We start from the raw sequence: 72,089 nt of genomic DNA, 5'->3' as shown, positions 1-72,089 counted from the left end.
TAAATTCCCTGTATTCATCCAGAATCCGCAAAAAATCTCTAAGAGTTTCATCATCTTCGATGTTAAACTCAGAATAATAAGCAAATCCCTGCGGAGTCACTGAATACGGAAATCTACCGGTTACTTTAAGGTTCACCGAACATTTCCTCACACTCATTTTTTTTACGTAACAACGATACCAATTTATCGTACTCCATTGTAAGCGGCAATTTAACATGACACTGTGGAGGTGAGCTATACCTCACAAAGTTATTCTCCAGCACAACTTCACTCCCCCCCCCTCCCCCAATATAATGAAACCCTTATTTTTGGCTCTTCGGACATTATAAAAAAATGATTGATAAGAAGAAGAGAGAAGTATGAACGGAAGTTTGAAGGAAAGTTTTGAATGAATTTTCATAAAATTCAAACGCCTTTAAATAAGGCAAGTCCGAGCTTGGAGTGCAGAATTTTTATATATAAAACGCGGTACAATACCACATTTTATCTATTTGAATTATTGTTATGTCAGTTATCCGCAGAGCACTTATTGGTGGGCCAAACAATTGGTGTGAAACGCAGTACTATAATACGTTTTACACTAAAAAATAAATATTCTCTGCAGTCCTGCTGAACTGTCATTATGGTGGGCCCAAATTTAAAAGCGAATCGCAGTATAATACTGCGAATTGCTTGATCGCAGTATTATACTGAGTTTTTCAAAAAAAAAATTATTTTTTTAATAATTCGCAGTATATTACTGCGAATCACTTTAACGGATAACTTTCCGTTAAAGTGATTTGCAGTATTATACTGCGAATTATGTAGTTATGTAACTTTTTTTTTAATAGTAAAAAGATATTTTATGCCAAAAAGGCACTATTTAAGTTTCGGACTCCTAATTCATGCCAGGCCCAGGTATTTCCATTGCTAAAAGTATGTGCTCCCGTATTTTGCTGCGTACAACTTTAAATAGGATAAGAAATGTATCGTTTCCATCTGATGTTATTTAATTTATTCATTGTCAATTTAGTGAAGACATGTCGTAATTGAAGTTGGTTTCGTAAAGCACTAGCTAATTTAAATCGAAATCTATTGAAAGAGAAATCAGAGTGTCACGATCCGGGTTTCCCACCGTCGGGATCGTGATGACGCCTAACTTTTAAAGTGCTAGGCAAGCCAACAGATACAGTTCTAAAACGCTAATCACTAACCAAAATAGTAATTAATAATAATAATTTAAACTAAACATATAAGAAGTGCGAAAATTTTACAATAGTTTAAAACACTAATACACGACTACCCAAAAGATCTGGTGTCACAATCCACGAACTTCTAAGAATTTTCTACAATACTAGTTTAAAAGAAATACATCTGTTCTCGAAATGAAAGAAAACAGGAAAACTAAGATAGAGGGAAGGGGACTCCAGGCCTGCGAACGCCGGCAGATCTACCTTGGGTCTCCTGATGGACTGAAGGCAGCAACCCAACTCTAATCAACGAGGTCCGACATCGAAATCTGCATAGAAAGTGCAGAGTGCAGTATCAGTACAACCGACCCCATGTACTGGTAAGTGCCAAGCCTAACCTCGGCGAAGTAGTGACGAGGCTAGGACACAACAAATAACATGAACCTGTGCAGTTAAATGATATACGAGAAATAATAATAACGGAAATTGAACAAGTAATAACAGGAAGGGGGGAAACATGCTGAGGGAATGTTAAATTCTGAAAATAGTACAATACAGAAACAAAGTAAATATGATGCTTTGAACCAGCGGAAATAATAACATAGCAACATGTGCACGACATCACCCTTCGTGCTCTTACTCTCGTCCTTACCATAAGAAACAACAGCAACGGCGCGGCATCACCCTTCGTGCATTATCTCCCTCATAACATGGCACAACATCACTCTTCGTGCATTATCAATATAAGAATGCGGCGTGACATCACCCTTCGTGCATTATCACTCACAGAATACGACACGGCATCACCCTTCGTGCATTATCTCCCTCATAACATGGCACAACATCACTCTTCGTGCATTATCAATATAAGAATGCGGCATGACATCACCCTTCGTGCATTATCACTCACAGAATACGACACGGCATCACCCTTCGTGCTTTATCACCCATTTACAAACATTGCACGGCATTACCCTTCGTGCTTTACACTCTTCCTCACCCAAACAACAGAAACAATAACAACTCAACAAGGGAATCATCAATAAACAACCTCGTTTCAGCATTTAACTTCACAATATAAATCTCAACTTGAGTCAATACTCAACAAATATCCAATACCAGGAAAAACATAATAATACTTGTTTAACATGAAGAATAACCAGTTTAAGCATGAACAATACGTATAAAGAAACACAACAGTCACAAGTATAAGACTCACTCGCATGCTATGACCCGACGACAACGTATAGATACTTGTCATACGTGGTACTCAAGAACTAAACATGTAGCAAATAAGGCAACAATACCTAATCCCTCAAGCTAATGGTATACACAACACTTACCACGATTCTACGGACAAAATCAAGCCTTGATTACCACTTTACCTCTCGGTTCCACCTCCAATCCACTCGTATCTAGTCATAATTAACTTAATAATATCAATTATCGCTAAAGAAATCAATTCCAATGCATAATTACAAGTTTTCCAATATTTTTCCCAAAGAGTCAAAAATCGACCCCTGGCCTGCTTGGTCAAAACTCGAAGTTCGGACCAAAATCCGATTATCTATTCACCCCCGAGCCTGGATATACAATTGGTTTGGAATCTGACCTCAATTTGAGGTTTAAATCCCCAAATTTTGAGATTCCTAAGTTCTACCCAAAAACACCCAATTCCACCATGAAAAACCTTATATTCTAAGATGAAATCTTATAAAAATATGAACTAGATTGAAAGAAATGAGTTAAGAATCATTTACCTATGTTTTGTTGAAAAAATGGTCTTTGAAAAATTGCCTCTTGAGGTTTAGGTTTTGAAAGATGGGAGAATAAATAAAAAATCCCGTTCAAAATCGTTTTTGAATAGTTTCAGACATCGCATTTGCGATCAGGGGTTCGCAAATGTGAACATTCTATCGCAAATGCGAAGAATGTCCAGGACCGGCTACTATCGCAAATGCGAACACTTGTTCGCAAGTGCGATGCTGAGCTTTGCAATTGCGAAAGTCCCCTCCTAGCTCTACTGATCGCAAATGCGAAGCTTCTTCGCAAATGCGATGCTCGCATTTGCGAGCCAGACTTCACAAATGCAAAGTCTGCAGACCTCAAGCATACCAACAATTTTTCCTTAAGTCTAAATCACTCCGTAGCCTATCCAAAACTCACCCGAGCCCTCGGAGTTCCAAATCAAACATGCACAAAAGTCATAAAACATCATACGAACTTGCTCGCGTGATCAAATCGTCAAAATAACACTTAGAACTATGAATTTAGCACCAAATTGCACGAGTTTTCAAGAAAGTTTTAAAACTTCTAACTTTTCAACCAAAGGTCCGAATCCGGACAAATAAACTCTATTTTTCACCAAATTTCAGAGACATGATTTAAATATCATATCAAACATGTACCGGGCTCCGGAACCAAAATACAGGCCCGATACCAACAAGACCAAATATTATTCAATTTCTAGAAACCATTATTTTCTCAGTTTAACAACTTTCTTCAAAAATTCATTTCTCGGTCTAGGGACCTCGGAATTCAATTCCGGGCATACACCAAAGTCCCATATTTTACTACGGACCCTCCGGGACCGTCAAAATACGGGTCCAGATCTGTTTACTCAAAATATTGACTGAAGTCAACTTAAATTAATTTTATAGGCAAAACTTAATCTTTTCACAAATTTTCATATAAAGGCTTTCCGAAAATGCGCCCCGGTTGCGCACGCAAATCAAGGAGAAAGAAAATAGGATTTTGAAGGCCTCGAAATCCCGAATTGATTTTTAAAATACGAGATGACCTTTTGGGTCCTCACATTCTCCACCTCTAAAATAACCGTTTGTCCTCGAACGAACATAGAAAAGTACCCGAGCTAGTGAAAAGGGAGATCTCCGGCTGCAACAAGCTTGGTCGCCTGTCTCTGGAGCTTGTCCACTAATTTCTTACTAGCCTGGGACTTTCCCATTTTATTTACTTCTTTACCAAGCTCTTCGATCACTGACCCATGTTGTACCAAGGTCTCCATGATAGTGTTCTAGTTTTCCAGGAGCTTTTTCAATGTTTTTCAGCTGACGGGGGAAGCTGAGGTGCCTGAACAGAAGACTGTGCTACAACAATATTGGATATGTCAGACAAGTTTGCTGTGGCTGTCTGCATCTAGTTGTTGTGGCTCACCAATGTCTAGGAGACTCGCAACGCAGAAAGTTGAGCAGTAGGCATGGGCACCGATTTTAAAATCGAGGTGGAACCTGTGACAGGAAATGAAGTGGGAACTGATGATGGTGGTGGAGGCATAGCTGTGGCACTGGAGGAAGGCTCGGCCGAAGTGGATGGGCCATCAATTGCCTCCGCAACTACCATAGCTGGCTCATCAGACTAGCCTGCAGCGGTAGGATGTTGAACCTTCTTCTTTGGGTTCTTAGCATCCATTAGAGAGTATCGTGTGAAAGGATTCTTCGGTCGCACCTTCGTATCATAATCCCTCGGCTCTACCCCCATATTCGTGAGATACTTTGTAATAGTGTTGGGATATGGGTAGGATAAGTCAGCTTGCCTAGCGATCACAGAGATATTGGCCGACATCACGGCACCCACATTGATCGGGTACCCGGCCATGATAGAAGCAACTAGAACTTCCCGAGGAACCGGAAGATAGGTTTTGTTCTGGAACGGGTCTAGTCCGCTACAAACAAAGGTTTGCCATCCTTTCGCCTCAAAGTTCAGAGTGTTCCTCTGAATAGGAACCCATGTTGTGATCCATGGTGGTGGTGGCCCAGGAGCTGCTAGAATCTCCGCTAACCAAGGACGAGTTGCCTCCCCAAATGCATACTTCTCTATGTACTCTGTGGGATCGCCATCATCAAGTCCCAAGTACGTGCTCAATGTGTGCTGATCAAATTGCACCTTGAGATTTCTGACTTTCGTCACCTTTGTCCCCCTTTTGATATGCACCACATTGGCGTAGAATTCCCGGACAATGTACTCCTTAGCATCCACCATGCTCTGGGTAAACCACATCCAACCTTTGTGTTTCTTGAATTGTATCAGCATTGCTGGGTTACACTTCTCCATGTCCGTCAACTGAAACTATCGATCAAGAGTGAGCGATCTCACTGGCCACCATTCACAGAAGTTGGAGAAGGCTGCTAAGCTGACAAACCGATCCTCCCAAAACCTCTTTTTTCTTCGATCTTTCAAGGCCGGCAACTGTAGCATCTCCCCCTCTGCCATCATCGGGGATGTCCTGAACTGATGTATTGGGTGCCTCAGGGATAGGTGTAGTGGAAGGCTCAGAAGCCTGACTAGCACTTTCCAAACCCTCGGAAGTTCTATGAGATGAGGATGACTCGTCCCTGAGTTCGTACCTCCCTGGAGGCCTTGAATGGACAGCCGACTGCTCTTGTACAGAGGCAGAGTTGTCCTCTGATGCTTCCTTAGATGGGACATAAAAAATGGTCTCGGAGATGTCTGCACCTCTCTCTCTGCCGGTTGTATGCTTCTTTGCGATTGTTCTTTGCTGGCCGAAGGGTAAGGCTTTTCAGTAAAAAGATCATTACTTTTGTTTAAAATATCAATATTTCAAACGGTTGAAGTTCAAGAAATTAGACTTAAAGTTATTTCATTTGATATGTGGCGCGCAACTCAATTAATTATGCTTTAGGAGATATGATCATTTGAATTAAAGGCATGTGTGGCTATGTTCACTTTCTTCTTGTAACTATTTTTATTTTGTTCTATACCATCTATCACCTCTTCTAAATATTTGTACCACCTTCCAAACATATAATTTATATATTATACACTTTCAAACTTTCTAAGTGCCCTTGTTTCAACTAAAGCCTAAGGAGGGACATAATGCTTAGCGAATTATTTTTTGGGGGCATTATATCCCAGGTAATAGTTATGGATTGTCCCAGCATTCATTGAGTCAAAGTATTCATTATTAAAAAGATTAAATTCTAAAAATAAATTGAGAAAGGCTTAAAGAAGATATTGCAAATTAAGAAAGTCCTAAAGAAGATGATTCCTGTATACTGATTGGGGAAAATACGATAAGTTCATAAGTCATTTATAGAGAAAAAATTAAACCTTTTGGAAGAGACGCTTCTTTTTCCGAAGAGACATGTCCAAGTATTTGATATCCAATTTGAACGCATTCACCTTCGTATGTATTCGCAATCAAAGATTCATGGAAGGCATGGGCTTGTAAAGCGTTTAATAAGGCTTCTAGCGCTGATGCGGGACAAAATTGACTTTCCCTATATCTACACTAACACCTTATTTTTGTTATATAATACAGGGTTCGGGTAGTGCCTGAGCCTTCAGTATATAGAACATAGTAGGGAAAATTTCGTAAAAATTGCACGGGGCGCCTTATTTGATCTCCCCCATTTAACTATACCCATTTTCTTAAAAAACTTTTAACTTGTACCCACTTTTTAAATAACTTCAGCCCCCTTTCTCCTCCTCCTTCTCCTCCCTCGTTTTCGTCTTCTTCTTCTTCTTCTTCTTGTGTTTCATATAATGCATTTTTGTGTTTGGACTGCAACACACTATAATATTTTTTGTTGGGTATTAGTGCATATTACAAATGAACTAAATAACTTCAGCTCTAGATCTGAAGTTCGACAGTTACAAAATAAAAACTTCAAGTTCGCCAATTACAAAACAAAAACTTCACCTCTAGAGCTGAAGTTCGCCAGTTACAAAAACAAAAACTTCAGCTCTAGAGCTAAAGTTTGCCAATTACAAAACAAAAACTTCAGCTCTAGAGCTGTAGCTCGCTAGTTACAAACAAAAACTTCAGCTCTAGAGCTGAAGTTCGCCAGTTACAAAACAAAACTTCAGCTCTAGAGCTGTACTTCAGGCCCGACTACTAGAATGCTGAAGTTTTGCGTGATTGCCTTTGCTACTTCAGCCCCGTATGCTGAAGTTATGCGAAAAAACGAGTACGCTTGCAATATTTTTTGCAAAGCGGGCACAAGTTAAAACGTGACACAAAAGGCGGGTATAGATGCAAATGCCCCAAAAATTTCACATAAGAACAACTGGGCTCCTTACTTTTCAATTTTATAGCCCATATTTCAATTTACGACCAACTAGCCCAAAAATAATAAGCTAACATTCAACATCCATCTCCAATAGGTTCTCAAAATTACTACTTAATTTTAAAAAAAGATTCCTCAAGCTTTTAAGTTAATTTTCGAATCAATAACTGTGACTCAAATATTAGTTCAACAAACCAAATACATTTGGGTGGTGAAAATTAGATTTTTAACAAGCTTAAATATGTGGGTTTAAATTTCGAATTTGGTTTTGTGAGAAATTTGGAGTGGGTGTTATTTAGACTTGTTAGAAATAGTATAATGAGGTTGTATATAAAATTTGAAGTCATTTAAAGGAGATTTGGACTTGTTTTGAACAAGAATTGCAACTGAAAATCGTGAAAGAACTTCGTCTACAGACGCTTGTATAAAGGTGTATAAAAGTGTATAATAGTGTATAAGATGTGTTTATACACTCATATACACTATTATACATAATTATACAAAAAATCAAATTCGTCTTCTTCCTTGCGCCTTTTCTGAAATTTAACTCAAATCTTGCTCAAATCTACTCCAAATCACTTCAAATTTAATTTTTGAACTCCTTTTGATATTTTCAATCAATTGGAACAACACCCAATCCAAACAACTAACAAACCCAAAAACCCATTTTCGAAAGCAAAACTTTGAATGGTCTTCAATGATGGACTTCTACTCTTCATTTTTTGTTATGGGATGAAGTCATGTGTATTTTCTTGTAATTCTTTCAACATAATATCGTGACTTCCAATGAGTCGCACACTCGTCTTGGTGCTACAAATTATGTAAGCACTACCTTGTTAAACATTGTTCACAGTTTTATAAATCAAATGATTTAAAAGGTGTATGAGCCGAATCTGAGACAGAGCGAAATAGAAATGCACTTGGAAAAATTGGGGGGCTGCAAGACATAATCTCTATTATTCTAGGCATACGCTGAGGTGTCAGATGAGTTTTTAATTGGGAGAATAAGCCTAGACAACTTCACCAAATTAAAATTAAATTTGCTATAACATTTCTTAATTTAATACCAAATATACAAAATACAGCCTGCTATTAGATCTAAAATGTTAGAAAACTTAAAAGTCAAAAGATTCTTTATTATTAGCTGTAGTTGTTATTCTTTCTTTTCATCTTCTACCGGATAAAAGAAAAAATAATCAGTTTGCAAATTACAAAGCAAACATGCATCATTCTCCATCACTTGCTGTAATGAACTAGGATTGTCGGCGGAAGAAATAAGAAGAGGAATGAAATGAATATGGATTAGGGTATGAGTAAGTGATGTAGGCGACATGGCAACATCTGGAGCGTTCATACACACTTATGATGGACGGCCAGATAACAAGCTCTATTAATAATCAAGGGAGGAGATCTAATAAGGAATATTCTAGACTTTCCTATTAGTAACAGAACTAACAGCGGTAACAAACAAGCAAATACCGGTAATTCCTAAATTCTTTCTCTCTCTATAACTTCTACTCTCTCTCGTCTCTCTCTCTACCTTCTAACCCATTTCTTCTTTCTTCTTCTTCTACAGGGATCATTGGAGACATTAGAATAAACTCCATTGGAGATATTAGAGTAGTTAGAGATACAATTCCTACAAATTGTAATCCTTGATTGATCTAATAAAATTCCCCTTGATTTCCGCAATTCTCTTTGTTTCCAAATCATTTCATTGAGTTTATTACAATTGGTATCAGAGCACTTTCTTGGCCCTAAAACAATGATAATTACAGAAACTAGATCGAAAACTACTGAAGAAAACATTAAAAGAGTAGAGAAGAAAACATTAAAAGAGTAGAGAATGAACTACAGGAGCACATGGCCTCAACAAATCAGAAGTTTGAAGATCTGAGCAGCAAGTTGGATCTTCTGATGGAGAAGCTTATTCCAAATCATGATGGGATTCTAGGCAGTGGTCCTCGAGAAGGATTACAGTTGGACAACTCTGGAGCTAGGAGCAGGTATGGAGATGCAGTAGAACCTTCACATGAGAGAGGGCATTTCAGTCACAGGTTCGAATTCCCTTACTTTGATGGAGTTGGGTCTGATCCTTGTTCATGGCTGAGAAGATGTGAACGATACTTTCAATACAATCAAGTGTTAGATCCTCAACAAAAGCTGGAAGCCGCAGTGCTTCATCTGGTGGGTAAAGCTGAAGCTTGGTTATTCTCCTATCAGGTGAGTCATGGATCCATCTCTTGGAAGGACTTCTATGAGGAGATCTGTAGGAGATTTGTTGAAGCTGATAATAGTAAGTTCAATTTAATTGGCGAATTCAAAAAATTAGAACAAAAGGGTACAGTTAATGAATACCTAGAAAAGTTTGAAGAACTTAAGACTTGGGTGTTAATCAGGAGACCTACTATTCCAGAAGAATTTTTCTTAGAATTCTTTGTGGAAGGACATAAAGAAGAAATTAGGAACACTGTAAAAATGATCAACCCTTATACACCGAGTCAAGCTGTGGAGAAGGCTAGGTTTCAAGAGAAGGTTATTGAGGCACAAATGAGGAAGAGCAGCGTAACTTGGAACAAGGGACCAGTGCAGAATTCTAATGCTGTAGTAACTAAATCCCAAGGGAATTGGTCTAGAGAGGGGCAGAGTAACACATCAAATGCTGGAGTGAAAAGGAACCATAATTTGTGTTACAAATGTGGAGATAAGTGGGCTCTTGGCCACCAATGTAAGAATAAGCAACTCAATGCAATGACAGCTGAAGAGGAAATAAGAGAGGTAGATCAAACAACTGACCTACCTCAAGAATTGGAGTTCATTGAAAATTCACAAGAGTTGGAATTGGTGGAGGAGGTTGTTAGCCTCAATGCTTTATCTGGAACACAGGTCCCAAATACCATTACTTTGAATGGTACAGCTAAAAAGAAGATACTGACTATATTACTAGACTCAGGAAGTACCTAGAGTTTATTGGATATGGAGACCGCTAGACAGATTGGATATATATTGAAGGAAGCTAGACCTATGAGAGTCATTGTGGCCAATGGAAATCAATTTATGAGTCTTTATTCCTGCCCTATGTTCAAATGGAAGATACAAGGAATAGAATTTGAGGACTCAGTAAGATTGATTCAGTTAGGGGGTTGTGATTTGATACTAGGGGGTGACTGGATGAAGGCTCATAATCCTGTTCTATTGGACTTTGTGGCATATAGAGCTGTGGTGTCACATAAGGGCAAAAGGGTGGAACTCAAGGGTATGTACAACCAAGCCATTTTTCAGAGTATGTCTAGTGGAAGCATCAAACATTTGTTCAAAAAGGGAAAGGTGTTTTGGGGACATTTATTTACAGTAACAACAACAGAAGTGGAAAAATAGGAGGAGTTACCTTCAGAACTTTCAGGAGTGCTGCAGCTATACAATGATGTGTTTGTAGAGCCAACCTCCTTACCTGCAAAAAGACAGCATGATCATTTCATACCCCTGAAACCAGCATCAACTCCAGTCAGTATCAGGCCTTACAGGTACAACTATTTCCAAAAAAATGAGATAGAGAAACAAGTTAAAGACATGTTATCTAATGGCATTATACAGCCTAGTCATTCCCCATTTTCATCACCTGTACTTTTGGTAAAAAGGAAGGATGGTAGTTGGAGGTTCTGTATTGATTATAGGGAACTTAATAAGATGACTGTGAAAGATAAGTTTCCAATTCCATTGGTAGATGATTTACTAGATGAACTAAGTGGGTCCTATGTGTTTTCTAAGATAGACCTGAGAGCAGGTTATCATCAGATTAGGATGAATGAGGAAGACATCCACAAAACAGCTTTTAGAACACATTTGGGTCACTATGAGTTCAAGGTAATGCCATTTGGGTTAACTAATGCTCCTGCCACTTTTCAAAGCCTTATGAATCATGTGTTCAAGGATTACTCTAGACAGTTTGTATTAGTTTTCTTTGATGATATCCTAGTATACAGTTCTACTATTTAGGAACATAAGGAACACCTAACTAGGGTGTTAGAGGTTTTAAGAAGGGAGCAGTTGTATGCCAAGAGATCTAAATGTTCTTTTGGGCAGAACAAAGTGGAGTATTTAGGCCATATCATCACTGGGAAATGAGTCACTACTGACCCCTCAAAGATAAAAGCCATGGTAAACTGGCCTGTTCCTAAGTCAATTAAGGCATTAAGGGGATTTTTGGGTTTAACAGGGTACTACAGAAGATTTGTGCAATCCTATGGAGTAATCAGTAAACCCCTAACTAACCTACTCAAAAAGAATTCCTTTCAGTGGGGGCAAGAAGCAGAAACAGCCTTCAACAACCTCAAACAGGCCATGACCACTGCACCTGTTATAGCATTGGCAGACTTTACAAAGACATTTGTGGTAGAAACTGATGCTTGTTCAAAGGGTATGGGGGCTGTATTAATGCAGGAAGGGAGACCCTTAGCATTTTTCAGCAAGGCTTTAGCCCCTAGACATTGGGGGTTATCTACTTATGATAAGGAGTATATGGCAGTACTAGCAGCAGTTGACAGATGGAGGCACTACTTACAAGGGGGACACTTTATCATCAGAACTGATCATCACAGCTTGAAATACCTACTGGAGCAGAAAGTAACTACTGACCTTCAACAAAAAGGCTTAACTAAGTTTCTAACATTGGACTATGAAGTAAAATACAAAAAAGGAACAGAGAACAGGGTAGCTGATGCATTATCTAGAAGGGAGATAGAGGATTCCAGCATATCTGCCATCACTGTTACTGAGCCTACTTGGATGCAAGAAATTATCCAAAGTTACCAGGATGATCCTATAGTGGCACAATTGTCTATTGAGTTGACAACAGCCCCTAACAGCAAACCACACTATACCTTACAGCAAGGAATTATAAGGTATAAGCAGAGAATATACATAGGAAGGGGAGTTCACCTTAGAAATAATATTTTTGAGGTGTTACATCAGTCACCCTTGGGTGGCCATGCAGGTCAACTGGGCACTTATAGAAGGATTAAAGGAGTCTTCTATTGGCCCAATATGAAGGCTGAGATAATAAGGAAGGTCTCAGAATGTGATGTCTGCCAGAGGATGAAAACAGAGAATGTGCTTTCTCCAGGTCTATTACAACCACTACCTATTCCAGAAATGCCATGGCAACAACTCTTCAAAACTATGGGAACTAAGCTAAATATGACTACTTCCTATCATCCCCAATCTGATGGTCAAACGGAAAAGATAAATAGATGCTTGGAGGCCTATTTGAGATCTATGGTATTCACTAAGCCTAAACAATGGGTGAAATGGCTACCTCTAGCGGAGTGGTGGTATAACACCAATTATCACAACTCACTTAAATCTACCCCTTTTCAAGCCTTGTATGGCTTTCCACCTATGCAGGTTCTATTGGGGTCCCTACCCTATTCTACAAACACATAAGCAGGGTCACTTATAGCTCAGAGACAACAAATGCTTCAGAATTTGAAGGAGAATCTGAATCAAGCCCAGGCTCGTATGAAGTTTTATGCTGACAGACACAGGTCAGACAGGAATTTGGAAGTGGGAGATCTAGTCTATCTTAAACTTCAACCATACAGACAAACATCAATAGCAGTGAGAAGAAATTTGAAGTTAAGTGCTAAGTATTATGGACCATACAAAGTTACTGAAAAAACAGGAGCAGTGGCTTACCGGCTCAAGCTTCCACAGGGATCTCAAATCCACCCGGTCTTTCATGTGTCCCAGCTCAAGAAGCATGTTGGACCATCGATTTTCCCACAGCAGCAACCTCCAATCTATGACGAAGAGGGCCAAGTGTTGGTTCAACCATTAGCTATTTTGCAGAGACGAATGGTTAAGGTCAATAATGCAGTGGGGGTGAAGGTACTGGTGCAATGGACAAATTTGGGGGAAGAAGAGGCGACTTGGGAAGATTGGGGCTACATTAAAGGGCGATTCCCTGACTTCGTGGCTTCACTCAGACCTTGAGGACAAGGTCTTTCTTCATCGGAGGGGTATTGTAATGAACTAGGATTGTCGGCGGAAGAAATAAGAAGAGGAATGAAATGAATATGGATTAGGGTATGAGTAAGTGATGTAGGCGACGTGGCCACATCTGGAGCGTTCATACACACTTATAATGGACGACCAGATAACAAGCTCTATTAATAATCAAGGGAGGAGATCTAATAAAGAATATTCTAGACTTTCCTATTAGTAACAGAATTAACAGCGGAAACAAACAAGCAAATACCGGTAATTCCTAAATTCTTTCTCTCTCTATAACTTCTACTCTCTCTCGTCTCTCTCTCTCTACCTTCTAACCCATTTCTTCTTTCTTCTTCTTCTACAGGGATCATTGGAGACATTAGAATAAACTCCATTGGAGATATTAGAGTAGTTAGAGATACAATTCCTACAAATTGTAATCCTTGATTGATCTAATAAAATTCCCCTTGATTTCCGCAATTCTCTTTGTTTCAAAATTCATTTCATTGAGTTTATTACACTTGCTTTGGTTCGATGCTTTTGAATATAAGTTCTTTTTTCGCTTTTCTTTTCTTTCAAGTTTTTTTATGCTTTCAAGGTAGTTTACCATTATTTTTTTTCAAAGACCTAGTAGTTTTCTTCTATATTCGACGATTTTGATTAGGTTTTCAACCAATTGTTGATTCTGATTAACTTTTAAAGATGATCAGTTCTATGTACATTATTATTTATTTTATATTTTGTTGAATTTTTATGTAATTATACTATTTACCTTGAAAATGGTAATTACAATTAGATTTGATTTTATGGTTCTAAAAATACGTGATCTGTTTTAATGCTAGTTTTTATGCAATAGATGCGAAGTGTGAGATTAGAAGATAAAATAAGAACTCAAAAATGGTATGTTTAAGCAAATCGAGTGGCTGAGAATCGGGGCCTCGAGTCTGGTTATACGGGGCCTCGGGGTCGAGCTCGGTACTATGTTACGGACAACCGATAAAGGAATAACAGCTTTGAGAGCTTTGATGAAGGCACTTTATGATCAATAATGAGTAATAAATAAAGAACAATCAATAGGACACAATAAATATAAATAATAGAACCAAGGGAGAATGTATTTAAGTTAGAGAGCAGAGAATGTTCTTGTATTCTATGTTGTGTGTTGTATCTTATATATTGTGTGTTACAAAATGACAAGAGTCCCCTTTATATATGAGGGGGAATCCCAACATAGTATATATATATTTATCGCAAAGTTATGGGGCTGGTACAACCATTAAATGCCATGGTACGGGCTTGAACTAGCCTAATAGACTTGGTCAGCTCTAGTCACGTGCCTTGGGAACTTCACATCAGTCCGCCGTAGCCGCTGGTTTGCACTACCTCTCGATCATTGAGAACCCTCGGGGTTGAACCCCGAGCTGAACTTCGAGCCTTCTAGGGGCGGTCTTTACGAAGTGCCTTAATGATTGTAAAATCGGACCACTGATTTTTACCGTATACAGATAGTCCCCGCGTTTCTTAGATTAAAATGGTAACAAACGATTTTGATTCTCCCCGAGCCTCTAGCGATGGCGTCATTCTTATGACGTAAGCCTGTATGATAACTGGGACGTCCCATCGGCATATTTTTTCTAAAAGCATTCAATGTAGCGCCGATTTATTTTCCCAAAGTAATAATATCACCGCCGATCCGTCTCCCAAAAAAAGCATTGATTGCGACTGCCAATACATTTTCCAATGGCATTGATTACGCCGTCGGTTATGCAGCCACCATCCTATAAATGGAACCTTTCTTGAATCAAACCTCATTCGGTCATTCTTCAATAGCCATCAACTCCTTTCTTTTCTTCATCCTTCTCCGACTCTATTTCCCATGTTTAAAGCCCGTGGCTGAAAGGTCACACGGCAGTTCCTTCTCCAGTTAGGTTATGGCTCTTTATCAGAGCTTTCTCCTACTGAGTGGGATCACACTAGTTTGTTGTTGTTGTTGTTGTTGTTGGCCCGAAATAATGAGAGAGGAATCTCAAATTATCTTTGTATCAGAGGATATGTGGACCGTAAACTACTGCTCATCTCTCTTAACTTCCACCTGGTTTGGCGCTTCACTCTTCTGCTTTCCATGGAGTGAGGTGGTGCCATCTACTAACTCTTGCATCCCACACCGGTGCAATGTCTCAAGAAGTGGCTCCCCAATAGTAGTGCTGGCGAGACCCATACTCGCCAAATTTTTCACCCATCCGCTTCTTCATCTTTTTATCTTTTTCTGCTTCTTCTTCATCTTTTTCTGCTTCTTCTTCATCCTTGAAAAATGCTGTTTGAAAGATCGAGACGAGGCCCCCGAGGAAGTGGTTCTCGAAGATATTTCCCCCGAGGGTGTACCCCCTAGAGTAGATTAGACTTTCAGTTGTTATATTTTTTTTGCCTCTTTGTTTCTATGTAATGACCCTCTGTGGGCTTTTGTTATCATATGTAAGGACCCTCTGTGGGTTTTTGTAATCATCGTTTATTAATACAAAATGCTTTTTCAACTTGTCTCTGATTTGTTCTGAATTTCCCTTTATTTGCGCTTGTGAAGAACTTGAGCACATGACTCCGCCGATCGGTCCGAATACTGAGCCCGAACGTAGGTATTCACTCGGTTCCTGATTGATTAGTATGATATCCCCTGGAACCCTTTACCGTTCCTCGAACTGAGCCCGAATTGAATCGATGCAAACTTAGGCCGCCGGGACCCCCGAATTCGGATTAAGTGGGAATAGGGCTTCGAATGTTAGAACGAAACTTAGACTTTTAGGCCCTGTTGATATCCCACGAGGGGGAAATTGCTCAAGCGCCTGAGAATAAAGATAGCCCAAAGACTTTCACAGACAGTCCCCGAGTGAGAGTTAGCTCGAGCTCGGGCGGCCTAAACAACTTGATTTGAACTTAGAGTGAAGAAAGCCTTAAGGCATTATTGACAGACCCCAGACGAGGATACGCCTGGACTCGGGTGGCCCCTAGCCTGGACTAAAGTAATCAAGAGGGCGTTTAACTTGATCTGAAGGCGAAAACAGTCCTAAGGCTTTACTAGTAATTCTCAAGTGGGAACTGGCTCGGGCTCAGGTGGCTCGAGGGCCAAAGAATCGGGTGAATGATTCGCGCTTGTAATAGTAGAGACCCTCGAGATAGGGTACCACCTCGGGTTTAGGCTTGTACGGATAGCTCCTTAGAGCTTATTTTTTGTTTTGACAGAGATCCTCGAGATCAGGCACCATCTCGAGGCTTAGAATGATTTTGATGGCTCCTTAGAGCCTACTCTTATTTTGACAGTGATCCTCGAGATTGGGCACCATCTCGAGGTTTAGAATGACATTGATGGCTCCTTAGAGCCTATTTTCATTTTGACAAAAATCCTCGAGATAGGGCAGCATCTCGAGGTTTGGTTGATGTGTGGGTTTTTGATCCTTCGCACGCTGTACGTCAGTGTTTATCGTATAAAATGATCGAGTGACCCCGTCGGTACATCTCCCCGAAAGTGATAATGGCCTAGTTGGAATTAATTGGCCTTGCAGGGTAGGCGGACAGTCGTCGCTTGCCCTATATATGAGTTTATCTCCTTCTTTTCTGAGGACTACGCTATTTTTTATCTGCTATCCCTTATAGAGTTTTTCTTCTTCGCGTCCGCTTTCCATCATTTTAATTCAAAGTTTTTGCCTGAGTTTTCATTTTCCTTACCTTGTACTATTATAGCCATGGCTGCCACACCTAAATCCGTTCACCAGGAAGAGGAGGGGTCCGCTTCTTCTTCCCACTCACTCGGTGGTACACCGCCGGCATCTGGTGAGCCAATCTCAAGACGCTTTGTCTCGAGGAGGGACCTTTCACTAGAGAGGCCTCCTATTGTCGAGGGCCATTGGGACCATGCATCAAGGTTTACTTCATCAATAGGAGAGGAACACATCGAGGCAGTAAGGAGAGACTGTGGATGGGGATAAAAGGTGGTACTGCAAGTACCCTCCCCGAAAGAGAATATTACGGCCTACACAGAGGGGTTTTTACACGTATACACATACCCCTTCACATTGGGTCCTATCGACAAAGTCGTGCTTGACTTCTGTCGAAGATATCGGGCTACCCTAGCACAGGTTCACCCATCGTTCTGGAGGATAGTGCTGATGATGAGGTTATTTGCGGAAGAAGCCGGGCTCGAGTTCACCCTTAGCCATCTCATTAGATTGTACCGACCCTTTCATTGCTAGGGCCTGATAGCTTTGCGATGCCGATCTACCAGACCCTTCGTTGTTGATGATGAAGAAAATAGGGACCGAGGATGGATGAATCGATTTATCCGACTAAGGACTGTCGATGTTATCCCCGTAGAGTTCCTGCCGTTTCCTGAGGAATGGAATGTCACACGTAAGTGGTACACTTGTGTTTTTGTCATTTTTTTCTTATGATGGAGATGGATTCTGTAAAGACGCTTTCTCTTCTTTTTTTAATTCTTTTTTTTTCTTTTGCAGCAGCCCCATGGATGCCATACGAGGTTCCCGACTTAGCGGATTGGGCTTGGAAGCCGGTAGCCCATTCGACCTATGACGAGCGTAAATGGCGAGACCTATCCAAGGGTATATAGGAGGCAAAACACCACGGTACGTGCTGTGTGATTGGATTTCTTTGGAGGGCACTCTGTATGTACTAACCTCGTCACTGCAGGTATTGGTGAATTTCCTGAGGTGAGATCGTCCTCCCTCGAGAGGAGGAGGGGTCGTCGGCTTTAGGACTGAGGAATAGTAACAAATGGAAGGAACCCTCGAAGGGCGAAGGTCCTCATAGCGAGACAAGTCCTTCCTGGAGGCCCAGAGAAGATGTTTCGACCGTGCCTGCAACATCCGAGGCGTCCGTCCTTGGAAAAAAGGTCCCTTCTTTGCCATCATCTCGTTTTCCCGTCAAAGGTACTTCGAGGGAGAAGGATTCTCTGCTGCCGTCTTCTCTTCCCGTCGAAGGTACTTCGAGGGGTGTTTGAGGCCAGGGGCCTCCCGGCTCAAGCGACGTCTCGAATGATCACGTTCCTATTAGGAGCTGTTCTGCTGGGGCCGATGAAACCAGGCCGGAAGATGCGCCTTTGACCTTTGAGGAGGTTCAATGGCTCTGTTCTGTGGTGAGTTTTAGCCGATTGTATTAGTTTTTCAATTTTTGCACTCCCACTTTCTTATTGAGCTCCTTTTCTGTAGGCCTTTGACAAGCTCAAGTCCGAGGTGCTTCGCCGTGAAGACAGGTTGAGGAAAGCCTTTGATGGGGAGAAATCCCTCAAGCTTCTTTGTGATAAGAGTGGAGATGAGTTGGTATACCTGCGGTATGAAGCGAGCCGGAGCCTGAACTATGAAAGCCACCTTGAGAAGCAGGTACCCTTTGTTCCGAGGAATGCATGCTTTTTCTTCTAACCTCAGGGATTAATGTTTTGATCCCTTAGTTTCAAAGCAAGACAGAGGATTTGGAATGCCTTTGGGGTGAGGTCGTCCAGGCCAAGCACGAGTGTAGCGAGCTAAGAGCTCAGATAGATGCCCATGATGTGGCCAAGAAGAATGCTCTGGCCAAGGTTTCTGCACTCGAGGTGCAATTCCAGAATGCCAGTGAGAATAGCTCGATTCAGACGAACGGGATTGCAAGGCTCGAATCCGACCTTTTGGAGATAAAGGCCGATGTCGTAGACGCCCGGGCTAAATTTGAAGGGATTTGGGCTAAGGCCAACAATAAAGTGGCCGCTTATTTAAAAGACACTGTTGATGTTCGAGCAAAGTTATGAGATGCTTCCGATCGAGAGAGCAAAAGCAATGAGTATGCTCGGTGCAAATCCCGGAGGGAAACTCTTGAAGAGATTCACGCCAGGGGTTTAATCTCTCGGAAGAGATAGTGCAGGCCAAGGCGAATGAATATGATGCCAAATTCCTCTTGTCTGATGCCGAAGACAGTGGAGAAGAGGCCAAAAGGGCCGCAGTCCCCGAGGGGAAAATAGACTAGGCTTTTTTCTATTTGATTCTTTGTACAGCGTTCTTAGAGAACTTTGTAAAAGTAGCATTGCATTGTTTTATACATGCGTATATGTAACGAAATCCTTCAGTTTTCTCCTTTCATGGATCTCTATTTGCTTGTGTATGTCTTTTTTTCTCTTGAGTTTTGACGTTTTTTGTCAATGATTAAACAGATGAACTGGCCTTTGCAAAAAACTCTTGGGTTTGTAACTCGGCCCTGAGGCTTGTCGAGGCGGATCGTAGGCTCTTATGTGTTGGGTTGGTACGACCTCTTAATATAGACTAGTGATAGTGGCTCTTACGAATCGGGTCGGTGATAACTAGGGATTTTGATACCTTTTATACTCCTTCTTGCTTATGTTTTGATTAGGAATTTGTACAAAATAGTCCCAAAAGGCTCACAAGTTGTGCTTGATTGCAGGTTTGATCAACAAAGTGACAAGATGTCAAAGTTCAGCTCAAAAGGAGTGAAACTTGCACAAGTACCAAGACAAGACAAAGCTCACGCAAAACAAGGCCAGTGCGGCCGCACTACATTCTGTGCGGTCCGCACTGGGAGATTCAGAGAGCATGACTTTCAGGCAAAGAGGCACTGCGGCCGCACTACCATTTTGTGCGGTCCGCACTGAGATCAATGCAGCCGCAGTCCATTCTCTGCGGTCCGCAGTGAGGAGAATCAGAGAGCTGCAATTTCCCAATGTCAAGCCAATGCGGTCCGCGGTCCGTTTTATGCGGACTGCACTAGAAGCCTCCGCGGCCGCAGTCCATTCTCTGCGGTCCGCGATGCCAAAGTTCAGAGAGCAGTTTTGTTAAGTCCAAAGCCCTAGAGCGGACCGCGGTCCATTTTGTGTGGTCCGCACTAACCCCGCAGGGGTAATTTTGTCCAAAACTATCAGCTTAGTATAAATAGCTTCTTTTCCATTTTTAGGTTAAGCAGATAGATTCAGTTAAGAGTTGCGCTCGTGGGTTCGATATTTTCAGCTATTTTGGGCAATTTCATCTACAATTCAACATTGAATCTTGTTATTTATCTTAGTGATTAGTTAATATGAATTGTTCTTTATCTATTTCTTGCTTTTCTTCTTTAAATATGAGTAGCTAGACCCATAAGATAGGGTTGTGGCTCAACCCTAGTGTGGGCAATTGATGGGTCTTGTAGTTTAGGGCTAAATTGACTATGGGTGTTTGATATTGGGGCCAATTTCATGGTTAATTGCTGAATTAGTGGTTGCAAATACTAGTTTGTGTTTAGTTGACTTGAGCTCTTCTTGAGAAAGAGAGCCTAAGTCTCCGAAACTGGTCCAACAAGGAATTAGGGCGTACTCAAGAGATTGATAGCCCCAATTAAAAGGTTAAACCTCGAGAGAGTAATACCCGACTTGAATCCTAGTTGCTTGTGCAAATTGGCATACCCAATTGGTCTTGAGAAAGTCAATTCGGGCAAAATCACTCGAACCACCGAGAGGTGTAGAGTGGGTAAAGTCGTGCAACGGTTATATCATACTCCCCAAATATGTCAAACGTGCCTTAGATTCAAATACCCGTCAATTGACCACCTAGGCAGAAGTCACTACCTTAGTGCCTTTTAAACCATTTGAACAACCCGTAGCATTATAACTCTTAGCTTGTTCTAGTTTAAATTAGCATAGTAGTTGATAAAATTAGAAGTTAAACAAAAACCCCAAAAATGATTAGAAGTGTAATTTGGAACACATACACAACTCTACACTAGATAGATACTCGATTCCAAATTCTAGCTCTCTGTGGATATCGATCCCGACCCTAAATCTTGTAAAAGTTGCTCCGACCCTCTCTCGCTACTTAATTAGTAGTGCGGAGTAGGCCGCGATCACTTTTTGGCGCCGTTGCCGGGGAGCTAACGATTTTGGCTATCTATCTAGATAGATTTGTGTTTTGTTCTTCTTTCCTTCTTTGTTACTAATTTGTGTGTGTCAATACTTCAGGTACAAAAATGGCATTAAATGCTAATGACCCTCTAGGAAATGTGAATGCGGGGGAGAAGGTAGATGGCAATGGAGATGAAGAGGTGCCTCTTGCACCTCAAGGACGACGTAGAGGCTGCCAGGCCAATGCAAATGACAATATTCCAGACCCTCCTCCGCCAGCTCCAAGAGTGGCTCCTAGAGTTCTTCCCAACCAAGGCTATGCGAGTGCAATTGTTCCGCCCTGGATCCGGGCGCGCAATTTTCAAATAACCAACGTGATGCTGATATTGTTGGAGCAGCGTGGGTACTTCACGGATGCTCCCACTCAAAATGCCTACAAACATCTCAAGGGATTCGTGGATACCTGTTGGGGGAGCAAGTAAACCAATGTGTCCGAGGATGCACTTCGGCTAAGGCTTTTCCCTTTCTCACTTAGAGGGAAAGCATTGGATTGGCTCGAGCTACTTCCCAACCATTCCATCAGAACTTGGGATGAGTTGGCGGATAAATTCATTGCCAAATTTTTCTCACTAGGGCACATGGCAGCACTACGAGATGAGATCTTAGCCTTCAAGCAGGAGCCCACCAAACCGTTGCATGAGATTTGGGAGAGATATAGAACTATGGTGAAGGAATGCCCTAACAATGATATGACAGAGGCAATGCTACAACAAACCTTCTATCGGGGCATCAATACAACGAATCAATTCATAGTGAATCAATTGGCTGGGGGGTAATTTCATGAAGCTGCCTTATGATGAAGCTTGTGCGATTCTTGATGAAATGGCTGACACATCCTTCGCTTGGCAAAGTAGAGCCAATGTGCCTCAGGGTGACCCCATGGTCACTCATTTGCACAAAGAACTACATGACCATGGACAGGCTATAGCAGAACTTACAACAACAATGAACCAATTAGCGAAGGCACAGTTGCAACAAGTTCAGAATCCTCGCCAAGTGAATCCTATGGAGGTTGTTAACATGCTTGTGAAAAATAGAAGGCAGAGAGGTCAACAGAACCAAGGGAATTCGGATCAATTTGATAATGATTGTGGTGGATTCCAAGATGATTGTTATGATGGGTAGAATGAAGAGGTGCAATATGTGAATAATTATCAAGGCCAAAGAGACAATTCTTCCAACCAACAACAACAATGGCAATCCCAGGGCAATTGGGGTAACCAACAACAAGGCAACAATAATTGGAACAATCAACAACAAGGGAACAACAATCGGGGAAATCAAAATAACAACCGCAACAATCAAGGAAACTGGGGCAACAACAACAATTTGGGGTGGAAACAACAACAACCAAGGTGGATGGAACAATAACCAAGGAAATTAGGGGCAAGGCTTTCAAAGGCCCCTATTGTACTGACAACCAAGCAATCCACCGCCTTTTCCATCCCAAGGTCCTAGTTCATACAACAATGAAATGGGTAGAATTGAAATGATGTTCGAACAAATGATGAAAAAGAATACGAATTCCGATGCGCAACTGGCTTCTCACAATACTTCAATTAGGAATTTGGAGGTGCAACTAGGTCAAATCTCTTAGTCCTTGAATACACGCACTAAGGGTGCTCTACCGAGTGATACGGTAGTGAACCAGAAGGGTGGGAACAATCATGTTATCGCGGTAACTACAAGGAGTGGAATAGGCGGTGATGTGAATGCCTCCAAACAAAAGCAAGTTTTGGGTGATGAAGTTGAGTTGCAAGAAGATGAAGTTCCTTTGGTGGTTGAGAATGTGGTTGATGAGAATGTGAATCAAGAAGTGAGGATTGATATTCAAGATGCCGAGGTGGAAATGCAAAATGACGTGAACCCGTCTAGGGAACACGTAATTGACATGCCGGAGCCGGTTGTGCCAAAAGCCAAGGTACCCTCCACCTTATCCTCAAAGGCTAGCCAAGCAGAAAAATGAGAATCAGTTTAAAAAGTTCATTGACATGATGAAGAGCCTATCCATAAATGTGCCCTTGGTGGAGGCTTTGGAGCAAATGCATGGTGATGCTAAATTCATGAAAGATTTGGTTACAAAGAGAAGATCCATGGACTGGGAAACTATCAAGATGACCCACCAAGTTAGTGCTATAGTACATTCAATGGCTCCGAAGTTGGAGGATCCCGGTGCTTTCACAATCCCTTGCACTATTGGGAGTGCAGACTTTGCTAAATATTTGTGTGACCTAGGGGCTAGTATCAATTTGATTCCCTACTCAGTTTTTAAGACTTAGGGTATTGGGCCACCAAGGCCAACTTCCATGAGATTGCAAATGGCAGATAGATCAATGAAGCGACCATTGTGTATAGTTGATGATGTGCTTGTCCGGGTGGACAAATTTATCTTGCCAGCTGATTTTGTGATCTTGGATTGTGAGGTAGACTATGAAGTTCTGATCATATTGGGGAGACCTTTCCTTGCTACGGGGAAGGCTCTAGTAGATGTGGAAGCAGGGGAACTCACTTTCAGGGTGGGTGATGAAAATGTCATTTTTCATGTGTGCAAGTCAATGAAGCAGCCCAATTGTACCGAAGTGTGCTCATTTGTGGATCTAGTCCCGACTGTGATAATTGATGATACTAGTGATATGATCAATGTTGAGGACCCTTTGGAGGCCGTATTGTTGAATCTTGATGTCAATGATGATGAGGGCCGAGTGGAGTGCATGAATGCGTTACATGGAATGGGCTCTTATTCTTATGAGCCTAGGAAACTCTCTTTGGATCTTGAAAATAGAAAGACCCCTCCAACGAAGGAACCCCCAGTGTTGGAGTTGAAGCCATTACCTCCACACCTTAGGTATGAATTCTTGGGCTCTAATTCAGCTTTACCACTTATTCTTTCCTCTTGTCTTACTAACATGCAGGTAGATGCCACATTGGCGGTGCTCAAAAAGCGAAAAAAGGCAATTGTACGGACTCTACGTGATATTCGGGGAATAAGCCCCGCATTCTGTGTGCACAAGATTATTTTGGAAGATGATTCAAAACCCTCCTTGGAACATCAAAGGAGGTTGAACGAGGCAATGCAAGAAGTTGTGAAAAAAGAGGTGATCAAGTGGTTAGATGCCAGGGTGGTGTATCCTATCTTTGACAGCTCGTGGACTTCACCGGTGCAATGTATGCCGAAGAAAGGTGGTATGACCGTGGTGACCAATGTTAATAATGAACTTATTCTAACCCGGACAGTGACCGGATGTAGGGTGTGCATGGGCTACCGCAAGCTGAACAAGGTGACTTGCAAGGATCACTTCCCATTGCCTTTCCTTGACCAAATGCTTGATCGTCTTGCTGGGTGTGCCTTCTATTGTTTCTTGGATGGTTATTCAGGGTAACATCAAATTTTGATAGCTCCCGAGGATCAGGAGAACACAACCTTTACTTGTCCATATGGCACCTTTGCTTTCTCTCGGATGCCCTTTGGGTTGTGCAATGCACCGGCAACATTCCAACGGTGTATGATGGCCATTTTCATCAAGATGGTGGAAGATATTTTGGAGGTGTTCATGGACGACTTCAGTATTGTGGGTGATTCATTCGATGAGTGTTTGAACAATTTCGATAGAGTGTTGGCCCGGTGTGAAGACACCAATCTTGTGCTAAATTGGGAAAAATGCCACTTCATGGTTGAGGAGGGCATAGTTTTGGGTCATAAAATTTCAAAGAATGGTATTGAGGTTGACAAAGCCAAAATTGAGGTGATTTCTAGATTTCCTCCCCCCATTTCTGTCAAGGGGGTTAGAAGTTTTCTTGGACATGCGGGGTTCTACCGGCGATTTATCAGGGACTTTTCGAAGGTAGTGAATCCTTTGTGTAAGTTGCTAGAAAAGGATGCAAAGTTCGTGTTTGATGAGGGATGTATGCAATACTTTGAACTTCTAAAGCATAAGTTGACCACCACCCCGATCATTACCGCACCGAATTGGAGCTTGACTTTCGAGCTCATGTGCGACGCGAGTGATGTTGCGGTTGGGGCAGTTTTGGGTCAAAGAGTGAACAAAATGTTTCATCCGGTGTACTATGTGAGCAAGACAATTAATGAAGCTCAAAGGAACTACACGGTGACTGAGAAAGAATTGTTGGCTATTGTGTTCGCAATGGAATAATTTCGGCCATATCTTATGGGAGCCAAAGTCATAGTGCACACCGGTCATGCAGCTCTTAGATACTTGATGACAAAGAAAGACTCCAAAGCTAGACTGATGCGATGGGTCTTATTACTTCAAGAGTTTGATTTGGAGATTGTGGACCGGAAAGGTAGTGAAAACCAAGTAGCGGATCATTTGTCCCGCTTGGAGGAAGGAAGGCCGTGTGATGCCTAGGGATCAATGATGCATTTCCCGATGAGCAGCTACTTTCTGTGTCGATGAGTGATATGCCATGGTTTGCGGACATTGCTAATTTCCTTGTGACTGGCATCATCCCGTGTAAGCTCTCTTCTAACCAAAGGAAGAAGCTCAAACGGGATAGTCTGGACTTCTATTGGGACGAGACATACTTGTTCAATATTTGCACCGACGGAGTGATCCGGAGGTGTGTACCTGAGGAGGAGCAATTTAGCATCCTAGAGGCTTGTCATTCCTCCCCCTATGGTGGCCATCATGGAGGGGCGAGGACAACTTTAAAAGTTTTGAGTTGTGGTTTTTATTGGCCAACCTTGTTCAAAGATGCAAGTGATCTCGTAAAAAGGTGTGATCAATGTCAAAGAGCGGGCGGTATTTCTAAGAAAGATGAGATGCCTCTAAACACCATTCTCGAAGTGGATATCTTTGATGTATGGGGTATCGATTTTATGGGCCCATTTGTAAGGTCATGTGGTAACACCTACATTCTTGTAACGGTTGATTATGTCTCAAAATGGGATGAGGTCGTGGCCTTGCCCAACAATGAAGCTAGGAGTGTGGTCACATTTCTAAAGAAGAGCATTTTCACAAGGTTTGGCACTCCTCGGGCAATTATTAGTGATGGAGGATTGCATTTTTGTAATAAAGCTTTTGACGCCTTGCTTTCCAATTATGGTGTCAACCACAAAGTGTCTACACCTTATCATCCTCAAGCAAGTGGCCAGGTTGAAGTGTCCAACAGGGAGATCAAGAGCATTTTGTCCAAAACCGTCAATGCCAATAGAACCGATTGGTCTAAAAAGTTGGATGATGCTCTATGGGCTTACCGAACTGCTTACAAGACTCCAATTGGTATGTCGCCGTACCGGTTGGTGTTTGGGAAAGCATGTCATCTACCAGTGGAGTTAGAGCATAAGGCCATGTGGGCCTTGGAGAAGTTGAATCTTGATTGGGATATAGCTGCTATTCTTCTGGTGGAGCAACTCAATGAACTTGACGAATTTAGGTTCCATGCCTACTCTAGTTCGTCCCTATATAAGGATAAAATGAAATACCTTCATGACAAATATACTCGAGACAAGGAGTTCAAGGTGGGAGATTTGATGCTCTTATTCAATTCTCGACTAAGGTTGTTCCCCAGAAAGCTAAAGTCAAAGTGGAGCGGAGCATTTGAAGTAGTGTGTGTGACCCCGTTTGCTGCTCTTGATTTAAACAAAAAAAGTGGGGAAGTTTTTATAGTGAACGGGCATAGGGTCAAGCACTATTTGGGAAAGTTTGATGAAGCCATGCGGTGGCTCTTGTTCATTTCAAATGATTGGATGGTAACATGCGTCGTTCCGCGACGTTAAATCAGGCGCTTCTTGGGAGGCAACCCATGTGTTTTACTTCTTGTTTTTATTTGATTTTCATTGTAGTGTAGGATTGATTTTTGGGCTAACTGGTTGTGAGATATTACAGGATTGTGTCGATGCAGTGCAGGACATAGTGGAAAAAAATGATCAGGCCTCTGAAGTTGTCAGTGCGGCCGCAGTCCATTCTATGCGGACCGCACTGAGGAAAGAGTAAAAATACAACTCTCTGAAGTTTGCCACTGCGTCCGAACTACATTTTGTGCGGTCCGCGGTGGACCATTGTGGCCCGCAGTCCATTTTGTGTGGACCGCAGTGTGTTGCCTCCTCAAGCTTGCAATTTTTTGTACAGTGCGGACCGCGGTCCATTTTGTGCGATCCGCACTGGGGTAGGTAAGCTTGGCCCCAGGGCTTTTTCTATAAATAGTCCTTGAGGCCCACCTTTTACACTTTTCGAACCTTTGCATCTCAGAAGCCCTAGAATACTGTTCATCCCTTCCTTTGCTCGTAATTAACTGTGTGGACTTGTCACTCTTCATTTCATCTCATGTCTGGTACCATTACTTGCCTTTTAATTGTTCAATTTTTGTTAATTTCTTTTAATTTTTGTTTTTTTCTTTCTTCCCTCTCTATGCTTCCCGTAGTTTTTCAATTGTTTAGATTAGGGTAGTTATATTTTTGATTAATGTAGACTTAGGTAGTTACAATCAATGGGTAAAACTTGTAGGGACACTAATTAGGTGTAAATTTGGGCTTAAAATAAAAAATACATGGAACTCTAATTTAGTGCCACAACTGGGCACTCAGTGCAGACCGCGGTCGTTTTTGTGCGGTCCGCGGTGCCCTTGTGCGGTCCGCAGTACCATTTTGTGCGGACCACATTGATGAAATACCTGAATGCTGAACCTGAGGCACTGCGTCCGCACTACATTTTATGCGGTCCGCACTGCCTAGATACAGAGAGTGGGTAGTCTGAACCCCACCTCTGTGTAGACCATGGTGACCCCAGTGCGGCCACGGTTGATTTTGTACGGTCCGCACTGTGTGACTTCTGCAACATTTCTGCAATTTTTCTTCCCTGATCCTGCAACTCTGTTCTTAACTGCTGCAACTGCTACTATCAAGTTCAATTGAATTGTACTTGCAGACAATGATGAGACAACGAGGTAAAGTCACCAAACAACCAGGTAGAGGAGAATCGTCTCGGGGAGGGAAGCAGAAAATGATAAAACCCACTCTCCAAGCCCGAGAAAATATTAAAAGGACAAGAAAGCTGATAAAAGCTGCTGATAGAGCTGCTTCCCAGTCCTCGGGGAGTGAGTATGAGCCCTCACGGGAGATTTCTTCAGACTCCGTGACAGAGTACATGGAAGACTGGCCGGAGAGGCCTAGTCTAAGAGACACACCTCCAGCATCCCCCACAGCCCAAGCGTAAGTGAACATTTCTTCTAGGTCGTCTGAGGGCTCAGGTAAAGGTAGTGGGGAATACTCCACCTCTCCCACAGCTTCATTATCTGGACAGGGTGCAGTAGGTGCTGAGGAGGAAGTCGGGGGAGAAGAAGAAGTAGGAGAAGGAGGTGAACCACAGGTGGGGGGTATTGTTAGGACTAGGAAACCGGATGTGTGGCAAGACCGGTTCGTTAGTGAAGTAGCATACCATAAACTCCGGGAATGGTAGCCGGTGAGGAAGTTGATCCTGGAGAGGAGCTTCGTAGATAGAGGCTTGCTACCTCACAACCCCAATGTTAGGAGGCAGTTTAGAGAGAGAATTGGCTGGGAGCACTTTGTGTCTGACTGTGTAGATGCCAATGAGCACTTGGTCAAAGAGTTCTACACCAACGTTGCCCACATCAAAATGGGTACAAAGGTGACCAAGGTGCGGAACTTGAAGGTGTTGTTTGATGGGAAGTCGATCAATGAATACCTTGGCTTTGCTGAGGAGGATGAGTCCCTATACATGGTCAAGATGGAAATGGGTGAGGAGGTCCGTCCATGGTTGGCACAGTACCTGGCAACCCCGGGTAACACCCCCGACTGGTTGACTGCGGGCGTCAAGATTTTGAGGTATAATTTGAACTTTGAGGCAAGGGGGTGGGAGACATTTGTATGTAGCAGGTTGGACCCCACAACTCATGACAATACCCTACCTCTTCACCGGGCAGTTTTGGTGGCTTCGATCATGGCGGGGTACCCAATCAATGTGGGAAATGTGATGTCAAGAATAATTTCAATTGTGGGTGCCGAGCATGATAGAAACTACCCGTTCCCCAGTTTTCTCACTATGTACTTTCGGGATCTGAGAGTGGAAAAGAGGCCCTTCGACATCAAGGTCAAAGCGAAGGCCCCATTTTCTTGGTACAACATGCAGGGGGATGATAACCCCAAGAGCAAGAACTTTAAGAGTACAGTTACTGCTCCAACTGGCTAGTCTGAAGAGCCAGTTGTGGTAGTGACCCCTGCTGAGCCTGCCTCTACTTCCACTGCTATTCCTCCTGGTCCATCCACCTCAGCGGACCCGGAGATTCCATCTTCCCGTGCCCATCCTATCACTGCCCACCGACTGAGCCAGGCACTCCTTAGTATCAACAATTGGATGTAGACAGCGTCATCCAAGTTGTCCATCTTGACTACCACAGTAGAGGCTCAGTCGGCACCTCCACCCCCATAGGTTCCCTAGTCTATAGAGGATGCTCTCAAGGAGATACTAGACAACCAAAAGAAAATCCTCGACAATCAGAAGGCGCTTACTGATGCAGTTGATTCACATGGCAAGGCTCTCAAGGAGCTTGCTAGGGAGCACAAGAAGCTGAGGAAGACACGGGCCTCCAAGGAGTCCATGAAGGAGCTGAGAGCTGATGTTGACAGACTGAAGGCAGATCAGCTGCCTTTAGATTTACTGCTCCAGGACCCAGTACAAGCAGCTGATCCCCAGTCGGAGCACTCTCAGAGGCCTCCCAAGAGGAGGAGGATGATTCCCAGAGCAGATGATGCAGTCATCCAGTTGGCCGACCCACCGGAGGCTTTCTCCAGTCAGCCACACGATGCACCTCAGGAGCCTGTCCAGGTCCAGGCCCAGGTCACAACAGCAGAGCAGCAGCCTACAGGGAACCAGTCTGAGGTTCCCGAGCACAGTGAGGACCCAGGGACTAGTCAGGAGCCTTTGTAGACAGACAGGCCATAAGGAGTCTCTATATCCTTCTTTATTATCTTTTTGGTGCTTATTTTGTCTAGTTGGCATTGGGGACAATGCCAGCTTTCGTTTGAGGGGGTAGGCCCTACATTTGGACATTCAGATGATTGTATATATTTGATTACTTTTTATGCTTTCTTTATTTTTCATCTTTGGTATGTATATAATTTTGGTACTTCATTACATTTTTCGTACCTTTCATTTTGGGTCTGTATATAAAAAGTTATGTTACATTGTATATATTCATCTCCGTATTGTATATTCGATTAAAATCCCCTCTTGTACATATTCATTCTACTTTCCGCATTTTTCTTTTCAGTAGCTTCTTAGTTAGGTTCGTAGCTTCTTGTTTTGAAAGTTTGCAATAAGCCTTTGGTTTTTTTAATGCCACGGTTCTTTCCAAAGGTGGAGTGTTGTGTGAACCGGGTGGCTCTTCCCAATGATGGATGGTGTGACAACCTTCTTAAGGGTTTGAGTCCGTTTTTTCTTTTTGTTTTTAGTAGTTAGTAGTTAAGGATGCCTCAAGCAAAGCTTCACTTGGGCCTAGCACATTTGCCTTTGATCTTATGGTCAAAAACAATTTGTTGTGTTTAGGATGGTGAAAGTCGTGACCTTGAGACTCTTGTGTTGACCGACAATCATCAAGTGGTTTTTCGGGACCATTGTGTGCTCAAATCTTATCTAAGGTCGTTGTGGGCCCCCGACTCTGTGTCTTTAGCAATCTCATAGCTTGTGTGGTGAGTAATCGCATTGCAAGTCCAAGTCCCGAGCCATTGGTCTAGAACTTGCCCTGAATGTTTGTTGAGGCGAAATCCTAAGTGAATTTTGACTTGAGACATGATTATAAGCTCTCCTTGGTTCAAATGATAGTTGAACACATCCACAACCTACCAATGATAAGATCCTTAGTCAACCCTTTTGAGCCTTAGACCTTTTTCCTTCAAGAACCATGATACAAACCTATACCCGTTCTAAAAGATACCCTCTCTTGGCACCCGATATTTCCTTTAGCACATGGCAAAAGTATAAGTTTGGGGGGTGAGACGAGGATTGCAACAATGTGTTAAAAAGACACAAAATGAAGAAAAGGAAAGGCAATGAAAAAGAAAGAAAAGCAAAAAGACAAAAAGATTGTTCAATGTGAAAAAGAATAAAAAGGGATTCAAGAAAAGCGAAGAATGAAAGGCGTGGAAAGTTGAAAAAGGAGAAAAGGTTTGAAATGCATAAGAAAGAGTGACATTGTGTCTCTCTAACCCCTTATAAAGAAGTGAAATGACTCAATGAGTCAAGTAAAAGTGTGCCAAATGAAACAAAAGAAGTGCTTAAGGGAAGATGGAACCTACTTAGACCAAACATTTCCTACCCTGAACCAAAAGCCTTCACAATGTATCCACAAAAGGCATATATGATCTTGAGTTGAATGAAGCTTACATCAGTGGATACTCACATAAGGGGCAAGCATATGGTACCCAGAGCCGGACTTGTGACTTTTTCTTGAGAGAGATGAGCGAACTTCCATTTACCTCGTTCTGAGTGCCATTATTCTAAAGGTGAGGTTTGCTTAGGGAGAGTTGAGGATGTGTGAATTTGGGTTCCACAATGACTAAAGTAATAGAAAGAGTCCTTTGATCTGTTGAGTCAACCCTTGATGCTCTTGTGTCACACTTGATCCATGGTGTTTTCAAAGAGTAAAAGTTGTTAATGATTCATCTGTATTGAGGGCAATTGTTAGTCCCAATTGATGCTAGATGAGGTCACTTTAGGACAGCTGAGATTTTCTTGGACATTCTCTTAAGGGATGGGACTTATTTTGTTTGCTTGAGGACAAGCAAAAGCCTAAGTTTGGGGGAGTTGATAACTAGGAATTTTGATACCTTTTATACTCCTTCTTGCTTATGTTTTGATTAGGAATTTATACAAAATAGTCCCAAAAGGCTCACAAGTTGTGCTTGATTGCAGGTTTGATCAACAAAGTGACAAGATGTCAAAGATCAGCTCAAAAGGAGTGAAACTTGCACAAGTACCAAGACAAGACAAAGCTCAGGCAAAACAAGGCCAGTGCGGCCGCACTATATTCTGTGCGATCCGCACTGGGAGACTCAGAGAGCATGACTTCAAGGCAAAGAGGCAGTGCGGCCGCACTACCATTTTGTGCGGTCCGCACTGAGATCAACGCGGCCGCAGTCCATTCTCTGCGGTCCGTAGTGAGGAGAATCAGAGAGCTGCAATTTCCCAATGTCAAGCTAATGCGGTTCGTGGTCCGTTTTATGCGGACCGCAGTAGAAGCCTCCACGGCCACAGTCCATTCTCTGCGGCCCGCGATGCCAAAGTTCAGAGAGCAGTTTTGTCAAGTCCAAAGCCCTAGTGCGGACCGCGGTCCATTTTGTGCGTCCGCACTAACCCTGCAGGGGTATTTTTGTCCAAAATTATCAGTTTAATATAAATAGCTTCTTTTCTATTTTTAGGTTAAGCAGATAGATTCAGTTAAGAGCTGCGCTCGTGGGTTCGATATTTTCAGCTATTTTGGGCAATTTCATCTACAATTCAACATTTAATCTTGTTATTTATCTTAGTGATTAATTAATATGAAATTGTTCTTCATCTAGTTCTTGTTTTTCTTCTTTAAATATGAGTAGCTAGACCATAAGCTAGGGTTGTGGCTCAACCCTAGTGTGGGCAATTGATGAATCTTGTAGTTTAGGGCTAAATTGATTATTGGTGTTTGATATTTGGGCCAATTTCATAGTTAATTGCTGAATTAGTGGTTGCAAACTCTAGTTTGGGTTTAGTTGACTTGAGCTCTTCTTGAGAAAGAGAGCCTATGTCTCCGAAATTGGTCCAACAAGGAATTGGGGCGTACTCAAGAGACTGATATCCCCAATTAAAGGGTTAAACCTCGAGAGAGTAATACCCAACTTGAACCCTAGTTGCTTGTGCAAATTGGCATACCCAATTGGTCTTGAGAAAGTCAATTCGGGCAAAATCACTCGAACCACCGAGAGGTGTAGAGTGGGTATAGTCGTGCAACGGTTATATCATACTCCCCAAATATGTCAAACGTGCCTTAGATTCAAATACCAGTCAATTGACCACCTAGGCGGAAGTCACTACCCTAGTGCCTTTTAAACCATTTGAACAACCCGTAGCATTATAACTCTTAGCTTATTCTAGTTTAAATTAGCATAGTAGTTGATAAAATTAGAAGTTAAACAAAAACCCCAAAAATTATTAGAAGTATAATTTGGAACACATACACAAGTCTACACTAGATACATACTCGATTCCAAATTCTAGCTCTCTGTGGATATCGATCCGGACCCTAAATCGGGTAAAAGCTGCTCCGACCCTCTCTCGCTACTTAATTAGTAGTGCGGAGTAGGCCGCGATCAGTCGGTACAACCTCTTAGCGTGGGATGGCGGCAGTGGCTCCTACGCATTTGCCCTTAGGCATTTTTAGTTAACTGTTTCAGGCTCAGTCTCCGAGTTGAAATTCGACTCGAGCTCATTGGCCCTTAAGTTTTTAAGCTGGCCCTTGGTATAGGCTGGCGACAGTGGCTCTTTCGCATTGGGTCGGTGCGACCTCTTATTTTTAAGCTGGCGACAGTGGCTCTTACGTATTGGGTCGGTATGATCTTTTATGTAGGCTTTATTTTCCCTCGCTAAAACTTTTTAAAGTATTTGTGTTCGCCCGACTCTTCGACAGTTCAATAAGTACCTTGATTATGAGCCGTTAGGTAGCGGTAATTGAGTACCTCGGGAGGTTTTGCTCAGCGGCTGAATTGTTTCGAAGCCTGTTGTTTGGAGCTGATATGATCAAAGCTCTTTTGCTTATCTGAGGGTAGCCTGATTAACCGGTTCTTTCGAAGTTTTTTCAAAGTAATTGAAGGCCCGTGATTTTATAGAGACGGTCAGGCATCCTCGAGTCGAGTTAGTTTGGTTGGTACAGCCTTGTGACCGTAGTCATTATGTTTGGCTCGGCGTCTATATCGAGGGTATGCCTTTTTAGGGGTCTTATAAGTTCGGATATATAGTCTTAACTTTATGATCGGGATTTATGTCTTTTGTAAGGTCTTATAAATGTTAACATGCCTTATTTGAGGTCTTGTAGATTTGGTTACTTGGTACAAGTATGATTCATGCCTTTCTTGAGGTCTTACAGATTTGGTTACTTGGTACAAGTATGATTCATGCCTTGCTTAAGGTCTTAAAGATTTGGTATTGCCTTATGAAGGCCTTATGAGCTCGGGGTTGCCCGCATGGGGTCTTATAGCCTCGACTTTTCAAATCGATGGGGTGACAATTGGCGATAGTCCCCGAGACAACGAGCGCTTTTTTCGGCTCTGGAGCCGTTTTTTATAAACTTGGTGTTGCCTCATTGAGGGCTTATGAGTTCGAAGTTTTCTGACCCGGAGGTCGAGTTCCAGATGTCAGTCCCCGAGTGTTTGGGAAATTTTTGGCTTTGTAGCCATTTCTTGCGAAAGCATCAACACTTCTTTGAAGCGTAAAGCGTTTTGATGGAGGAGGAAATATTATTTAATTACTTGGCACAAGTATACACGTTTTTGCCGTCAAGGGCTCAATTATTCTATGCGGACATGGTTCATTCGACCGTTTGGCCCGGTACATCGTTTTCCTATCGAGACCCTTTTTGGCTTATCTTGACTTCTCCGAGAAGGCGATCTTCCGGGGGGAGGGGGGATGCCCCCCGATGTTTGAGGTTGATTGAAGAGAAGCCTTGAATACTTGTTAGGTTCTCCTTAGGTAGCATATAGATGTTGCCTCGTTAAAAACCTTGTCGGTAAAACCCTTCTTGGGATAAAACCCGTTCGAAGGAAAAGAGTGCAACGTATGCTTTGAAACCTTAAGGTCTTCGAGCTGGGCAGCACTTCGACCGTTCTGATCGGACATCTGCACAAAGGTTAGTGTAAGGTGTAAACAAAAAGGGAGATTGTCATACCTTAGTGGCGATGGCGCTTCGAGCATCGATATGCCTTCATTGTTTGCTCCGGGGACGCGGCATGATCTCTTGCTTGTTTTATCCGGGTATAGCAGAGAATGTGTCCCGTTTGCGCTATCCCACTATTTGCTTATCCCGTGGTTCCTTCGATGTCGAAGGCATCGATGTCGGTGCTATGTCGTGCACTGCGAACATCTCTCTTGCTGCGTGCTGTTCTCCGTACACAGTTTTTACTCCGTCCTTTGTTGGAAACTTCATCATTTGATGAAGGGTTGATGGTACTGCTCTCATTCAGCGTATCCATGGCCTTCCGAACAAGGCATTTTACCTCATGTCTCCTTTGATGACATGGAATTTGACATTTTGGGTCGTGCCGGCCACGTTGACCGGGAGGGTGATTTCTCTTTTTGTTGTTTCACTCGCCATGTTGAATCCCTTGAGGACTCGAGAGGCGGGCACGATCTGGTCGAGCAGTCCGAGCTGCTCCACGACCCTTGACCTGATAATATTGGTCGAGCTACCTGGATCCACAAGTACACGTTTAATTTGAAATGTATTTACAAGAAAAAGAAATTACCAATGCCTCGTTATGAGGCTGAGACATTCTCGATGTCCTCGTCGCTGAATGTGAGAGCGTCCTCGGGTATGTAACCTCGAGTTCGCTTTTCCCTGGTGATGGATATTTTTGTTCTTTTGATAGTGGGTTCCTGTTGGATGTCGACTCCTCCCATGATCATGTGGATGACATGTTGCGGCTCATCTGCTTCATTTTTCCTGTTCGCCTCTTTTTCCCGGAATTGATTTTTGGTCTGATCGCTAAGGAACTCCCGGAGGTGCCCTTTGCTGAGTAGCCGGGCTACTTCTTCTCGGAGTTGTCTGCAATCTTCGGTCCTGTGACTGTGTGTGCCGTGAAATTCACACACTAAGTTGGGGTTCCTCTGCGACGGATCTGATAGTACAGGTCTTGGCCACCTGGTGTCTCTGATTTTGCTGATGGCAGATACGATGTCCGAGATGTCAATGTTGAAGTTGTATTCAGAAAGGCGGGGTGCCTCCGTCGGTCCTGTGTGCATGTCGAAGCTGACTCTGCTTACAAGTCCCCGAGTATTCTGACCTCGATCCATCCTTCGATCATTTCGGGGTATGTTACGCCTTGGGGCATTTTTTCTATCTTCGGTGTATGGTTGTTATCTTTCCTTATTCGGTTTTGGCTCCTTTGCCAGAGACTGCTAGGATATACTGAGCCCGAGGGGGCTCCTAGTTGGTCGTCCTCAACGTCGATCTTCGACTGATATCAGTTGTGGACATCCGACCAACTCACGGCAGGATATTCAACCAAGTTCTGCTTCAGTTGCTTCGAAGCCACAGAGCTTCGTTCGTTCAAACCTTGGGTGAAGGCCTGTACTGCCCAGTAATCGGAGATTGGTGGTAGTTCCATTCGTTCCATTTGAAAGCGAGACACGAACTCTCGCAGCCCTTCACCGCACACGTGTAAGCAGTAACGTGCTCGTTGGGGTCCGAGGTTCCATTGTACTTCGGGAAATCAGGCATTCTGAACTTCTTCGGGATGGGCTTCGGAGCCGCGCCTGACAGGAATGGCTTTTGCACGAATTTCTTTCAATCAACACCCTTCAGGATCGGGGGTGCACACGGGATCTGATCGACCCTTGAGTTGTAGGTTTCCACCTTTTTGTCGTTGGCTTCTATCATCTTTTCGCCCGATTCGATCCTCTTTGTAAGGTCCTCGAGCATCTTTATAATAGCGGGGTTGGTTGCTGACCCGTTGTTACTCGATCTTTCCAGTACTTGTTCAGCTCGAGGGGCTGTTTCCGGTGCTGTTGTGCTTGGAGTTTTTTGGTGGCTCTACAGTTGAGCTATAGCCAGCTGTTGTGCCTGTAGCATCTCAAAAATAACATGAAGGCTAACCTCTTTCTCCCCCCGAGCTAGGGTTTCCTGAGCTTCTTGTTGATCTCCTTGGTGTATGCTTCTGTTTGTGTGGGAGCTTATATCGATGTGTTGGCCATCGCGTGACACCACATCTGCGGAATTTAGCTCTGGTGCGTCCGCAGGGTTCCGTGGTGGTACACCAATACCTGGAACAGCTACGCGGTTCTCCCAGTGGTCCTCAACGCCGTTGTTCCCATATGCATTTACTGAGTTAGACATTTTGACCTGAAATCAAAGACCTTTGGACAAGAAAACACGTGAAAGATAACTTGCGTTATGTGGTAAACCAACAAGAAAAAAATACTATTATTTTTAGCCCCACGATGGGCGCCAAACTGTTTACATTGAAAATGGTAAATACAATTATATTTGATTTTGTGGTTCTAAAAATACGTAATCTATTTTTTATGCTAGCTGTTAGGCAATAGATGCTAAGTGTGAGATTAGAAGATAGGATAAGAACTCAAAAATGGTGTGTTTAAGCAAACCGAGTGGCTGAGAATCGGGGCCTCGAGCCTGGTTATATGGAGCCTCGTGGTCGAGCTTGGTACTACGTTACAGACAGCCGGTAAAGGAATAACAACTTTGAGAGCTTTGATGAAGGCTCTTTATGATCAATAATGAGCAATAAATAAAGAACAATCAATAGGACACAATAAATGTAAATAATAGAACCAAGGGAGAATGTGTTTAAGTTAGAGAGCAGAGAATGTTCTTGTATTCAATGTTCTATGTTGTATCTTGTATATTACAAAATGACAACGGTCCCCTTTATATATGAGGGGGAATCCCAACATAGTACAAATGCATTTATTGCAAAGATATGGGGCTGGTACAACCATTAAATGCCATGGTACGGGCTTGAACTAGCCTAATAGACTTGGTCAGCTCTAGTCACGTGCCTTGGGAACTTCACATCAGTCCACCATAGCCGATGGTTTGCACTGCCTCGAAGTCGATCATTGAGAAACCTCGGGGTTGAACCCCGAGCTTAACTTCGAGCCTTCTGGGGGCGGTCTTTACGAAGTGCCTTAATGATCGTAAAATCGGACCACTGATTTTTACCTTATACAATACCATCTTTTAATATTTATCTTTATCATATTAATTTTATAAGGCTTATGCCTCGCCCGGTATCAAGTAAAATACTTCTTATCCACCCTCCCCTCCCCCTGCAGGTTTTGAAACACTAGTACAGACTAATCCAAGAGCTCCACGTACTCATTAATCTTGTTTTCCGCAGCATTTTATTTGGGATATCAGGTTTTCATACTTTACCCATCAACCTAGTACCCAAATCCCTGTTACACACCTGTTTAATGCGGGAGTAATATTACACACCAAAACTTTTAAAAGTGTGTCAATTACACACCACTTCGGTGTTTGACCACATCTGTTTAAAGATCGCTATTACACGCGCCAATCAGCATCTGACACGTGTCATAAGTCGAGAAATAAAAGAAAAACTGAAAAAGAAAACCTCTGACCCCCCCCCCCCCCATCTACCCAAAGAAAAAAATAGAAAAGAAACCCCCCTCCTCATCTTCCCAACCCCATCATGTTTTTCACCACCACCAACCCTTCCACCACAAGCACCTTCTTCCCAAACTATAGATTCAATTCTTTTTCGATTTTTAAAAAGTTTTAACAACATTCATCACAAATCCTTATACAAAATTCAAATTCAAGTTCAAACCCAAAACTACAAACTTGTTAATGGTGTTTTTTGAATTTTATCAAAATTAATCACTAAATTTTCAGCATATTTTTAGTAAATTTTTACTCAACAATAATCATGAATTTAAATTAATTTTCTAGGTCATGGAATACCAAAATCAACAAGACACGATTAAACTTTCAAGCTTTTTCAAAAGGTCAATAATTGTGATTTTTACAAGACCCAATAGCTCCCATTTTCTACTCCTTTTTCTTTTTCCTCTTAGTCATGGAGGTTGGAGAGGCGAAACATGAGGGGTAGACAATACTAGGATGGGGGTTGGGGAAGAAGACGAACGCGGGGGGGCGTTGGGGTTTGGGGTTGAGGAAGAAGACATGGGTTTGTATTTTTTTCCTTTAATTTAAAAAGGAAATAGTTTAAAAATGGAAAAAATAAAAATAAAAAACTTAATTTCAGATGAATTTTTTAGTTTTCACGCGCCTCTTTTATGTGTAATACATGCGTGTGACACATGGCAAAAAAGGTGTGTAATTGACACACTTTTAAAAATTTTGGTGTGTAATACTATTCCCGTGTTAAACGAGTGTGTAAGAGGGATTTGAGTACAAAATCGATGGATAAAGTATGTATTTTGCCTTAATTTGTACTGCTCTCTCTTTTATTTAGTACCGCTCTATCAGCGTTACGGAGAATGCTTTTGTTGCACATTTGTTGTGCTCACCCGGGCCAAGTTTGACTGAATTTTGAAATGCTAATAAATAAAGAGAGAAATTGATAGGATTCAGACACTAAGGCAGTTTATTATGAGTAGATAAAATGCTATTGACATTTCATTTTTGGATAATAAGTCACTCTTTTAATCTCTCTTCGCTGTCATGTGTTTGCTATAAATGAGGTTTAACAAATGAATGATATAAGTTCTATCAATCTATAGACAAAAATATAAAGGTTGATAATTTCTTCTGAAAATAGATAGCCAAAATTTATATTGCACTTTCTATTTGTCTTTATGTTAAGTTTTATGTCTCTCAAAATTATCAAATTTTTATTTTTTTGTTATTTGACAGCAATTTTATATTTATTCATGAAAGGATAATGCTTTAAAAATATATTAGTGATAAAGCTTATTGACTATTTATCTTTGATAGTATTTATAGGAAATTATGATCTTTAATTGCTTGAAAGTTAAGACGTTACGGTGAATTTAAATCTCGTACTAACTTTAATAGTGTTCTGTTGTTTATACTTAATAAAAGTATGCTAGATATTTTATTTTCTATGAGTTTCTTTAACACTTTTTAATTTTCTTAAAATTTTAATGCAATTTTATATTTTGTGCTATTATGCTACTTCTAATTAATTTTAAAATTTAAAAAAATAAAAATTTACGGGGCTTACATCCCATGTCTCGGGGCTTACGCCTCGCCCAACACTAAATAAAACTCCTTGTCTCATGCTCTCGCCTCTTAAAATGCGAGTACAAATCAAATAGTGTACACTTCTAGTCATTAAAGAAGAGTGATGTTACTAATTAAGCAAATTTTTTCTCATATTAATGAGACATCATTAATGTCTCTTCTAAAACCATTGAGTGAAGAGGGACCATCCGATTGATTCATCTGAACATAAGAGCTTTTTCAGTTAAAATCAATAAATTGTTTGTTGATCCATAACGTCTGTTACATATCTAAGTTATATTCATTGCTCTCTTTATTTATACTCGACTAAGGTATGTTTATACCATACACTGTTTTGCTATCAAAAGAAAGGGTAAAGAAGATTTTCTTAAACTTCTCCTTTTTTATTTGTTTGTTTGTTGCTGTGCATCTCTTTGCTTCTGAACATATAGCCATGCTTCTATATTTGGATCAATCTTCATTCTTTATACTTGAAATTTGTTGGTTGCAAATGTCTTCTTATCGGTAATTAATATTTAAGTGCATATACATTGTGAGCAGCCGCGAAGCCAGCATTCTGGATATGTGTTTGACGAACCCAGTAGTTTTAGTTCAAACCCTATATTTGTCTTGAAAAATTTATTAATTAGTTATAAATCAATAATTTAGAACCCAGTAACTTAAAATGCTTAGAAAACCGAACCCATAAACTTCTAGCTCCGCCTCTGATTGTGAGTGTTTGAAAAACAATTCCGTATTGCAATTTACCATACAGATGGAATAGCAAAATTGCTATGTCAATTATTCTAAGTTATTATATTTAAAACTTTGAAAAAAGGCTAGAAAATTGGCGAAGTGAGGGGCAACGGTGACACTTGGGCACAAATAAAAATAATATATTTTGAGAAAAAATAAGCACCAATCTGAGTTACATTAATCATCTACTAATCAATTGAAGTGGTAATCTATATACACGAGTGCACTTTCTGTTGATACAAATTTTCTAGTTTATATAATCTTTTATTTAAAATTATGCTTATGAAACTCTTTAAAGTTATTGGATGATTGTTTATGTTTGCAGGAAATATATATGAATAAAATGATGGCTTGTAAACGGATGATGGTATTGGAGCAGATTTGTGTGTTTCTTCTAATACTATTTATGACATTAATAGATTGTAAAACATACCCCCGATCCGTGGAAGAAGGCTGTGTCTGCGATTGCATTTATTACTGGGTTAATTCAAGAGAAGATGTTCCTACACCGTCTGTAGAACAAATGTGTAGAGATGGACTCATTCCAGATTTTCATTGTGACCGTAAGGATGAGTATGATAAGGCCCTTGATAAAACACCCTTTTTAGAATTGCCAGACTGTACTCTCTAATAGTTACGTAATTTTGCATCTTTATTATTTTCTTATCAAAATAACTTTATCTTTGTAACGTCATTACAATAACAATATAGTTAATGATAAAAATAAATGCAACGCAAAGTACTGAAAGCTTTATTCGTCGTTTTAATTTTATAGCCTTTAATCTACTATTAATAGAGGACACACTTATTCCTAATCGAAAATATAAGAGTTTTCAATGCGTTTTATCATGTTCCCGGAGTACTCCACTCAATATTTTTAGATTTTAATACTAAAGGGAAGATGCCCGTGCACCTGTACAGGCCTAACATGTTATTAAGATGCATAAATCATGATCAAGAGTTCTTTATGCAATTAATACTGGTATAATATGACTCTTTCTTTACAATATGTGCAAAATGTGGTGTTGTATCATTACTGATATCTGATATGAAACCTTTGATGATAGAGAAGGAATTCTCTAAGCACGGGCCCAACATTGTATTTCAATATATAGAAGTTTTAAGTAGCATGATTACAAATTTTAATGCATAAAATAGAAATTCTCCTTAGCTGAATGCAGGAGAACCAAAGAAAGCGGACTCCGCGCAGAAAGAAAAATAGTCACACTCATACACCGAATATACTGATTGGAACTCGAAGGTCCACATTGCACAATGCTATTACTAATCTTACATCCACCAAGGGAACCAAGAACCAAGAATATATTATCTATCCACGCCTGCAGTGATTAAGAAATAATAGGGAAAACAGTTACATCGAATTTATTACTAAATACAAGCACAATAGAGTGCCACTGGGCAATATGTACCATGTTTAACTAATAGATTCCAGTTTATATAGTGAGGCTCTAAACTACTCATAGATCCTATTTAAATATCGAACATTTTCTTGTTCAGATGAAGATGTAGCAGAATGCAATAAAGGAGGACATAGCCCCTCAAAAATGTTTATGAAGGGGATGAGATGATAGAGATCTGAAGCCAACTTTGGCTGGTTAATCCAGTCAGTTCATCGACGATATAGTTCTAATGATAATCTTACATGTATTTCGTGTGTATCTCACGAGCAGATTTAGAAAACCTCGTGAATTGAGTACTTTATTTAATGTTAGAAGCAGTTATACCGTGGCTAGTTGATGTGCGTATCAGTTTCTTGGTGCTATTTGTAGCTAACAAACCTTTACCTTTCTGATTAAAAAAAGATATAGGGAGAAAATATGGTCAACGTTTAAATTAGAAATTCAGAAAAATATGGACTCATATCTGCTGTAGATCAACCAGAAAATTCACTTGCCTAAAGTTATTGGATTAAGATTGTTGTGCAAATTCACATCATAAAATTTACAAAACATACCTTAATTTTCGAGTAGGCCACATTTCACTAATGTATGGTTTTAACATTCGATAAACTCTATAAGAAGAAAGAAGGAAGGAAATAAAAGTACTTGGTATTCTTTACATCAAGAAGAGGAATGCAATTGAAGTTTTAGTTTGATAGTTTGAAATTCTGATAAGCATTCATTTTATGTTTGTGCAGAAGTCCTACAAACATGCACCGGTAACCATTATGGCCATGGTTAAGTAGGTTTTGACATGCGAAAGCATGTAAGAATCTTTGAAAATGTATTAAAGATCCACACTTATAACGTTAAGGTGAATTATACATGCATAAATAGTAAATGAGTTAAGTTACCAACATCAAAGAGCAAAACAAAATAAAAGATAACCACAATGATGGCTTACTAGAGATGCTTTTCAAACCACCCCACCATGACTTGGTGAGTCTCTTCAGCAAATTTTACAGCCACTTCATCTTCATCTTGTACCTCACAAGGAAACCACGTGCACCCCCCCTCCCCCCCCCCCCCCCCGGAAAAATCTTCACAAATGCATCAATCTACATGAGAACACCATAAACATCTCATTTTTTCTCATTAGCATAATGGTAGTGCACTCCAAATCATATTAAAATTTCTGTGAAATCGGTAATCATTGTAAAACCATGTATCATATAGCTAGACGACACCTCTTAATCAATGTCAACATGCTAGCAGAAGTAACTTCACTGCTCGCGCTGATCCAAAGTAATGCCCTATATCAATTTTATACCTTTTATTTCTCATCACTGCTGATCTAGTACACTAATTTTTTACAGCATAGTGCAAACAAAAAAATTAATTAGTAGTGTCTTTCCAACCTAAAGTATAGGGACAATGCACAACTGGATTGTATTATTAAAAAAAGTATCATCTCTTGAGCCAATAGATTCCTTTCCCGTTTGAGGAAACATCATGCATGTAAAAGCATTATTTACCTCAAAATTGGATAACAATTAAATTTATAAGTGGTTTTAAGGATATGTTATTTCACTTGGCACAAACTGAGAAATATGAGAATTAATGTTAGAAATTAACTGTAAAATTAAGCAAACCAATATAATAAGCGATTATATCCCTCGAGCAAGATCACCCCCGGAGCAACTAGGTATGTTATTGAGCTGTATGAACTCAACAACAGAGCTTAAGAAAAAAATATAATATATTACTTCGTTATGCGCATATGTTATACCTACAAAATAGTTAGAACCCCCTTTATATAGTAGAGTAATTCTACTTACGGTACAATTCTAAATACAGAAGGAAATCCCATGATTGACTAAATAATCGCTCTTGACTTAATACGTGCCGAGATTTCTGCCAAGATCATTGCTCGGTTACATATATCTTGGATTTCTGTTATTCGACTTAGCAGACTTCCTTTGATCCCGCTCGATCTCCATCCCGCTTCGGTCTCGATCATGGATGATTCGATCTTGATCGGTCATTGATTCATGAGCTTAACAATCCATCTCCATGCCATGGTTCGATACAATGTGGGGCTGAGACTTGGTCTACCACCCCGGTTCCGATTAGCCATACAAAATTAGGCAAGCCCGATTTGACCGTATACAGATAGTCTCCTCGTTTTTTGGAGTGTAATGACAAGAAACGAATTGAGTCTTCGAACTTTTCCTCGGTTTACCATGATGCAAGCGACGAGCCCGACCATGACGTCAATGACAAGTGGCACCGAAACGTCCCGACAGTTCGGATATGTAGGCAATAAATGCATATCAGTTATTGTCGGCCACTACCTGTTCTGAACCATTGTCTTCAACCTATAAAAGTATCTTCCTTCTTTCGCCCAAACTTTACTTTCAATCTCTTTCATTCTAATCTTCATAGTTCTTTGCCTTCTTCAGAGCTTCCTATCTTCAGGTCTTTGAGTTTGTTCTTCCCAAAACACCAAGTATTCCAATCTCTATTCTCCCTTGATTACAAAACGAAATGGCCAAAACATCTAAAGCAGCTCTGCAGAAAGAAACTGCTTCCTAGTCTCGACCGGCCGGCGAGCAACCAGCGACGGAGCCACGCCCTGAAGAATTCGTTCCCGGAGGGTGCGTCCTTGACTCCGACTTCAAGGTTGAAAAGATCCCCTCGGTTGCGGGTCGATGTGAGCCAATGTCGAGGTACATATGCACGATCACCAGTGACCTCCTCGACCAAGTTAAAGAGGACTACAACTGGGTTGACAAGCACGTGGTGGTGACCTCCTCTGAGGAGTCAATTACTACCCATGTGGAGGGGTTTCTAAGTGTTTACACATACCCTTTCACATTAGGTCCTTTGGACGTGGTCATTGTAGACTTCTGCAAGAAGTACGAAGTGACCCTCGGTCATATTCACCCCTCCTTATGAAGGATAGTGATTTTGCCCCGCTTCTTTTTTAGGCAAGTCAATGGGCTTCCCTTTACCCTCGATCTCCTCATACGCTTATATAGCCCCCGACTCTATCGAGGGGGACTAATAAAGCTTCAACGTCGGGCCTCCAAGGCACCTTTCTCGAACATAGATGAGGACAAGGACCGGGACTAGATTGGCCGATTTGTTCGAGTGAAGACATTAGACTTGATCCCGGCCGAGAGTATGCCACTTCCGGAGAAATGGAATATGAGACGTAAGTATAAGTCCATCTTTAATTTCTGCTTATTGTCTTCATTTTTTTCATCCTTTCTTATTGGTATTTTATTTGGTGCAGCCATTGCCTGGATGCCGGGTGCGATTCCCCAACTCGAGAATTGGGTTAGGAGCCTAGCATCAAAGTCGACACATGTTGAGCACGCATGGCGTGATTTGGCGAAGGGTCAATGGGAGGCCCGAAACCATGGTAAATTTTCGTATGACTCTGCAATTTTGACCATTGTTCGAATTTTTTCTTAATCTCAGTCGCCTTTCTTTTGCAGTTCTCAGGAAGGACGTGCCGATGAGGCCCCCATCTGGCGATGAAGAAAACCTTCCCCAACCATCTGCGCCGAAGCAGAAGAAAGGGCGGAAGAGGAGAGGGGCTCCGAGCTCCACGAAGTTGGGTGAGCAAACGCCAAAAAATAGGCGAACTCGTAAGGGAAATGTCATCCCTCTAACAATGGACTCAGTCTGTCGGCTACTATATGAGCCCGAAGAGGGTGAAGAAGAAGAGAGTGAAGATGATTCTGGGCTAGTGGCCCATGCGCGAGCTAGCATCGAGATTCGAAGAACTTCGGAACCGGTGGGAGTTGATACTGCTCCCCCTAGGCTCGATGAGGTCGAGGAGGAGACTCCGGCCAAATCCCCGAGGCAAAAAGAACCGAAGATGCATTACCTCAGGGCAAAGAGACCATTGAAGAGGCGGTGCATGTTGGTGCATAAACCGAGCTTGAGGCTCCCCAAGACGGAGGTAGTGCCTCAAAGGACCCACTTGGGGCAATAGAGATCCGGGATTCCCCTTGTTTCCTTCAATTGCCGATTTGATGATACGCGACTCTCAGACCGCGGAGACTTGTAACGGGTAAGGAGCCCACGGAGAAGAAGATCTTTTCCATGGTTATTTTTTTGGGGTAGAAGATGTCACCGGTCTGAGTGACTTGGAGGTTCCGAAGAAGAGCTCGTCGAGGCTTCCTCGAGTTTTAAACTGCCCAATCAGTTTATGGCCCACATTGCCGATCCCGAGTGCAAGCGAACAATCGCTATAACGGTCTCGGAGGATGTCCGGGTTCTTGCTGCACCCGTAAGGGTGGCTAGCTATCTCTGGTGTTTGGTCACAGAAGAAGACCGAGCCCAGATGGACGAGGTAGGAGCGCCTTGTCTTTTCAATGAAGCCCTAAAGGCTCTAAATCGGGTAATACACGATTTCCATGTCAATTTTCATACATAGATTTTTCTCCCTTTGTATAACTTTCCCTTCTATGTTTGCAGGCTTCGGTGCTTCATCATGATTCCTAGGGGAACCGAGCCGCTATGAGGCCGAGATTCAAGGGTTGACTGAGGAAAAAGATACCTTGAAGCTTCTCAGCGAGCAAATGGATGGGGAAGCTAAAGGCCTCCGCGCCGAGCTAGTAATGGCTCTGAAAGACCATGCCGAATTGATCGAGCAGGTAGAAGAATATTTGAAGTTAGTGATGGCGATTCGGGTGTGGAACCTAATGGTTCGAACCCGCAGGTCCAAGAAGAACTTGAGGTGATCAGGCAACTCCATGAAGATGCTTATGCACTAAAAATTGAGACTGAAGGCTGGAGGGGGGAAATGGACCGCCTGGCCTCAGAGAAGGAGACTGCTCGGGCCCAGCTGGCCTCGACTGAAAACCAGCTCCGGGGTATGAAAGAGGAAATTTTGGCGTGGGCCAAGACAGTCAAGGAGCTCCAGTCCCAGTTGGGTTCAACAGTTTCTGCTCGGGAGAATCTTGTCGCGGAGCTCAAAGCGGACAAATATGAAGTTAAGGCAGCGAAGATCGATGCTGATGTAGTGGTGGCTATTTACGGGCCGATGCTGAAGACGCTCAAATTCGAGCAAAGGAAGTCACCGAGGCTGCTCAAGTTCGAGCAGAGAAAGTCACCGAGCACCCCAAATATCAATCTCGAAGGAAGAACCTCGAGGAAATCCATGCTCAGGGCTTTGATCTCAAAACCTAGATCGAGAGTGCTAAGGAGCTCGAAGATAAAGCTTGGAGATTAGCTTACCCCGATGATGACGACGAGTTCGGGAGCTTGAGGGAATCCGAAAGGAAAAGACCTTGAGGGTGGGGATGCCTCTCCCGGAGACGACCAGTCCACCTAAGCTTTTAGATAGTTTTTTTGAATTTTTGTTTAGGTCGTTTTATCCTTTGTAAAGAATTTCTATCGGGCCGTGTCGCCTTTGTAAATTTTTTTGATGAATATATAAAACTTCTTTATTTCTATGGCTTATCAATTTGTTGTCTTTTTTATTATTTCATGTTAGGGTCAAAAGGCCTTAGCAGATCATGAATTTTGGGGAAGGTGAGGGCCGATAACAAACCTTGCCTCCGACCTTTTCTAATCGATGGACCCCGAATGATAATTTGAAATTGAGTTTATGTAGCCCTTAAGCTTAATGATCGAGTGAAGACATGCTAGAACTCGGAATTAGGTAGCCCTTAGGCTTTTGTAAATTTTTTATTTGGCCGATCTGGCCTTTGTAAACGATCGTTTAATCATACATATAAGGCTTTTCTACCCTTTTCATCTTTCAATGTTTTCCCTTTGTTTATCATTCGTGTTCACAAAGGTTGTAATGCCTTAGCATGAAATAAGGGACTGTTAGAGAGTTCAAACAATTTTGTACTCATTAGAGTTTTCGAGGCTTGATATTATCAAAGCCTTTTATGATTTTGCAGAGGGTAGCCCCTTTTGATCGATTTATGAAAGAATTCGAAGGCCTGTTTTGCTACGGAATTCGGACGTATCTGAGCCGTGTTAATTTGGCCGTAGCCTCTTTAGTTCGGGATTTTTTCCTTGGGCTTATATTCCCGTTTTACTTCGAGCATGCCCGAAGAGCCAGTCCCCGAGTGGGGTGGCCGTGGCATATAAAAAATCGAGAGTTGCCTAAAAGGTCTTATGATCTCAAAGTTTTAGTAATTCGATATCGTTTATTTTTCGGATGACAGTACCCGAGCGTGGGGGTAATTATCCGAACTCTGGTTATGATCGGCCCTTAAGCCTGTTTACATAATAGATCGAGAGTATGAAATTGTAAAGTAGAAAAATTTTTCTAAGGCATGAGATATTGGCAAGGAAGAATACTTTTCATTATAATTGATTATACATGCGTACATGTTCTGTGCCAGGGCTCGAGCAAAATACGCGGGCACGGTTCATTTGACCGTTTAGCCCTTACAAATTTTCCTATCGAGGCCCTGATGCCATGAAGTAATTTCCTCACAACAATGTTGACATTCGAGGGTAATGCCCCCTAGTATTCGAGGTTGATTGTAAAGAAGCTTCGATAGTGTTGACTTGTTCTAAGTTAGCACGATCAATGGTTGCCTCATTAAAAACCTCACAGGAAAACCCATTTGGGAGAAAACCGGTCTAAGGGAAAAAGAGTGCAATGCGTGCTTTCAGACCTATAGACTTCATGTCGAGGAGTCCATTGCTGTTTCTGATCGAACAACTGCAGGAGTTAGTTTAAAATATAAATGAAAATGGAAGGGGCCATACCTTAGTAGTAGTACCGTTTTAGGTGCGATACGTTCTAATTGCTCGTTGTTCGCTGTTCATCGTGTCGAGCTTGTAGGATCTTTTTCCGATGATTTCGAGAACCTGGTACGGTCCATCCCAGTTCGGACCCAGTTTCCCTTCATTGTTTCCCTTCATTTGGATTTCGGGTGTTGAGGGTGACCTTTCTTAGCACCAAGTCCCCGATGTTAATATGTCGAAGATTGGATCTTCGGTTAGAGTACCTTTCGATCCGCTATTTTTGAGCGGCCAATCGGACGAGGGCGGCTTCGCTTCTTTCGTCCAACAATTCTAGGCTCGTATTCATGGCTTCGTTATTTTGTTCCTCTGTTGCATATCGAAATCTGATGTTGGGTTCTCCGACTTCGATCGGGATTATGTCACGACCCAACTTTCCCTCCGTTTGTGTATCATGATGGCACCTAGTCTTAGGGACTAGGTAAGCCTATCTCATACTGAAATACACAATAATGAATGAAATGTAACAGCCTCGAAGCAAAATTCTCTACTAAATTTATAATTCCCAAAACCTGGAGTACAAGTCATAAGCTCTATAGAGTTCGCTACAACTTCTAAATACAATTGTTTGGAAACAAATACAATAGTGCGAGTACAAAATAGGAAGGTTACTCGGAAGCCTGTGAACGCCGCAAAAGGTTTACCTTGAGTCTCCTCGGCAAGAATCTGCTCAGCTACTAACGATCAATACCTAGATCTGTACAAAAAAATGTACAGAAGTGTAGTATGAGCACACCACAGCGGTGCCCAGTAAGTATCAAGACTAACCTCGGTGGAGTAGTGACGAGGAACAGTATAGACACCAACTGGTCTAATAAGCAGACAAGTATAAGTATAGAACAACAGAACATGATATCTATATAATGACTACGCGATATGGCTAACAATACAGTAACTGCAATAAGGAAAGAAAACATCAAGTAACAACGGAACACCATAGTAAAACACAGAAAAGTGAACGGAAATACAACCCAAATCCGAAATCACAAATACAGTAAAGATAAGTCATAACTCAGCAACTACGGCAATTTTCACATTAGGTTTTAGCCAAAAAAATTCAATCAATTAGTCAAATCCTTCAAGTGATAAAAATATTTCGAAATATACTTCCTTCAAATAAATATTTTTCAAAAATAGCTCTTTCAAAATAAATACCTTTCAAATCTAATCTTTCCAAGTAAATATCCTTCGAATATAAGTCACCTTGAGACACCTCATCTCATATTCATACAAGACGGGTCTCAATACCTGAACCCTAACACTTGGCATCATATGCCCTCATCACACCTCATAATCATACCGACAACTCACGTATCCGACAGAACCATTCTCACATGGAAGGCAAATAAACAAGGGTGTACGTCTATACTAAGCAATAGCAGGAAGCCTCTTATCCGATAAGGGTGCTTAGCTACGTGTATGCATGTGCAAGTGTCCTAATATAGTTCGTACCAGCGAGTAAGTATAAGGAAAAGGACGAACAACACGCAGAATGTTTAAAAGAATGTAAGCATAGAAGATCAGCAACTCAGAACGCAGATATAACAACAGGCCAACAGGGGATCTCCCAGGATACTGTCCCGTAGTCCCAAACGTAAATGTGAAGGGGGATCTCCCGGAATACCGTTCCATAGTCCCAAAGTAAATATGCAGTGCTGGGGGATCACCTGAAATACCATTCCGTCATCCCAAAGTAAATATGCAGGGATCTCCTGGAATACCATTCCGTTGTCCCAAAGTAAATATGCATTACAGAGGGATCTCCCGGAATACCGTTCCGTAGTCCCAAAGTAAATATGCAGCGCAACAAACAGAGATAACAGTTACAGCACAGCAGAAACCTCGTGCATCACCACAACGAGTAAAACAGCAAAAATGACAGCAATATAAAGTACGACAAGTAACCACTCAAGAACTTTAAATCACAAAGAAACGGTAGAGCTCGTTCACAAGGAATAACCACAATAAAGGATGCTAGGCATAAAGAGAGCATTTCAACAAGGTAGGAACTAATGTGCCACAATGATTCCACAAAGTACAGTTCGGCAACAAGGAAAAACTAACACGAGTCAAATAGTTCTAAATCAGGGCAAGTCAACTCAAAATGGGCTATCTAGACTTCTTTTAAGGTTGGGCAATTAAGAAGAATATTCAACAATTCAATTAAGGATAGACAGCGGAAAGGTAATCATAAACTCAATTAAGACTAAACAATTATAGGAGGAGATGATGATAATTCCAAAGAAGATAAGCAGTTATGAAGGGATAGCATGACAATAGAATAGGTAAATTCTTCAGTTAAGTCAAATAAGAGTCAAATGGGCAATAAGAGCGAATCCTAAGCAATTAATTCTAATTTAAGCATGTAGATGTGAAACTAGTAGATAGGAACTCAGTCATATAAAGAACAACTTCCTACACCGTGAGTATAAGGACCTAAGAACCCTAAAAGGCCAACTATCCACAAATAAGTCCGAGCATGCACTCGTCACCTCGCGTACAAGGATTACAATCAACATAAAAGACTCAAATCCTAAGGGGAAATCTCCCACACAAGGTTAGGCAAGATACTTACCTCAAAGCCGACAACCTGACACTCAAAAATGAACTTCTCGGGTGCAAAGACCTCCAGACGGCTCAAATCTAACCAAAGTAACTTCAAAGCACAAATAAAACCCATAAGAAACTATTCCGGATCATAAAGTCTCAATCTTTAACAAAATCCAAAAATTGGTCCAAAAGTCGACCCCCGGGGCCGCAACTCGAAACCCAACAAATTTTACAAAAACCGAATACCCATTCCGGTACGAGTTTGATCATACAAAAATTATCAAACTCCGATACCATTTGGTCCCTCAAATCATGATTTTTCATTTTAGAAATTTTCTTCAATAACAAACATCTTCCTCAACTCAAAACACAAATTAAATGATGAAAATGAAGATAAAATCATGGAATATGTTAGATTCTAGGTGAAGAACACTTACCCAATCGATTTGCATGAAAACCCCCAAAAGAAGCTCCCAAATCCGAAGTTAAAAACTCAAAATATGAAGAAGTGACCAAACCCTCTACTTATATGATTATGCCCAGCAATTTCCGCATATGCGGGCAATTAAGCTCATTTGCGCAATCGCATTTGCGAGAAAAGAGTTTGCTTCTGCGAACTCAGCTAACCAGGCCTGGGACCGCATCTACGGATTTACAGCCACCCAGCGGCACCGCAAAAGTGAAAGGGGAAACCGCATAAGCGAGTTTAATCGCAGGTGCGATCGTTGGACCGCAAAAGAGGCCACCGCACCTGCGCGCCAGCCTCCGCAGAAGCAAGCAATCACCCAGGCCTTCGTGACCGCAGAAGCGGCCAGGCTCACGTAAAAGCGGAGCCGCACCTGCGCTCCAAGGTCGCAGGTGCGTAAAAGTCAGAACTAGACCTGTTCAAAACTCTAAAAAATATCCGAAACCTATCCGAATAACACGAGAGGCCCCTGGGACCCTGTCTAAAAATACAAACAAGTTCTATAACTTAATGCAGACTCGCTCGAGGCCTCAAATCTTCCAACTTCGAAAACTCGTGCCGAAACTAATCAAACCAACCCGGAATGATACCAAATTTTGCAGACAAGTCCCAAATGACATAACGGAGCTGTTCCAAATCTTGAAATCGTATTCCGGCCCTTATATCACAAAATTCCGATTCCGGTAAAATTCTTACCGCTTAAGCTTCCGAAACTAGAATCCTTCTTCCAATTTGACTCTGAATCCTCCGGTAACTGAATTCAACTGTGCATGCAAGTTGATACACATAATATGAAGTTGTTCTGGACCTTTCGCCGCCGAGTGGAGCTTAGTTTCTCAAAATGACCGGCCGAGTCGTTACATCCTCCCCCTTTTAAAACAAATGTTCGTCCTCAAATGTGCCAAGATTCGCCTCGAAGTCATCGTGTCACTGAATGCACACTTCCAACATACACCCGCGGGTGATCCCAAGTCACCCCAATCCACATAAACCTGACGACACCATCTCAACTAAAATTTAGCCTTCTACCAAATGTCGCGCCCCGTTTTTCCATCACGGAGTCCGGGTTTCGACATTCATGGGGAAACAACTCATTTCGTTTTGGGAATTGGGCATTTGAATTTGAAGAATCGCCACCTAACGGATTAGAGTTCGTTAGGGCACCTGGGCAATTAACTCATATAACTAGTTTCCATTACCAGAGATTAGGGTAAGGGCTCGAAATAACCTTAAGGAAAAGGTGTTAGGCACCCCTCGCGGTCCACAACGGTGGGTCCTGACCGAACTCAATTATGTGAATTAGTCACTTAACAAATAGATAGTCTAAGCACACATATAAGATAGAGAAAATTTGACAGATAAGCAGTCTAAGCACATATGTACGATAAAGGGATTTTAACAGATACGCAGTCTAAGCACACGTATGCAAATAAAGGAATAGATAGGCAGTCTATGCACATATGTAAATAAGGTGAGGGGAGTCCTAGGTTTGTTAGCCTATAGGATCACAGCTGTACAATACCCGGTAAGCCTTCTTCAACTAGAGGGGTTACGCGTGGTATTGGCGCACAGGTTATCATATCATTTACTACCCATTTCCCTCCCCTTAGTCATAGCCTAAAGTGTTCTAGCAACCTTCAGATATATCCTATGAGTGCGCTACCCATCCCTTTACTTATATAGTCCCGGAGGTATTTTAGGACTTCTATTTAGGGTGGATCTAGACTCTCCTACATTAATTAAAAGGAGAAAATTCTAGGCGACAAATAAAACAATTAGGACTGTCAAGTAATGAACAATTAAGGGGCTCACTTTTTACCTCCTCATATAGAACAAACAAACACACGTCTCAGAAAGCAGTGTTTTAGACATTTTAAAAGAGTCCTAATGACAAGATATCTAGGCGAGCATGACAAGTAGAGAATATGCAATATTGAGTTGAGGCAAAAGTGTTAAAGAACTAATCAGTTTGCCTACTGATTTTTATAACCTGTTGAACCTGAGCAGTTAAAGGCAAAGCAATTTCACAGTTTTTATTAAACCTTGATTACCTATAGGCTTGCCTAGGCGTGAATCCGTAACACCCTATACACATGCTGTCTAAAGGCAATCAAAATTCTGAGAACAACTTGAGTTTATTAAGTCCTATAGGCATGCTGATCTAGGCGCTAAATAACTGATTTTAGGCTTATAGATGCTGACAACTAAATGCAAAAATTGATTTTTGAATCCTATAGGCATGGCGTCTAAATGCAGTGATTATTTTTAAAAACATGCTGAAGACTGATATTAAGCATTGTTAGCATGCAGAAACTGATCTTTTCGGGCAAGACTGATTAATTTTAAACTCCTATAGGCATGATATCTAAGTGAACATCGCAGCAAAACCACATACATTTTATCAGAATGCGGGATCGATTTTTGAATTCTATTGACATGATGTCTAAGTGAACAAACAGTGTAACAGCTTATAGGCATGGTATCTAGATAGACAAGATATTGTAACAACCTATAGGCATGGTATCTATACTGCATGCAAATAATCAAATAGCACGATGATTTCTAATTGCAGAAACATACTTTGAACCCTATAGACATGATTTCTATAATGAAGACAAGTGATGAACGTTGCAACGTCCTATAGGCATGGCTTCTAGGATGTAAACACTGATTTTAAATCCTATAGGCATGATGTCTACCCATTCCCAACAAAATATGTATAGTAATCCCTACCTTTTACTAATTTCCCCAATATTTGTTTACAAGAAATTATTATTACAAACCAACACCAATAATGAATTACCGAAGTGGAATTACTACAACTATAAGGAGCCTGAATATAGCCCTAAAAGATAAACCTGGCAGACTAGGACTTCAACCAGTCAACAAATTCCATAATCTCATAATTTACCCAATAGGGTCCTGGTGTGTCAAAGTTCCCAAGGGCCTAAGGGACCCCGGGCAATGCTCACACCAGGAAAACCTCAAAGTAACCCTTTGTGAGCATGTTTGGAAAGACAACTCCAGTGTGTCAAAGTTCAGAGGAGCCTCAAGGACTCCAACGCAATGCTTACACTAGAGGGGCAAGACCCTAGGTATTCTAAGAATATGAGTAGTGTTTGAAAATAGAAGTAGTTTTAAGAAAATAGTTTAGAAGTAAACAGAGTCATTGCAGTACACTGAAGCAAAGGTTTCAGCAATCAAACAGCAAGCAGAAAACATGGTCACAAAGTTTCAAAGCAAAGATTCCCACTGCCCAGATTTAGCTTACTTCATTAGTTAACACTAGGTGGCAAATAGCATTTTTAGGACAAACAACCACACAGAGAGGGGAGCAAGGGGTTGTGGAGTCATATTAGTCATAAGAAATAAGCATGAGTCTAGTTCATATGGATACACATGAGTCTAACTAAAGCAGGAATAAACAGATTGAGAGCAAGACACCCATAGATTCAACCAGACAGAGGCAGGCAGGCTATTGTAGTCAACATAGAAGCAAACATGTGATGGTAGTAGCCATATAGGTTCGATCAAGACGGATGAAAGGGCATGCTTAATTATAAGGAATCATACAGGTTAAGTCGAATAGCAGGAAGCATGCAACATAATTGAATGGCAATACATATGCTGACTAAGAACAAGAAGCATGAAACACATAGGTTTAGTTAAAGATAGACAGGCTAATCTAGAAGATCCTGCTGGTTTAGTAACATAAAAGAGACATGCTGGGAATTGGAAGTACACAAATTAAATTCATATAGAGGTTTGCATAATAGTAAAGTTGGAGCATACCAGTTAGAGAAGCAAAAGCAGAAAGTAAAGTAGCAGGATTCAACAGTCTAGTCCTGGCTTTCAGTCGACTAGACAAACAGATGGACACAAGTAGCAGAGAGATGAGAGCAGAATTTGTGTGTGAGTGTGCTTATGAACTGTTGTTCGTGTGTTGAGAGGTAAAACAAGAGTGTATATGTAGCACTTTAGGAGTAGAACAAATAAGGTAAAAGAATCAGAAGCCAGTCAATTAGGGATAATCACAGAATTACAGAATCAAATCACATAAAGGGGTTCGGAATAGACCCCCTTAATTAGGGGTAATTGATTAACGGTAACAATAGGGGTTTAATTAAGGCAATGAGTCCAAATCATACCAAATAAGGAATCAGTAAGAATCCTAAAATTATACGGGCAATCAATTAAGGCAGAGATGACCAATTAAAGTCATAAACAACGAAATAAATAAAACCTATGCACCCGAATCTTAATAGAGTAAAGTAATTAGCAAAACCATCAAAAGAATACTGATTTCCGGAAAGAATTACTCAAATTCCATAAATAAAGATTAAACTAAGTAAGACCTCACAGAAAATATAGAACTTATCCGGAAAAGCAGGTTCGAACCCTAACAAAGATTAATTAGGGTAAAAACCACAAACATACTGGATTTAACAAGGAAAAATGTTTAAGTCCAAAAGATAGAGTAAATTAACACGACTGGTATCACAAAAATACCCAAAATCGAAGCAAAGATTGAAGGAACCATATTGGATCAACTAAGGTTTACATATTCTTGCACAAATCAGTCACGAACACGAAAGAATAATTAATCTAACACTTAGAAGTCAGAAAAACCATTGAAAAATAACTTGGGATGATCCCTAGTTTAGGAAGAGTGATTAAAAATCAGAATAATCAATTAAAATAAAGAATTTTTTGAGGGAAATCACTTAATAAAATTGGAATCATCTCAGTAAAGATCTGAGAAGAATCGATAGTATCGAGCTAGGGTTTTCAGAAAAGTAGTAGAGATGAGAGAATAGGTCAAGAACCTATAGATCCGTAATAAAACGGGAAGAAGTTCTTACTCACAAACCGAAAATGGACTGAGACATGGTGATAAAAAAAGTTTCAAACCGGAACCAGTTGCGGTACCCTTGAGATCTTCTCAAGGACCCAAGAAATCGAAAAGCCATAGCGTGTAGAAGACCAGGTCTGGTCGGAGAAGACATATAAGCACCATAGGAGGGGTTCACGCCGGTGATGGCGTTTTAGGGTTAGGGTTAGGTTGAGAGGGAGTTTGAGACGAGGGAGATAATGACGGAGGGTGAGGGAAAGAATGAGAAGGGTTTGGGTAGTTTATGGGGGTTAATTAAGGTAAGGATAATCGTGGACCGTTGAACAAAATGATCAACGACCACTATTGAACGAGCTAGTGGGTCGGGGGTTGGCAGATTGGGCCAAAAGTGGTTTGGGCTAATTTTAAAAAGCGTTTTGGGCCGGTTTTAAAGAGATCAGGTCTGAAATAAAATGGGCTATTTGTTAAATGCCCAAACAATTTGTAAATAATATTTTATAAATAATTAACTGATTATAAAAGTGATTTTCATGCGTGGAAATGTTTTAAAATAATTTTTCAATATTTTAAAAGTACAATGAACCATTCTTTGGTAAAATAATACAATAATATACACATGGGGCTATAATTGCAAAGTCATTGCAATTGTAACCAAAAAGTGTAAATATGGCCTTTTGTGAAATAATTTGAACTTAATATGACTATAAATAGAAAAATTAGATCATTAAATGTTGTAAGATCATTTGTGATGCAATTTTGTTATTATTTATATAAATAAAAATTCTGGAATTAATTAATTCAAAAATGTAGAAATTATGGAAAAATATCAATTGATGTTAATGCATAGTTTTGAAGATATATATGCATTTTGAAAAATAATATAGGGAAAAGTTGGGTATCAACAGCTGCCCCTCTTTACCTGGGAAGGATTGAAGAGTTCTCGGGTAAAGATATGATGGTCAATTTTGATCGAGCAGGATGGTTTGAGATTTAGGCCACACTCTGGTTCCTGAGCTGCCTACATATCCCTGGTTTCACAGGAATTAGGCCGTGCGTAGTTCCGAATACATCAGCGGACTATACCTATGAAGTCATCACAAGAACGGAGAATAGGTGAAGAATGGTTGTGGTAAGAGGTCAGGTTTGAGATAGTTTGAAGGGATCGGAGCGGGATTACTCCTGTTGTGGTAGCGGTTGCTTATCGGGTCACGTGCAGATAAAAAATACTACAAACATATATTTGTGTGGGAAATTAAACATGATGTAGATTCCCTTCACACCATGAGAATTGTCTTCGGACGGTGCGGATGACGTCTTTAGACTATGATGTCCTGGGCCATGAATTGTGAGATAAGAGATTCACAGGCCATGAAATGATGTTCTCGGTCCATGAGGATGGTGCCTCCTAACCATGATGCCTTTGAATAATGATATGCAAATTTGAGAAATCCTCGGGCCATGGCATGGTGTCTTCAGGCTATGAGGATGACGCCTTTAGACAATGACTCCTTTGGACAAGTTGGTGATGTTTCACCCCATGAGATGCAATAATATGATGCTGAAATTAACAAGACAATGCTGAGTCTTGTGAGGTTGAGGGCAGAGCTTAGCCCGAAAGAGGAGCAAATAGATAGTGCCAGAATAGAGCAACATTTATGCAAGGAGGGACAATGCTTACTCCCATGAGAAGACAGTGCTCAGCCTTATGCAAAATGGAGGCAGGGCTTAGCCTCATGCAGATTTGGAGGCAAGTCTTAGCCTCGTGCAGATATGGAGGCATGGCTTAGCCTCATGCAAGACTAGGGACTGGGCTTAGTCCCATGCAAATAGAAGGCGGTGCTTAGCCTTATGCAAATATGGAGGCAGGGCTTAGCCTCATGCAGATGGAGACATGGCTTAGTCTCATGCAAAGATAAGGCAGTGCTTAGCCTTATGCAAAATGGAGGCAGGGCTTAGCCTCATGCAAGATGCGGGACAAGGCTTAGTCCCATGCAGATGGAAGGCAGAGCTTAGCCTTATGCAAAATGGAGGCAGGGCTTAGCCTTAGGCAGATGGAGATAGGGATTAGTCTCATGCAAAGAGAAGGCAGTGTTTAGCCTTATGCAAAAATGGAGGCATGGCTTAGCCTCATGCAGATGGAGACAGAGCTTAGTCTCATGCAAGAAGCGGGACAGGGCTTAGTCCGATGCGAAGAACAGGTAGCAAATAAGAGTAGAATATTTCTTAGCTGGAGATATATTCGGTGTCTGATAGCCCGATTGATAGTGATTTTGCTACGTGTATATATTTTCAAATGCTACTGCACGTCAGATGTGCCTGCGCTCAAAGAAAAATTGTAAGTTTTGTAAGGGGAGGTTGGTTCGTGCCTTTATCTGCTGGCTTTGCTCCGCTCCGTTCTAGAGGCCTTGTTTGAGTTTCCCTGGGTAACCTCTGGTTGTCATAGAAATAGAGTTTTCGAAAATATGCACTTATTGATGAAAGTAGAGTTAGTTTAGAAAACACAGTGAAATATCAAGTATTTTTAGATGAACTAGTGATTGTAACACATTTCAGAGACATTGCTGCTTTCTTGTATTAGAATTTTGAGGGTCCTCCTCAAAATTCTGCCCTAGTTAATGATCCTTCAGTCGTTTGCGAGTGACAAAGCTTGTTGCACCTTCTTCGGAATTTTGAGAATCCTTCTCAAAATTCTGCCCCAGTTTCTTAACCAACTCCTGACTTTCTGGCATGTGATGGCGTCGGTTGGACTTGGTCCGGAATTTTGAGGGTCCTCCTCAAAATTCTGCCCCAGTTTCTAATTTTGGAGGAAATGAAAATTTTATTTTGATATGACCGAACCCACAGGGCTGCCTACGTATCCCCTCTTAAATGGGAATCAGGTCAAGCGTAGTTCAATTACACCAAATGAAGAAAATGTAAATAGTTTAAACATAGTATCTCTTGACTGCGTCTGAATTGATTTGTTTTGGCCAGACTTCTCCGTCCATTTCTACAAGTATGAGTGCTCCTCCTGTTAACGCCCGGTGAACAATGAAGGGACCTTGCCAGTTGGGAGAGAATTTCCCTTTGGCTTCATCTTGATGTGGGAAGATCTTCTTCAGCACCAGCTGTCCTAGTGCAAACTGTCTTGGTTTGACCCTTTTGTTGAAAGCTCTGGACATTCTGTTCTGATAAAGCTGACCGTGACATACTGCATTCATTCTTTTTCCATCTATGAGGGCTAGCTGCTCATAGCGGCTCATTATCCATTCTGCATCGCTGAGTTCGGCTTCCTATATGATCCTTAAAGAAGGAATTTCTACCTCGGCTGGGATGACAACTTCGGTACCATAAACCAGTAAATAGGAAGTTGCTCCAGTTGGCGTGCGGACTGTAGTGCGGTACCCTAATAGGGCAAAGGGTAACTTCTCGTGCCATTGTTTGTGGTTTTCTACCATCTTCCTTAGTTTCTTCTTGATGGTCTTGTTGGCGGCTTCTACAGCTCCATTCATCTGAGGTTTGTATGCTGTAGAGTTTTTGTGCTTGATTTTGAAGGTTTCGCACATAGCTTTCATCAGGTCACTATTGAGATAGGCGGCATTGTCAGTGATGATTGATTCCGGAACTCCAAACCGGTAAACAATCCGATCGCGGACAAAATCAGCCGCAACTTTCTTAGTTACTGCCTTGTAAGATGCTACTTCGACCCATTTGGTTAAGTAATCAATAGCTACCAAGATGAACCGATGCCCATTTGAGGCGGTGGGCTCGATTGGACCAATGACATCCATTCCCCAAGCGGCGAATGGCCAAGGTGAGATTGTTGCATTGAGCTCATTTGGCGACACTTTTATCATATCGGCATGTACTTGACATTGGTAGCATTTTCGGACATATTGGACGCAATTTGTCTCCATGTCATCCAAAAATAACCGGTCCTAAGTATCTTTTTGGCCAAGACAAAACCATTCATATGCGGGCCGTTGGTCCCAGCATGTATCTCCTCAAGTAGCTTAGAAGCTTCTTTTGCATCGACACACCTTAACAACCCTAGATCAGGGTTCCTTCTATATAGGGTCCCTCCGTTTTGAAAGAAGTGATTGGACAGCCTCCGCAGTGTGCTTTCTGATTATGGTTCGCCTGTTCCGGGTATTCTCCTTTTGCTAAGTAGTCTTTTATATCGTGAAACCAAGGCTTCCCATCTGTTTATTCTTTAACATGGGCACAATATGCCGGTTGATTATGAATTCTCACCGGGATGGGATCAATAAAATTCTTGTCTGGATGTTTTATCATTGACGACAAATTGGCCAATACATCAGCAAACTCGTTTTGAATTCTGCGGACATTCCAAAACTCTATCTTCGTGAACCTCTTTCTCAATTCCTGTACATGGTGTAGAGATGGCAATATCTTGGAATTCTTGGTGGCCCATTCTCCTTGTACCTGGTGCACAAGCAAATCTGAATCACCGATTACCAGCAGCTCCTAAATATTCATGTCGATTGACATGTTGAGCCCTAATATGCAGGCTTCATGTCTGCCATGTTGTTGACCGCCTTTTGAGTTACATATACGATATCAAAGTCACTTAACAGTATCTACCACTTGGCTAACTTCCCAGTCGGCATGGGCTTCTGAAATATTTACTTTAGAGGGTCCATCCTGGATATAAGGTATGTGGTATAGGCATAGAAGTAATGCCTTAATTTCTGAGTCGTCCTAGTCAAAGCACATCAAGTGCATTCCAGCAGAGTATCGTGCTTCATAAGGTTTGAATTTCTTACTCAAGTAGTATATGGCTTGCTCCTTTCTCCCTGTCTCGTCATGTTGTCCCAAAACACATCCGAAAGCCCCATCTAATAAAGATAGATGGAGTAGCAAAGGTCTCCCATGTTCTGGTGGGACTAAGACTAGTGGTGTGGACATGTACTCCTTGATTTTGTCGAATGATTTCTAACAATCTTCGGTCCAACTTCTTTCGGCATCTTTCCTCAACATCTTGAAGATGGGTTCACATATAACTGTGGACTGTGCTATGAAACGACTTATATAGTTGAGACGTCCTAGGAAGCTCATCACGTCCTTCTTACTCCTTGGTGGCGGTAACTCTTGAATAGCCTTAACTTTAGATGGGTCCAACGAAATTCCCCGACGACAATGAATCCTAATAACTTTCCTGCGGGAAACCCGAATGCGCATTTTGCGGGGTTCAATTTAAGTTGTACCTCCTTAACCTGTCAAAGAACTTTCTCAAGTCTGCTATGTGATCTGCGGCCCTCTTGGACTTGATAATGACATCGTCAACATACACCTCTATTTCTTTGTGTATCATATCGTGGAAGATGGTTGTCATGGCTCTCATGTAGGTAGCCCCAGCATTCTTGAGACCAAATGGCATCATCTTGTAGCAGTATATCCCCCATGGTGTAATAAAAGCTATTTTCTCTACGTCTTTTTCATCCATCCAGATCGAGTGATAACCCGCGAAGCAATCTACAAAGGATTGGAGCTCGTGCTTGGCGCAATAGTCGACCAGGATGTGTATATTTGGCAGTGGGAAGTCGTCCTTGGGACTTGCTCTGACTTTCCCATCTTTCTTCGGAACTAGAATAATGTTGGCTAACCAGGTTGGGTATTCAACTACTCTGAAGACTTTGGCTTTGATCTGTTTAGTGACTTCCTCTTTGATTTTCAGGCTCATATTTGGTTTGAACTTTCTGAGTTTCTGCTTTACCAGCGGACACATTGGATTGGTACGCAATTTGTGAGCCACTATGGATGTGCTTAGAACGGTCATGTCATCATATGACCATGCAAGGATGTCCTCATATTCCTTCAAGAAGGAATGTATTCTTCCTTCTCTGACGGTGATAAGTGAATGCTTATGCAAGTTTTTTTGACGGTCTCGGCGTCTCCCAAATTTACTGCTTCGGTTTTGTCCAGGTTGGACTTAGGCTTATTCTCGAATTTCTCAACCTCTCTGACAACTTCCTCAGGTATTTCGTCTTCTTCCTCCAAGTCACTATCCTTGGATTCCGTTGTCTCATTACATGTCACAGTCACCGGTTCATCAGGAAAAGTAATAATAACGTTGTAGAAAGAAAAATGTGAAAGGTAATAATGAGTACTAAATAGCAATGCATTGATTAGAAATTGGAAAAATCCCAAACAAGTACGGCTCGATGAATCGAGCATTTATTTTGAAACAAAATGTGTCTTTAAAATAAAATTACTGAAAAAATATCTGAAATGCCTAGCATGGCTATAGAAATAAATTAGGCTAAATGCCAACTTAACCAGGGACTCGGCGGGCCCGGGATAGTGTGGCAGTCCAATTCCTGAGAACGGCTCCTTTTTCCACGGTCTGAATGGTGAGGTCTTCTTCCTCCTCCTCCTCCTTAATTATCGCACTGCAATCCATGTCTTCGTCCTCTAGGAACAAATTCCTCAGCCCAACTAAAGCTTCTTCCTCTGCCGTTCCCCATATTGTATCAGCCTGGTGCAAAGTTTGACCCAGATGTGGCACTGGTTGCTCGAGAGGGTAATAAGGTCCCCGCCATGGAGGCGACCAATCATCATACTCTTGCCATGTATACTGGTATCCGAACCGAAGGTAGTACCATGAAGTTTCAGTTGTATAGGTTTGGTAATGCCCTGGAGATTCTTCCCAAGCTCTTTACCGGGTTCACACCCAGACCATGCTAGTATGCTTTCTATCTTGTTTCTCCACCATTTTTCTTTTTCAACTGCATTGACATGTTCAATGTGGTGGTAAGTTTCCCCTCCTAGCCTTCTTCTGTTCTCGATAACCAGGATGGTTTGGCTGGTGTAAATGGGGTTGCTCCCATCTCTGTGAATGATTACCTCCTGATAATTCCATTCGAACTTTGCGGCCTGGTGTAGTGTGGAAGCCACACCCCTAGCGGCGTGTATCCAAGGTCGACCCAATAGAAGATTGTATGTAGCTGATATGTCAAGCACTTGGAATTCAACATCGAACCAAGTTGGCCCCATCCGTATGCAGAGATTAATCTCCCCAATTGTGGCCCTTTGAGACCCATCAAAAGCTTTCACGTTCATACTTTCTGCCCGTATCCCATGAAAACCTTTGCCCAATCTTTTCAGAGTAGACAATGGGCAAATGTTGAGGCTCCAACCTCCATCTATCAGGACCCTGGCAATGAATTTATCTTCAAACTACACCGTGATGTGCAATGCCCGATTGTGACTTAACCCTTCGGGCGGTAATTCATCCTCGTGGAAGGCGATCTTATGAGTTTCCAGCACTTTCCCTACAATGTTGTCCATTCTCCGCATGTGATATTGTTAGGCACATAGGCTTCACTTAACACCTTCATCAAAGCATTCTTGTGCGCTTCTGAATTTTGCAAAAGTGATAAGATGGATATCTGAGCGGGGGATTTGTTCAAGTGATCGACAATGGCGTATTCCTTTGCCTGCACTTTCCTCCAAAGATCATCCAGTCCCGTTTCAGTGACAGGTTGCTTAGTAGCAGACTCCTTGCTTGATCCTCCCCAGTGTTCAAGTGTATAGATCCTTCCTGTTCTGGTCATCCTTTGTGCAGCACCAAATTCTTCCATCTTTGCCTTTCCCTTTCACCTAGATTCGGCAATGTAATCCCAAGGTATGGCTTTGGAATCGAAAGGAGGTGTGGTTGACACTATTACTGTGAAAGGTGTGGCCACTTCTACCTCAAATGGAGCGGGTGTGGCTGTAGGCGGAGCTACCTTTACCTCAAATAGAACCGATGCAACTACCACAACCTCGACTGGTGACCGTGTCTGCACCACAATAAGAGTGAGCGTGACTACAAGTTTAAAGTCGTCACCTTCCCGAATAAGCCCGATTGATCCCTCAGGATCCCATTCCTCATCCATCTATATCACATGTACCCCATCACCCCTATTATCTGGGAGAGGATTGTTGCGGACATTAGGCGTAGCTTCTTTTGCCTGTATGACCTTGTTGTCAATCAATTTCTGGTTTTTATCTTTCAATGTTTGGCATTCGTCAATGGTGTGCCCCTTCATACCGGGATTATATGCACAGGTTTTGTTTGGGTTGACCCATTGAGATGAGTTCTCCACTGCCACACCAGGAATAGGAGTGACATAACCAGCGGCTTTCAGCCTTTCATACATCTAGTCGATAGGTTCATCAATAGTAGTGCATTGTCTGGGTGGTTTGTGATAAAATTTAGGTCTGGGTCTTGGGTAGTTTTGGCGAGCCGGAGGTGACTGGAAATGAGATGGTTGGGAATTATAGGTGTGACAGGCAGTGGCTGGTTGGGAATATCTGGGAGATGAGGGTTGGTATGTGGGTGGAGGTGTTTGGTATGTGAGTGGAGGTGTTTGGTATGTGAGCGGATATTTTGGGCCTTGAGCTACCATTACTGCCCCCACGTCTTTCTTCTTTGATATGCCGCCTGATTGTAATGCTTTGTTTGTGGCCTGTAGTGCCTCAAAGTTTGTTACCATCCCGCTCTTGATGCCTTCTTCGATCCTTTCACCAAGTTTGATGATATGAGAGAACGTATGGTTTTCAATAACCATCAACCTTTCATAGTATTGCGGATCCTGTGCTCTGACGAAAAACTTTTTCATCTGTTCCTCGTCCAATGATGGCCTGACTTTGGCTGCTTCTGACCTCCAACGAGTAGCATACTCGCGGAAAGTCTCGGTGGGCTTCTTCTTAAGGTTCTGAATGTAGAAAACATCTGGCGCATTTTCCGTGTTGAATCTGAATCGGTCCATGAAATCAAATTGCCATACTCACACAGTTGGACCATTTCTTAGGATCCTGGCTGATGTACCGGGACAAAGCATCTCCCAAAAGACTCCTCATAAAAAGCTTCATCCGGATCTTTTCATCCTTTCCGACCTAGACAAGTTTGTCACAATAGGTCCTTAGATGAACCCTGGGATCACCTGTACCGTCAAACATCTCAAAATTTGGAGGTTTGTAACCCTCTGGCAGTTCTACATCTGGCTGTATGCATAGGTCTTCATAATTCAAACCTTCTATCCCTTTGCCTCCCTCGACACCCTGAACTCGTCTTGTCAATTTCCTGAGTTCCTCAGCCATGTTCTTGATGAGCAGGTCCTTCTCAGTGGATTCTGGTGTATAGGAGATTGGTTGGGTAGAGTGAGGTATGGTTTTCACATATATAGGGTTGTTTTAGTGAGTGCGAGGGACTTGGATGTAGTGGTGGTCGTTGGTTGAGTTTTGAGGATCGGGAATGGGTTGTGGTGTGTTCTGAGGAGTATGATAGGTAGTGGTTTGTAGGTACTGGATTGGTTGATGATGGTGTTGTGGTGGAGTTGGTATCGATAAGGGATTGGGATTTTGAGGCAAATTCGCATATTGATGTGGTGCGGGAGGGTTTTGTGGGTGCTGGTTTGGTGTATTTTGGGGAGGCGCTGGGTTTTTGGTATTCTGATGGTTGATATCGGGGACGTTCAGGGTGAGGGATAGGTTTGCTAAGTTGCGGACCTGCTCAAGCTCTCCCTATAATTCCAGTATCTTTTGTTCCAACTGCAAAACCAAGTCATTTAGTGCCGGAGTACTCCGACCGTTTGAAGTTTCCTCATTCTCAGCATTTTCCTTTCGAATACCAATTAAGTCATCCATTTTAGCCTTCCCTTTACTTCTCGTATTACTTGGAGGAGGAGGAGGTGGAGGGCCTCTAGATCTGGTGTGATATGCTGATGATGCCAGTATGTGCGAACCAACCTTAGGAGATTGGAATAACAAAGAATAAAGAAAAACAAAAAGGTAAACCAGTCAGTAAGGATTCTGAAATATTTGCAGTATTTAAACACATATTGTGGGAATGTAAATTCGTGTCCTAATTTGGGAGCCTCGTTGTGCCCGAGGCAGGACTAGCGACAAATAGATTTGGAGAAATTCAGTGCCAACAATTGCCTCATTTCATTAATGTAAAAAAATAAACAACCCAACACGACACTAAATAAGATATTGTCACTAATGGCACTTGGCCTTATTACATTTTAAAAAGGAAGCAAGTAAACCTAATCTACTTGGTCCCAGAAGGACCCTCTCTAGACTGGATGCTCTTGTCGATCAGTTTCCTCAGATCGCGCAAGTTCAGCAGTAAGAAAGCCCTTGCCAAATGTCCTCCTTCGTTTCCCTCAGCATTCTGGCAATCGGTGACCCTTTTTCTCATTTTCCCTTCCAATTCCATCAGACTATAATCCAGATATTCCAGCCTTTAGATGGATTTAGCACCTCTCTCTTTCCACTCTTTGATCATTTCCATGCCGGCTTTATGCTGCTCCATATGCTCAGCTTCAGACTCACGAATTCTTTTGCGTAGCTTGTTATACTTCACCTGTGCTTCGGCAACCTCATCTATGACCCTGTTTCCTGGACCAAACCTTGGCTCGAAGACTCCTGCTATGTTATCATCCAACCATGCGGGGTAGAAGTATTTGTGTCCCGCATGATATTGGTCAGGCTCGATGGTCTCCTTTTCCATGATAATCTTCAAACTCCACATGTGTTGTGCTTCATCTTTATATGGGATGGTGTTACCCTGAAAGTCGGCTATGAAGTGACTCATCTTAGCGACTAGTGGTATGACCTGTTTCCTGCCTGCCTGTCTCATAGCCCTGAGGGGAGCATAAAGGTATATGCCCCTTAAACCAATCAGTGCCAAGTGTGGAGCATCCCTGGATCTGATGATGAACTCGTTGGTAGGGAACCACTCGAACATCCATTGAACCCGGTCCTCGATAAAATTGTTAAAGAACTGTACCCATCCTACAGCATCCTCCGGTTGAGCAAACCTGTCTGGGATATAGGTCATTCTTTTGGGATGGTGGAAGGCTATATGATCATTCCACGGCCTTCGCGGAAATTCCTGATGCTATTGACCCTTTTGGAGATGTACTAGTAACCAAACTTGGAGCAACAAATTGCAACCCTCGAAGAGTCTGAACCCCCTATGACAGCGCTCCAAGGCTCGGTACATGTCTGCAATGATCATAGGGATAATGGTGTATGTCTGCCCCTCAATCCCATCCATTAAACTTTTTGCCACCATGGCCAGCCTGGTGTGGATTCTGTCCCCTTGGATCGGGAACACTAGCATACCCAAGAAACAGACAATGAACATAAAGACCCTACGATGAATCCAACCCAAGGAGGTGATTGAGAACTCATCGTCAAAATACGGTAAGAGCTACTGTGGACGTATCGTTCATAGAGGAAGTCGAAAGGTATGTAAGAATCTTTCAGGCACTTCAAGTTGTCATTCTTCTTTAACCCCATCATCTTTAGAAATCCCCTAGTGGTGCGATTTTCGGGCGCTAATAAACCGGGGCTATCCTAAGGCTACCCAGCAAATCCCCCTATTTCTTCCAAGAGAGGGGTCATTTCTATGCCTCCAAAGCGGAACACATCCCTTTCTTTGTCCCGGAACATGGTGGTAGCCTCGATCAACATTTTGTTTGGCTGAAGATCCAACAGAGAAGGCAAATTTCCTCAGACTCGTTTCACATGATTTTGGTCACATGAAGGAAGATCCCTCTACCAATCTAGCAAAAGTGAGGGTATGCTACCGACCATGCCAAACCTGGGGATTTCGTGCCTCATTTTTCTGCAAAACAAAATATGGTTAGGCCCTTTCCCCCTCCAAGTTCATCTATTTATACAACAATGATTAGCATTTTGACACTTATTTCTTGAAAATTAATGCACACAATCGTGGTTGTGTCCGTTGGGATTATGGAAAACCCGATGGACCTTTGGGTGAGGTTTGTCTTAAAGGGTTATTATGTGGACAACATATTAAACCGGCTGTAGACATGTGATTTTCGACCCTCCCCAAGATTTTACATATTTTAGCATGTAAATATTCATTTTAGGCCTAATATAGTTATTTCAACTAATTTCCACTCTTTTACTTTATTTCATCACAAAAATGAAAATTACAAAAAAAAATTATTTATTTTTATGTACCTTTCATAAAGCTAAAAAAATATATACGAAAATAGTACCTTATTTTATTTTAATAAGATATTTGAAAATACCAAAAAAATAGGTTTGTTTTAACGGTTAGCCTTATTTTAATAGCTATTTTACTTGAATAAGATTAATTAGTAAATGAGGTCGTATTTTTGGTCTCATTCACCGAAGAAGAATAAACTTGGGCTCAAACAACCCAATTTTTGGCCTAATTTTGGGACCTAGCCCATAATAACCCAAGCCCAATACCGCTAAAACCCTAGACTTAGACTATAAAGAGACCTAGAACCTAGAGACCTACAGAGATCTGATCCGCCGTTTTTCTAAAGGGACCCAAAATGTCGCCTTCTTCTTCATGAGCACACCATAGAAAACCTAAGAGCCAAGTCTCAAAACCAGCCCTTTTTTTAGGAGGGAGAACCTCAATGAAGCTAAGCTCTTATTCTTCATGAAGATTGAACAAAAACATGACCCTAGCGTGAAGCCCCAGCCGCAGAATCTGAAAAACACACGACCCCTCATCTTCTTCTTCACGGATAATACACCCACAAGAACACAGCTGCACCAGCCATGAAGCACGCCTATTCGGCCATTAAAACCACCAAAAATCCTCTTTTTTCTCCATGAAAACCAGCCTTGAAGCTCTAGTGTTCCAGCCATTAACCACTCCAAACTCCTGCTGAAATTCAGCTCCAAACTCAGCTAGAAAACAACCTTTCGAGACCAATAAAACAGCCCGAAAATGTTTCCCTCAAACACCCACAAAACAGCTCAGAAATAGCTGGAAAAGAGCCATTAAAACCTGCAAAACGCAGCAGCTCCGACCCTGTTGAGCTTTGAGTTTTTCAGGTAGGTTTCGAGGTCACCGGCGATTTCAGTCGAGGTTCAAGGTTTGCTGGGATCTTTCTTGCTATTCCTGTTCCTCTGTACTGAAAAAGATATGTGAGGAGGTGTTCGTCGAAGTCGCCGTTGAGGTTTATGGCCGCCGGTTCCATCTATGGTCGCCGATGAAGGTTCTGCCATGAATTCTCGAGTACGTTTGGCCTTTTGGTAATTTCACCCTAGTTCATTTATACAACAGGTGCATTTCCTCTCTATATACATTGATTCAACAATATCTGGGTATGGTTTGTTTTATTTAGTTGAATACTTATTGGTTTTGATTATTTGTTCCTATGTTTAACACATGTGCTAGCTTGAATGAGATTTTGTCGTTTGGGTGTTGTCAGTTGATTTTAATTCGCTTTTTATTTGTGGGATGATCCCAAGATAATTCTGACCTTGAAGATGATTTACCAAGGTCTTCTTTCGAACTATATAAATGCTCTCAAGTATCATCGTGTCTCGTTCGTCACAGTATTCAATCAATTAAAACATGAAAAACTTAGCTTAACGATGACCTTCTCTTTAGTCGACTTCATCAGTTTGCTGATATCTGTGACGCATTTATGCCTTTTTATTTGTATATGTTAGAAATAGATATTACTGCTAGTGAATTACAACAAAATATAATTCCTGTTAAGTTTTTTTGAAGAATTATCCGTTACCATATGTCGGACTAATAATTATGTTATATGATCCAGCATATGCGCAATTTCAACCAAATTTTTTTAATAATAAAGCGTTATTAATTGTGGACATGTTTGCGTGACGTGATTTTTGACGCGCCAAACAAATGGGTATACGTACGCGTGACCTAGTTTAAGATAATTAATAGCGGTAAAAAGGTATATGTATATAGGTCCTAAAAATAAGTAGTTAAACAATTTAAGCCAAGTAATAATCACTAAGAGACCATGCTAGAACCACAGAAATCGGGAATGCCTAACAACTTTTCCCGGGTTAACAGAATTCCTTATCTAGAATTTCTGGTTCGCAGACTTTTAAAAATAAAATCAAAATTTCCTCGATTTGGGATTTTAAAATAAATCGGTGACTTGGGACACCAAATAAACTATTCCAAGTGGCGGCTCTGATAAATTAAATAATCCCATATCGAATAATGTCACTTTAATTGAAAAAACTCCAATATATCTCTCGGGGTGTAAAAAGGAGGTGTGACACCGGCTAGATTTGACCACGATGCATGTGCATTTAATCAGAGAAAGGTTGCTATAGAGGTCTAGACTGGGACCCTCAAGCGGACAACTTGAGGGGGAAAGGAATGGAACCGTCGAACGCACCGCTGATCGACTAGTTTTACCGCAAACGCCTTTCCGAATTTAAGAGGTGATATATAGGAAGAACGCAAACACTCATCAAGCGTTGCTATAGTATTGATTACACATGAGTGGAATATGATGTTGAGCATGATCTATGCAACAATAAATAACATGTTGTCAAGTATTTGCACGTTAAAAATGATAAATGCGGTATTTAATTAATTGAAAGACAGTTACAAAAAAAAAAACAAAGAGACAAGTCAGTTTCAGGAAATAAAGGAAATCATAAATGCTTGAAAATAAGCAGTTAAATCCAAATAAGGGGAAGGGCGCACGGGATAAAGCATGCTTAAGACTAATTCACAAAAATAAGTTCGTTATGGTAAGAGCCTAAAATATCCCCAGCGTAGTCGCAATGCTGTCGCGCCCCTTTTCTTCAGCACGGAGTCCGGGTTTCGACATTCATGGGAAACAACTCATTTCCTTTTGGGAATTGGGCATTTGAATTTGAAGGGTCGCCACCTAACGGATTAAGGTGCGTTAGGGCACCTGGGCAATTAACTCATATAACTTGTTTACATTATCAGAGATTAGGGTAAGGGCTCGAAATAACCTTGAGGGGAAGGTGTTAGGCACCCCTCGCGGTCCACAACGGTGGGTCCCAGCCGAACTCAATTATGTGAATTAGTCACTTAACAAATAGATAGTCTAAGCACACATATAAGATAGAGAAAATATGACAGATAAGCTGTCTAAGCACATATGTACGATAAAGGGATTTAAACAAATAAGCAGTCTAAGCACACGCATGCAAATAAAGGAATAGATAGGCAGCCTAAGAACCTATGTAAATAAGGTGAGGGGAGTCCAAGGTTTGTTAGCCTATAGGATCACATCTGTACAATACCCGGTAAGCCTTCCTCAACCAGAGGGGTTACGGGTGGTATTGGCGCGTAGGTCATCATATCCTTTACTACCCAATTTCAACCCCTTGGCCATAGCCTAAAGCGTTTTAGCAACCTAGAGATATATTTTATGCGTGCGCTACCCGTCCCTTTACTTATATAGTCCCGGAGGCATTTTAAGACTTCTAGT

The sequence above is a fragment of the Nicotiana attenuata genome, unplaced genomic scaffold (genome assembly GCF_001879085.1).
Source record: "Nicotiana attenuata strain UT unplaced genomic scaffold, NIATTr2, whole genome shotgun sequence".
In the NCBI taxonomy this organism is placed as follows: domain Eukaryota; kingdom Viridiplantae; phylum Streptophyta; class Magnoliopsida; order Solanales; family Solanaceae; genus Nicotiana; species Nicotiana attenuata.
This window is presented reverse-complemented; position numbering follows the sequence as displayed.